The sequence below is a fragment of the Engystomops pustulosus genome, chromosome 2, assembly GCF_040894005.1.
Source record: "Engystomops pustulosus chromosome 2, aEngPut4.maternal, whole genome shotgun sequence".
Classification (NCBI taxonomy): Eukaryota; Metazoa; Chordata; class Amphibia; order Anura; family Leptodactylidae; genus Engystomops; species Engystomops pustulosus.
The window spans coordinates 152,520,322-152,582,045 of record NC_092412.1 but is presented as its reverse complement, the minus strand read 5'-3'; the positions used below and the strand labels follow the sequence as shown (position 1 = coordinate 152,582,045).

Here is a 61,724-nt window from a genome sequence, read left to right as displayed (position 1 = left end):
CCCAGTGGGCTCCATGCTCCATAGCTGTTAATCATTTCCATAATGTTTAACTTTTTTTGCAAAAACAAATATAAGAAGCTAAAAGAAGAGCAGAACATGGCAGAGGTGCAGTATGTAAGTGTGCTTGGTTTACAATCCTTCATCCTGGTGGTAGATTTCCTTGAGCAACTTTGAAACTGGTTTTCATGAAGTCTCTTTACATTTTGTAAATGCGGCTTCAATTCAATCCAAGTCTCCATGCGCATAGATTACAAATAAAGGACTGTGGGCAATGGCCTGCTGGATGGCTATTCTTACACAGGCCTGGTATATAACCCATTATATTTAACTGTCATTTTTTTTTATTCAAAGAAAAATCTGAAAGAAAGGCAGGTAGTGTGCTTATTAACCAGCTTAGGCATCTAAAATGTATGAATCATCCCATTGTAGCTGCTGTTTCCAACTGTTAGATTGGATAGAAAAACATAGTATTGTGCAAGTGATTCAGAGGGCGGATGAATGACTAAACCTTGTGAAGAGCTTATAGAATGACTGCTGCTGTCAGGAATGTCCTGTACTGAAGCAACCACAGTCACCTACAGGGGATGTCCACCGCTCATAAATCATGTGCATGTCACTCACCATCTCTTAGCTGTGATCAGTATACTGATACATATATATATATTATATATCTCAAGGAGTTGCAGTCCTCTCCACTGTGCCTTTTCTCTTCACACCTCAGAGGACTGACCTGGAATGACTGCCACTCTCTGCATACTCCATGGTGTTATCTCTGCTGCCATCTGTTTGTCACATAGCATACAACCCATAGATGACTGGAACGCTACTGTCATTAGCTGCAGTATGTTGCCCCCTAGTGATACTGAGAAGAACTGCTTTGTGCATTTATAGAACTAGCATTATGTAATTCAAGACAATATCATGAAGCACATTACATTAAAAGCAAATATACAAAAGTTCACTTCTGGGAAGGCTTAGAGATAAATCATAAAGTACCATGTACAAATATTTGAAGGTTTAGGTGTCCAAAATAACAGATGAGGAGGAAGCAAGAGAGTGTTGTGGAGTAGATTTTAAGCAATTTATTCATAGTCTAACATATAAAACTGAGTATTCATCATATAAAATATTTTATATACTGAGAAAATACATATTAGTTTTGCCTAAGGATTACTAAACTTGTTAGCTGTATGGCCCGTCAGGGAGAAAGGCACACTTGGCCTACAATGACTTACAGCCACCCTGTCACCACACTAACCATCCACCCCCAAGGGCTGGGACGTCAGATGCATGGAGTGGGCAGAGCAAACTGATTACATCATTCATGCTGCAACCTAGAAATATGCTAAAAACACCTCCAGGGGATGTACATATTACAGAAGAAGGTACTGTTAGTGTGCTTGGGGGGGGGGGGGGGGGTTGTGTGGCGACAGGTACACAAAGACACTTTCCATCGGGCCAAAAAAAGTGTGCTAAATGTCTTTCAAGCCACATATTTCTCCACAGTGAAATTTGGACAGAGTTGTGGGCATACATGTGCCCTGACCCTCTACTCATTGGGATGATGTTATTATGATATCCCCGAAGCCCACCGGTGCCACTGGATAACTCAGGAAGCTCTGGCCTCCTGATGTATCCTTTGGGTGGTTGTACTGGCATACAGTTGTAGGTCATACCCTTCGTGGCGTACAATTGTGCTGTTTGCAGTGACTGTTCAGGCTTGAATTGTCGCGTGGTATGGCGAGTGCGCAGGTGCAGGAGAGGAACGCTTCTGCCAGGGAAAATAATTGCAATGTCTGGTTGGTTCGCAAGGTATTACAACTATTTCAGGGCTTCTATGCCAGAAAAATCCCAAAGCGTGGCTTTAGGGCTGATAGATTTAGCAGGACCCCATAGACATTGACTGAAGCGGAACAGAGGATTTTCAGCTACCGCTGGCATCAAGTTCCTCCATGTGTAGTAGTACAGTAAATAGAAATGTGGACTGATCACATATTTATCACTTTAAGATACATGGTAAATGGTTTTGTGAATTAACCTTTTACATACTGTATAGTATATTTTGTCAAAATATGAATCTTCTCACATACATAATTAGGCAAGGTTATTTTAGACATGGTTTGAACATTTTGTAGTAAAAACTTACAATTAAGGCTTCTAACAATAGAATCATTAAAAAATAGTGCATGTGCGTGCATAAATGGGATAACAGAATTCATCATTTCCTATATTAATACATAGACTTGTGTTCTGCATCGGGTCACCATGGCTGCTCGACTGTCCTTGTGTTTAGCACTTTTAACATACAGAAAGTCCGGTGTCGATCCAAAGGCAATTGGAAAATGTTATACAACAAATCTCGAGATTTGACATCCCAGATCAGTTGAAGTCCCTGTTAGAAAGAATCAAGGGAGCAACCAATGTCCATAGGTAAAGAAGAAGACCGACCCAGCTAGAGGAAATCTTAACCCACACAGCTGACCAAGGACTGCTCAAAGATGCATCAGATGTTCCTGGCCTGGAACAGGAGAGGAAAAAAAATGTTACTAAATTGTTAACAAGACTTCATTATTCACTTGTGCTAACACTAATGGACAATTGGTGCAAGCACTTTCGTCGCCGTTACTCACATACATTACAACGGCAGAACATCCCTTTTAAACGAGGAGATATGCTACAGTCACTGGCAACCCTGAACTGGGCAACGATCGAGGGTGCATATATAAAGAAAAATAATCAGCAACGAGTTGCCTTCAAGGAAGAGAGTCTGATATTAGTCTGTTAGATATACTGGTTTGGTTTTAATCCTGCATCATGTTATAAGGCCTCTTGTAGGTCATGCATGATGTCAAGGGAGCTGCCTTACAAGGTAGCTAAAAGAGGCGTGGTTTTCCTTATCCCATCCTGGAAAACTTTGCATATTCTCCTATAATCCCCCTAGTGGAGCATCCATGGCTATAAGACTCCACACTCCTACATGGTGGCCTCAGTTGCCAGTCTCCATATGGAGAATTCTTACTTCCTGTCCGATATTAGTAGTAAGACATGCTTTATTTAGAATAAGGTGCGATCAGGACTACATGGTTCAGTATGAGGGAGGGGGGGGGAGAGACAGATAAGGGTTGATAGTAAGAAAAGGAATGTTGTTTCCTTGACACAGAGAGTAACAGGAATTCAGCTCATCATTAAACATACCCTTTTTACTGCCAGGTACTTCATTCCTAAACATATTTTACAGTGATCTGTCCATAGCAGTCGATAGAGATCACATGACCCTCCTTCTGCAATCATTTTATGGACAGGAATGTCTGGCTGATGAGGTTATCAAGAAAGCGCAGCATAACTTTTAATAGAAATATATTGTTAAATTACCTAATATATGACACACACACACAAAACATGAGGTAAAGTGGCCAACCCCTTTAATCCCACATCATGTTATTAGGCTTCTTGTAAGTCATGTTTGGTGTTAAGGGGGCTGCCTTTCAGGGTAGCAAAAGGAGGCATTGTTTTCCATTTTCCATCTTGGAAAACATATTTGCATATTTAATATACAGTACTAGTGCGGTGAACTGGATTCCTTCAAACACCATTCAATTGTAGCAAGTCGCAGAAAGGTTTAAAACAAATGCCACATGTAATTATATAGCAATAAAGATTTCTAGGTCTTGATGCACAAATGTGATGAATGTCTGTACTTACAGATACCAGTTTGTAAGAGTCATCATGATGTAGAGAGAGGCCAGAAAAAGGCAGAAATGGAAGAAGCTGTAGCTGTAGCACACCCCATCTTCTTCATTGTCATATGCTCGATGTACCCCATCTTCAGTGCTGTGGACTGCTCCGTCTCCACTGCTCTCTTCAGTCTGCATTAGCTTATTAACTTGCTGGTTGTTGGAATTACGGATGCTTTTTATATAAGAGGAAAGTACAAGCTTAGAGACGAGTCATATCTGATTTTGAGCGTTCATTTGTATTAATTTCCATAACACAACTTATCAAAAGTTTGTAGAAGTTTAACAGTGTTAAGTTAGACAGACAGCCTTGAACTGCACCACACTTAACAAAATGGCTCATGCTGAATGATAAATCTGTCATCCGCCATTTAACTCCTTTTCCCATAGTTGTGTTTCCACTCTTTACTTTTCACCTGCCACAAGCCATAACTGAGTCACATTAGAGCTTCTTCTTGTCTGTGGGACAATGGCGAACAAATATTGACTTTGGTTGCAACCTGTGAGCCTCTCAATCACTTGGCTGTTAACACTGGGCATCTGCTGAATACAGTAGAGACCTCCTAGGTATAGGCAAGACAAGCTCCTGCGTCTTCTCCATACATCCTTGCAAACACTGCACACACTATTACACTGTAATCATATGTGAATATATCCTTACATGAGTAAAATAATAGTATTGTAAAGTGGCTTTCTCATCTGACATGCATTTAATTTATCTGGCATATTCACATATTTCTTCAATTGCATGTTCTTACAAAGTCCCTGGGTGCAAATAATTTGCCATGTTGTTCCGTAGAAAAGAGATAGCTGTCCTTGGATACAACCACCCCCGCAATTTGGCAGTGGTGGCTATGCATGCACTATTGAGGCGCCTGACCTTCTGGATTCATCATTCATTACCACAGGATGGCCGTGAGACATGTAGTAACTCCCAGACATTTCATATGCAAAAACTATTTGTTTCTTTGTGCAATCACTCCAGCAGCGGTGGTCATATCCAAGGACAACATGGATATACTTATGGGAAATTATCTTCACATGGGTAAAATAACATCCAATTAAATAAATGTTTGTATGTGGCAAATGCACATAATTAAATTGATAATACCATTTTAAGCATATCTTCTAAAGCACAGAATATAAATGTAAATAGACAATGGAGAAGAACACTGATCAAAATTAGGCTGGATTCACAATGCCTGTGATTAATAAGCGATCACGGAAGTGAATTCAAGTGTGTACCGATTGGTGACTATTGTTCCTTTCAGAAAATGTATTTAGAATCTCTCTGTACTCTAGTTATTGTTTTTCTTTAATTATGATCATCACATTTTTTGGTAAGGTTTTATTTTGATATACTTTGGCTATTTTGTAAAACACTGTTCTAGTGGCCCTCACATAAGATTCACCCAATGTTGATCAATGTAGATTACATTATTTCTGTGATCATACATTGTTCTCTAATTTTGTAGTACTCTACATGTCTTTAAAGAGGACGTGTCACCTGTAAAAACAGCACTAGGAGCTGCTTACTAAAGTGAGCAGCTCCAAGTGATACAACACACGTAACAGTGTTACACTTCTAGCGTTATTGGAAACCTCTGATAACGCCAGCAGACACTGAGGCGCTGCCTCTTCCCCGGACCACCCCACCCACTCCATAGGCCAGCCGTGACTGCTGGGTGTTATGCCCCCTGCTCCCTCATGAATACACTGGACCGCTTTGAGCCCAGTCCAGCGTTTCTATTGTACAGTGCGACAGTGTCTGCTAGCATTATCGGAGGTTATAACACTAGGATCTGCTTAATTTAGTTATCAGCTCCTAGTGCCATTTTTACAGGTGACAGGTCCTCTTTAACCACTTCCCGACATTTGACGTACTATTACTGCATAGTGGGAGGTGCGTTCCCGCAAAATGCAGTAATACGTCAAGCTTCTGGCGCCAGCTCCTATATATTATAGTTGATACCCGCCTCTAACACTCGCGATCGGAAATTTCTCTGATCGCGGGTGTTAACCCCTAACACGCCACGGTCGCACTGACCGCGGCGTGTCAGGGGCATTTAAATGTAATTGGACCCACGCAGCGCTTACCGGTGGGTTCGCTGCTCCGATCGCAGCCCCGGGACTGCCAGTGCCCGGGGCTACGCAATCTCCTTCCGGGGAGCCGGGTCCTGCCAGAAGGCTGTGCCACACTGAGCATGCGCAGCATAATACAGTGTAATACATCTGTTTTACACTGTATTAGGTGAAGAATAGCTTGAACAAGCTATCAGTGGATGGCTTGTTCAAGTTAACCTGTAAAAGTAAAGAAAAATTGTTCAAAACACCAAATAAAACACTTTTTAATAAAAAGAATTAATTAAATAAAGTTAAAGGGTTAACAAACTTCATAAAAGTTGTTACATACGTTGACGGATGTAGTTTCTATAATGGAGTAATTTATGGGGTTTTACTTTTATTTAGGCCTTTAAAAGTGACTTCAAACCTGAGCAGGTCCCTCAGTAGCAGGATTTTGCTTTTTTTATGAAAATGTGAAAAATTGCACCTGACGTTCAAAGCCCCTTAACATCCTACAAAAATAAGAGTATGGCTACATTCACACGGACGTATGAAAACGGCCGTATCCGTACCGTACCGTTTTTTTTTTTACGGATTACATACGGCCACATTCATTTCAATGGACAATACGTCTGACCATTTATATTGCCACTGTTAACTCCATTCCGTACCGTACCATATACTGGCTGTATAAAAATATAGAGCATCTCCTATTTTCTCCCGTATTTCAGTTCCGTATGCCCTAGAAGTCTATGGGGACATATAAAATACGGGTTACATACGCGCTGCATACGGATGAAAAACGTCACGTATATACGGCCCGCAAATACGGGACTGGAGAAATCATACGGTCGTGTGAATGTAGCCTAAGTTTAAAAAAACCACGGAGGCATAAAGTAGACTCGTGTGGAAAAAGTAGAACATTTTGAATTTCGAAAATTGCTAATTTTTCCAAATTTTCACCAAATATCTGATTTTCTCATAAATAAATGCAAAACATACAACCAAAATTTTTTAACATCAAGTACAATGTGTCACGAGAAAACAATTTCAAAATCACTTGGATATGTTAAAGCGTTCCAAAGTTATGACCACTTATAGTGACACAGGGCAGATTTGAAAAAATGGGCCGTGTCAGGAAGGTGAAAAGTGGCTTCGGCGTTAAGGGGTTAAGACAGATTTATGTTGTAACGGCTTGAACTGCCCAATTAGGACAGCCCACCAGAATTGTGCAAATCAGAATAGGAATTGACCAACATAAAATTGATCATATGTCAAGACCTGGATAACACAAAGTAATACTGAACCCCACATTGCATTTTTGGAACTTACCTAATAAAGAGCGTACACAAGATAAAGATCACAAGTCCAACAATACTTGGAGCATCCCACCACTGAACTACTTTGGAGGATAATGATGTAGTAGTGCCATTGTTAACAATAGGCAGCAATGTAGGATTACAATAAGGATCTGACAGAACAATACAAGAAGTTAGAAATGCAAAGCTGAAACTTTCAAATCCTAAACATTAGTTATACACATTAGTTAGCCATTGACATTCAAACATCAGCTACCAGTCTGAACAACATTAACATACATTAGGGTGATGCCACACATGGCGTTTTGAAACCGTTTTTGGCCTGTTTTTTTAAGCAAAAAGTATGTGACCTCTGGTGAAGCTCTCTGGATGCTTTACTATCGTCCCAGGCTGCAATGATCAACTGTAATGTGTCTGTAATGAAGCTTTATTGATAATCCTTGGTCCCATTACAGCAAAAAATATTGAAAATCCCATTGTCAATGGGACAAAAAAAAAAATTGTCGAGCTACAATTATAAAACATACAGTTCTGACTTGCATACAAATTCAACAAGTACAAACCAAAGGAACTAATCTTGTACGTTACCCAGGGATTGCCTGTATTTTATATTAAAGCACAGAATTACATTGAGAGTGGTAGCACACGTGGAGTTTTGAACCTGTTTTTAGGCCGTAAAATGCCACGTGTGTCAACACCCTGAGGGGAAAAAAAAAAAAAAAAAAAAAAAAGATTTCTCCATATACAGAATTTTTTCACAGTTTTTCCCTTTTTTTCTATGTTGCAATTACTTAAGTGAAGTTGGACACTGAGTTATTACTTACTAGGAACATTTGCCATAGCAGACCAAGTCACAAACATGGTGTACAAGGTAATAACAGATGCCTGTAGTAGTCCAGAATGTGGATGAACATCCTGCAAGAAGATGAAACAGAAAAAAAAATAATTTGTAAAAGGATTCTGGAAATATTGCACATACAGTTGGGAAACCAATTGTGCAAGTTCTCCCATTCAAAAAAGATGAAAGGCCTGTAATTGACGTCATAGGTAAACCTAAACTATTAGAGACAAAATAAGAAAACAAATCCAGAAAACCGCAGTCTGATTGTTAAAGATTTTATTTGCAAATTATGGTGGAAAATAAGTATTTTGTCAACTACAAACAAGAAAAGATTTCTAGCTCTTGCAGACCTTTAATTTCTTCAGGAGGCCCCTCTATACTCCACTCATTCCCTGTAGTAATTGCTCCTGTTTGAACTTGTTATCAGTATAAGAGACACCTGTCCACAACCCCAAACAGTCACACTCCAAACTCCACTACGGTGAAGAAGACCAAAGACCTATCAAAGGACACCAGAAACAAAATTGAAGACCTGAACCAGGCTGGGAACACTGAATCTGCAATAGACAAGCTTGGTGTTAAGAAATCAACTGTAGGAGCAATAATTAGAAAATGGAAGACATAGAAAACTAATGATAATCTCCCTCGATCAGGGGCTCCATGCAGGATCTCACCCCACGGGGCCAAAATGATCACAAGTAAACATTCCAGAACCACACAGGAGGACCTAGTGAATGACCTGCAAAAGGGACAAACGTAACAAAGGCTATCGCTTGCTGCTAGGGACTCAGATCCTGCAGTGCCAGAAAAGCCCCCCTGCTTAAGCCAGTACATATCCGGGCCCGTCTGATGTTTGTTGCGAGCATTTGAATGCTCCAGAACAGAACTGGGAGAATGTGATATGATCAGATGAAACAAAAATGTAGAACTTTTTAGTAGAAACACCACTGAGTTGCATCCAAAGAACACCATACCTACTGTGAAACATGAATGTGGCAACATGATACTTTGGAGCGGTTTCTCTGCAAAGTGACCAGGACAACGGATCCGTGTACATGAAAGAATGACTGGGGCCATGTATTGTGAGATTTTGAGTGTAAACCTTCCATCAGCAAGAGCACCGAAGAAGAAATGTGGCAGGGTCTTTCACCATGACAATGCATCCAAGCAAATCATCAGCAAAGGAGTGGCTTCATAAGAAGCATTTCAAGTTCCTGGAGTGGCCTAGCCAGTCTCCACTTCTGAGCCGCCATTGAAAACTTTTGGAGGGAGTTGAAAGTCTGTATTGCTCAGTGACAGCCCCAGAACAGTAGCTCTGCATGGATGATTGGGTCAACATACCAGCAACATTGGGGCACATTTACTTACATTCCTCCTGTAGTTCACCGGAAGTGCATTGTCCAACGATAATGCAGTGTGCAGCGATTCACTAAGATCGTGCGCCCGATATCCTGCATGTGTCGCTTCCCCACTCAGGTCAGACAGAGTTTACCATCATTTTAGTGGTGCATGTAAGTGCATGGGCTCAAGACAATATTTGATCGTTAAAACCCACGCTCAGTCAAAATCAGTCAGATCGTCCGTCGACACACCCCCTAAATCGTGTTGCATGGAAGCCAGCGTCACTGCACCAAAAAAAAAAAAAAAGGATTGCGTTCGCCAAAAAAAAAAAGGATTGCGTTGTTAAATACCTGTGCAAGCCGTGTAATACCCGAAAAAGTTGCACAGTCCGACGAAAATGCACTCCGCGACCCATTGTGTGGCAACCTTGTGAAGACTTACAGAAAACGTTTGACCTCTGCCATAGCCAACCAAGGATATATAAAAGTATTGAGATTAACTTTTGTTGTTGACCACATACTTATTTTCCACCATAATCTGCAAATAAATTCTTTAAAAATCAGACAATGTTATTTTCCGAATTGGTTTTCTCATTTCAATCTCTCATAGTTGAAGTCTACCTATGTCATCAATTACAGGTCTCCCATATTTTGAAGTCGGAGAACTTGCACAATTGGTGGCTGACTAAATACATTCACCCCTCTGTGTATAGTGGCTCTGGAGATCGAAGGGCCACATTTAGACATCCATGTTACAAGTTCTGTATTACAGCTCCAAATACAATTTTAAGTGTGAGTCTAATGGTCTGTATTTGGCACCATAGATTAGGTAACAGTTCAGAACATGATTTGAGGCTACAATATGGACCCTGTTACACAGACACCACAACCAAGGCCTAATATTTAACTTGCATTTATCTAAGTGAAATAACTATTAGAAATTACAGATAACATTATAAGGCTTCATAGGAGATAGACCATCTCCTTCTATAGTATGAGGAACTCTGGCCAGCCTGTGCTGTTGTACAGCAGAAATTGTCTGATCAAACATTCAAGGAAAAACAAACTGAAAAGCTTTACACTAAAATTATATAACGTTTTCAACTCTATATAAATGGTGATCTGTGTAACTATAACATTTCCATATAGAATACACTCTGCAATACATCTAATAATACTAGAGCTCATTACCTAATCTTGGAAAAGATTATCCTGAACAGGCCCTCACTTCTATTGTGCCATATGACAGATGTACGCTGTAATGTAGTATTATATTTGTACATGTCCCCTTTGATTTGTAAGGGGCTGCAGAATTTGATGGTTCTATATAAATAAACATTATTATGAAGGTAGTATAAACAGTGCAGGAAGCTGATAGAAAGTCATATTATGCCCAGAAACTGTTATTTCTAATGTACACACAGTGGACCACTAAATTCTGCATAGCTTGCAGAATGGTTAGGTATATTTATTGGTTGTAGTCTCACCACTGTAACCTTTACCAATCTTCTAAAAGAATAGGGGGTTTATATTATAGATATATATAGATCTCCACATTAAGGAATGTTTGCTACCACCCAGTTTTCTTCTATGTGCATATATGACAGCTTCTCCATTTCTAGCAGCGGGGACATTGAAGTCTGCTCTTGAAACTGAACTGGTTGCCATCATTCAGCTATGTATAATCTATCAATGGATTGAGAAGTTTAAAAAACTTTGAAAGTCGAGTATAAGCCGACTCGAGTATAAGCCGAGACCCCTAATTTTACCACCCAAAACTGGGAAAACCTATTGACTCGAGTATAAGCCGAGGGTGGGAAATGCATTGGTCACAGCCTCCGAGTATACAGCCAGCCCAGCCTGCCCCCAGCAGTATACAGCCAGCCCAGCCTGCCCCCAGAAGTATACAGCCAGCCCAGCCTGCCCCCAGCAGTATACAGCCAGCCCAGCCTGCCCCCAGCAGTATACAGCCAGCCCAGCCTGCCCCCAGCAGTATACAGCCAGCCCAGCCTGCCCCCAGCAGTATACAGCCAGCCCAGCCTGCCCCCAGCAGTATACAGCCAGCCCAGCCTGCCCCCAGCAGTATACAGCCAGCCCAGCCTGCCCCCAGCAGTATACAGCCAGCCCAGCCTGCCCCCAGCAGTATACAGCCAGCCCAGCCTGCCCCCAGCAGTATACAGCCAGCCCAGCCTGCCCCCAGTAATATACAGCCAGCCCAGCCGGCCCCCAGCAGTATACAGCCAGCCCAGCCTGCCCCCAGTAATATACAGCCAGCCCAGCCGGCCCCCAGTAGTATACAGCCAGCCCAGCCGGCCCCCAGTAGTATACAGCCAGCCCAGCCTGCCCCCAGTAGTATACAGCCAGCCCAGCCTGCCCCCAGTAGTATACAGCCAGCCCAGCCTGCCCCCAGTAGTATACAGCCAGCCCAGCCTGCCCCCAGTAGTATACAGCCAGCCCAGCCTGCCCCCAGTAGTATACAGCCAGCCCAGCCTGCCCCCAGTAGTATACAGCCAGCCCAGCCTGCCCCCAGTAGTATACAGACAGCCCAGCCTGCCCCCTTAACTATACAGACAGCCCAGCCTGCCCCCAGTAGTATACAGCCTGCCCCTAGTAGTATACAGCTTGCCCAGCCTGCCCCCAGCAGTATACAGCCAGCCCAGCCTGCCCCCAGTAGTATACAGCCTGCCCAAACGGCCCCCAGTAGTATACAGCCTGCCCCCTTAGGTATACAGCCTGCCGAGCACTAACCAAAAAAAAATAAACTTATATACTCACCCTCCGGTGGCCCCGATGTCCATGCGGGTCCTCTTCTGTCTTCTATCTTCCGCAGCGCGTAGCCATGTTTCCCGGGCGGCAGGCGCATAGTATGACGCGGCCGCTGCTGACGTCATACTATGCGACGGCCGGAGAAGAACGTGGCGGTGCCCTGCGGAAGATAGAAGACAGAAGAGAACCGCGCGGACATCGGGGCCACCGGAGGGTGAGTATATAAGTTTATTATTTTTTGGGCTGCCTATTGACTCGCCGAGTTGAGGATTTTCAGCACTTTTTTTGTGCTGAAAAACTCGGCTTATACACGAGTATATATGGTACTTTATTCTGAAATATGTGGTCAGGATGCCAGTTACTGTTGGATTCTTACCTGAATTTTGGGGAGGATTGATACAATAGAAACTATTACACAGAATATGAGGTTCAAGCTGATAAACACTTTGTTGTGGACACAATCATCCGGTTTGGTGTAGTATATATATAGGACCACAATAGCGGCAATTGAGGCAGCATAAAGCAGCAAAGTACAGATGAGGAGAGCTAAAACACACACAAAAAAATAAGATCAAATAAGGGACAAAAAAACCTATTATACTCTTCCTGTTAACATGTTAGTATTCAAAGAAAGCTGTGAGATCATGTGCTCAGCGTATGTAGAAATACTGTTTTACAGAATCTTTACCCACAAAACTATAATCTGCTTAGGTCTACAATGCCTGCAAGCAGGACAGTGTTGTGATAAAATGGACCGACTCCACAAATATATAATAAATTATAAGAATTAGGAATCAACAATGGTTAATCAACAATAAACTTTATTTAAGAGAACTTGGAGAGACAATTGGTGAGACAGACAAGGCACATGGAGTTTCTTCATGCAGGACCCAGAGAGAAAACATAGTGCAAATAAGTGGTACCTGGTCCAATACAATGAATAAGTCTCCTCAGGAACAAAGGTATTGTCGTCAAGAGCATACATATAAACGCAGGGGTATGAATCAGGCAAAAGGAAAACATAGTAGCACAAATCAAACAAGACCACCATTTGAGGCCCACCCATATGGTATACTGGAACAACTCTGGGCCCAGCAGGATGTGGCATATTTTCGAATTTTCAGGAATTGTTTATGCCCATACTGTCTAGCACATCCTCCCTTAAAGCCCTTGCCAGGGCAGATGTACGTTTAATGAGAGAAGACAATAATATGTAGTATAGGCGAGAGATAAGGGCTCTACCAGGAACCTCTAAATGTAGGGGAAACATGGGAAAGGTATTGTCTATCAACTGTTATCCTGGAAACTGGGTGTCTATGGCATGGCAGAGTTGGAGGCATGATAGGTGAAAGGAATTAAACAGATCATAGGAGTCCTTTAACTGCTGGAATGAGAAAAGCACACCATCCGTGCAGATATTTTCCCATATAGAATATCCCTTTGGCCCTCCGGCGAGCATTACTAGGCACTGAGGAGAGCTCAGGGAGGGCATAGTTATTCCATAGGAAGGTATTTCCTTTTCAATGTATGTTCTATTCTTGATCCAAGACTTTAGGCAAGGGGTGAACAACATTTACTGATCTAAGGGCCACCTTGTCATACCACTCAACTCTAAGGGGCCGCACAAGAAACCAGCAACCGAGATGCACCAACAACCACAGTACAGGACTAAATGTCACCCTTGAAACCAAATACTGCATTCATAGTGCAGACAATAATAATGGAGATCCCACAGCAGATAATACTACTGTAGATCCCCAGAGAAGATAATGATGATAATAGAGAGACCCCAGAAGGAGGAGAGGACCAGGGAGCAGTACATTACAACTAAAGTACTTAACACTTCTGGGTCCTCCCAGGCTCCTAGGGCCACTCTGCTTTGGGTCCTAACGGCAGCAACTACAACCAGTGTCAGGAGTCAGGACGCAGAGTAGAAAAGCAGGAGAGGTCCCGGAAACAGTGAGGACTTCCAAGCTACACTCAACAATACTTGGCATCCTGCACCAGAGAACGCTTCCATGAGTTAGGGAATCACTTATTGGACTCTGGTCAGCAGGGTGCGGGGCGCAAATAAAAGCTTGAGAGGCCTCAAGTGGTCTGTCGACAGCAGGTTGTGCACCTCTGTTCCAAGCTTTTATTTTTGATGAATGTGTGCCCTTTAGTTACATGCTCAGTAGTCAACATCCTCCCCCACAAATAAGACACTGGAAAGGAACTGCTAGAGTGACCAGGAAACCAGGACTGTGGAGTCGGTGACCATTTTGTTAGTGTCGAAGATAGAGAAATTTAGGAGTTTGGCTTACTGACTCCACTGCGCAGTCTGCAAGTTCTATTAAAATATTTTGAGACTTACCAGCATACCAGCACTTTGTGTTCCCATCTTCAGCCCTCAGCAGCCAAGCCTGGCTCCAAGAATGAGCAAGGTCAATAATGAGAATAAGCTGGACTAGGAAGAACAGGAAACCACCAACCATGCCAAAATAATACCATACTGTACGGGATAAAAAGGCATAATATTAAAGACCAGGTTATACAGACAGATACTTGCAGAGGGCAGTGGAAAGCTGCTTGAGAAAGATGTAACTGGCAAGGAAAGTGGAAAGCTTGCTGAGAGTGAAAGCTCTACACAATAAATCACAATATGTTACCTGTTGTAAATACTCCATTTGGTATAAAGAATGCACCAACTGTAATTCCTACTAAAATCAGGAACTTAATAAACCAAAACCTGAATAAAAGAAACAAGATGAAAAAAATTGTATAATTTAAGAATAATGCAACACAAAAAGCAACGCTGTAAATGGTAATAGCATATGTAGCTCTGTTTATATTGAGCAAGCTGAATTACATCTAGTTCTACCACAAAGAACCTGTTTTGCCTTAACTTATGAACTTCCTAACACCTTTCTGCTAGGGTTCACTACCCAGTAGGGAAGTTCAAAATGCTTATACTATATTTTACACTGTATATCATTTGCCAATGGTTTTTAGGCCGCTTGGTACCAGAGGGAGAGAATGCAGGAGGATGTGCTGGGAAACCGCATGTCTGTGTTCCCTCACCTCTCTCCACATGCACAGTTATCAGCAGTAAGCTTAGGTATCCACTGCATTAAGTACCGAGCTTGCTAAATACTGCATATACTGTAATATATGGTCTTAAAGACACATATACCATAGAGGGGCAGACATTGCAGGCAGACTGACCTCTCTGTGCACTGTCTGACACAGATGCCTTTAGCTATGACCCATAGATTGAGCTATCCGAATATTCACACTGCAGCCGAACAGGAAACTGTCAACGCAGCAGGGATTGCAGAGGAGACACTCCACCTTTTGTTATTTTATTGTAAACTGCAATGAATGAAGGGGTAGATGAGAGGGGGCCACAATATAAGAGAGTAGATGAGAGGGGGCCACAATATAAGAGAGTAGATGAGAGGGGGCCACAATATAAGAGAGTAGATGAGAGGGGGCCACAATATAAGAGAGTAGATGAGAGGGGGCCGCAATATAAGGGAGTAGATCAGAGGAGGCCACAACATGAGGGAGTAGATGAAAGGGGGGAGGCACAGATTTCCTTTAATAAAAAGGTCCTTATTTATGTTGGATATTAAGGCCACGTTCACAGGATACAACTGAGTTGTGCTTTGAATAGCATTTCAAGCTAATCCGGAATAACTTCTCCCTGAAGGCATATCTGTTTAAACCTAAAACACTTGATTCAGTAAAAAGCAACATGTTTCGCCCTGTTTCGCCCATGTACTTACCTCCTCCAGCGCTGCAGATGTCCCGCGCCGCGGTCCCTTCGATCCGTGCCCCTGTTTGTTTAGAGGGGCACAGAAGCCGCGCACAGGGAGCTTCCGGTCCGCGATGTGGCCGGCTCCTCCCATCCGTCCCTATCTCTCAGCGTTGTAAGCGCTGGGAGATGGTGTCAGATGGGAGATTCCGGCCGGCCGGAAGCTCCCTGTGCGCCCCTGTATACAAACAGGCGCACAGAGGAGACGGACCGCAGCGCAGGACATCAGCAGCGCCGGATGAGGTAAGTAAATGTTTATGGTTTTTAAATAGCCCACCCCAGCCCAGCCATAAGTAATTTTTAAAATCCGGATAACCCCTTTAATGCAGATGCATTGCTTGAGCATGGCCTAAAAATGTGCATTTAATATTCCCATGTAGCATTAGGCAAGCTCACAGAATCTATTTCACTGGTGGGCCCTAGGTCCCCCAGTCTGACCCTGCAAAGATCAACTAGCTCAGTCAGCGTGTTTAACCCACCCCGTAGCCTGTTCCTAGCCCTAGCATAAAAAGGAGGCAGTTTACAGCTTTATTGTGAATGAATAGATAAAAGGCAGTTATACCTGTTGAGGTGGCTAGTATTTGTGTAGGTGCCTGACTGACACATAAGCAGTGTTTGGAAAAGGCAATTGAGGCAATGTGTATTTTAAAGGGCACCTGTCATCAGGTCTGTGTCACTTGTCCTGTTACTATTACCTGTTGGAGCAGCTCACAAGGATCCCAGCACAACCTTTATCTAGTCAATTCATACATTAATCACTGCAAAATCATCATTTCTTTATTATGCAAATGAGGCTGGTCACATGGTCAGAGGCAGTGATGTCATTCATGTTACCCCTCCCCTCTCCCTGCTCATGTCTGTGTGCAATGAATAGTAAAGCATAGTTAGTGTATCTGCTGACATGCTGCATCCCCCTAATACACAGAGAGACAAACATCAGCTACACAAGTACCTGACATGTTCTGCTATATCATGGCTGCAGCCTGGAGCTGTTGTATCTCTCCTATACACACAGGCTGCAGGGGGCACCAGCACCAGGAAGCACATCATTATACAGGCTGTCAGTCAAGCACTGGGGGCGTGGTTGTCCCTCCCATTCATGAATAAGCTGGACAGCTTGAATATGCTAATGACTCATTGGACATTTCACAGATCATTTGCATACAGCTTTAGGACCTAATTGCTAAGGTTTACAGGCATGTAGAGGGACAATGAAGGGATAGAGGCAATGCTCTCTAATGGCAGTTTATGAAAATATATTTAGTTTAGGGGGTTATTTTGCCTGACGGGTTCTCTTTAAGAAGACATAACCAAGTCTGTCCCCCACACAGTTTATACACTAGCTACCTCAACCTAGCTTTGACCTCTTCATTCACACTAGCTGTAGACGGGGGAAGGGGAATTCAATAATCCACTTGCACCAATCTTCTGGTATATTTGCGCACACAAAAACTATCGAAGTTTTTTGTCAATTTGTAAAATCTTTTTTTTTACAGATTTCCAAGGTGGTGCAGTCAGAGTCTAGGAAATGGAGACCATTTTGGTGGAGCCGGAGTTGGAATAGAAATATAATAAATTGTTACAATTAGCTCACTGCAGTTTATATTTTTTTTGTGGGCTGTGGGCTTATAGTTCAGATGTGGATAATGCAGATGCATTCTTTGTTCATGCTTAGTAGTGAATCTCCTTCCCTAAAGATCACAGTAAACTGTCACTGGGAATGATTGCACTCATCTCAGCACTGGTAGAGTGACCAGAAAATTAAAAAGGTTTTTCTTTGGGGGGAGTAAGGAATAAGCAAGTGGCCTATCCTGTGGCTAGAGCCTAATTTTCTTTGTGTTCCCTTTAAGGTAAATTCTAAGCATATCAAAGTTTCAATAAACTGTGCATAAATCAATTTTGCAGTGTAAATTCTCTCTGTATACGGCTTTACGTTTGAGTTTGCTTTTTGTCTGAGCTCATCTTTGTATGCTTTAAGTTGAGATGAAAGTGACTGCAAGTTATGTAAATGCATTGTAGTGAAGCTCCTCCCTTACAGATCAGAGGGGAGGGAATGTCTGTGTATATCTTAGAACTGCTAGAATGATCAGGAAAACTGGATTAACTAGGATTGTCCAGTATAAGTTTCCTCTATACTGCTTTTAGTTTTAGTTTACGTTTCCTCTAATTTCATGTTTGTAGAGGTTACCTGCGCTGACGGATTCTCATAGAATATGAGAGTAAACTTCTTTTCTAACATCTCAAATTCAGAAATACAGTAACACACATGAAAAGTACTATTGGTATAGAAGCCAAGTCTTCAAGTTATTTAGCACAGCTAGACTGTGCAGCATTATGATGAAAACACTTAGTGAACTGTTCCTAGGGAAAAGCCTGATATTGAAAGATTAACTGTTCATCAAAACTGACTGTTCACGAGGCAATTCCTCTATATTCCGGAAATTGTTAGAGATGTTCCCCTGTGTGGTTACTGCATAGCCACCAACCCAAGTCAGCATAGAGAGGCTGTTATTTTGCCTTCAAATAATTAGTTGTTTCGAAATTCATAGACTCGCTAAACAAATATTATTATTAATATGAGTAGATTTTTGTTCAAATAATTTTTTCCCACGTTGTTTTGCATAATTACAATTTATTAAGTTATACAGGCTGTCACCTACTTAAAAACACCCGACGTACAAACGACCCCTAGTTACAAACTGACCTTGTACATAACCCGGGGACTGCCTGTAATTGTATTCAATTAAATATTAAGTATAAGCCGAGGCCCCTAATTTTACCACCAAAACCTTGTAAAACCTACTGACTCGAGTATAAGCCGAGGGTGGGAAATGCATTGGTCACAGCCAGCCAGCCTGCCCCCAGTAGTATACAGCCAGCCTGCCCCCAGTAGTATACAGCCAGCCAGCCTGCCCCCAGTAGTATACTGCCAGCCAGCCTGCCCCCAGTAGTATACAGCCAGCCAGCCTGCCCCCAGTAGTATACAGCCAGCCAGCCTGCCCCCAGTAGTATACAGCCAGCCCCCAGTAGTATACAGCCAGCCCCCAGTAGTATACAGCCAGCCCCCAGTAGTATACAGCCAGCCCACCCACCACTTTAAAAAAAATAAACTTATATACTCACCCTCCGGTGCCCCGATGCTCAGCACGGCTCCTTCTGTCTTCCACGCAGCTCCTCTTCTTTCTTTGGTCTTCTGTAACAGCCGGCTGAGACGCGGCCATGCGCTCTGCCTGCCAACGCATACTTTGAAGTGTCCGCTGATGACATCATAGTATGTGCCGGCCATCAGATAACATGGCCGCGTCTCTGCCTGTTGTTACAGAACACCGAAGAAAGTAGAGGAGTATAACAGTTTATTTTTTTAATTGACTCATGTATAAGCAATGGTGAGGTTTTTTTTGTGCTGAAAAACTCAGCTTATATACGGTAGGTTATTGTATCATAATGGTGATAAAAAGTCTCATTATTACTGTAAATTTATCACTTAAACATGCCCCATGTATTTGGAAGTAGGAGTTAGGATAATTGAGGAGTTGAAGGTTTGGCTTACCGATTACACAACACTGCACTTTTCAGACTGGTCAAAAAGGGCAAAAAATAGTCTGTGCACCCTAAATATTAAAACTAGATCTAAAGTAGGACCAGACAGTCTTCCCAGTGAAAAATCTGAAACCGCAAAACACTAGTGTTTTCTAGTTGTTTTGAGTGATTTTTTTGTTCATGACATTTAGTACTTCAGGGGCTGGACCAAGCAGGCTTTGCCTTGGAAGGACCCGGAGATCTTCATTAGGTCCCCAGCTGTCCATCAAAGAGGACGGCACTCCACGTTCAGGCCCTCCCTCAGCAGATATGTAGATTCCATGGACACAGCCTAAGGGATCTAAGGGGTTAAACAGACCGGATTGGAACGCATTCCGATCTGCACTGTAAGAGCAGGGGCCGGATCACTGTTCTTCCATGCAGGACTTGGGCTAAAACCCGTCGGCATAGCCCAAGGCCCTTTAGTGACCGATGGAGAAACCTGTACGAGTTAAATTCCTCCCATAGTTTTGGCATATTAATTCATAAATGTAAAATTTGCAGTGCACTGTATTAGGGCCACAGATCACAAGGAGTGCAAGTTCAAGTCCAGTAATTAAAATAAAAATTTTATAAAGTCTGCAGAAAAATCAATAATTGTCCTTGAAACCCCTTGTTCAAGTATGCTAGCACAACTGAAAACAGTTTGGCTGATCAGAAAAGCTATAAACACTGATCTTCTTTTGAGCTGGTTGAGAATCTGGAGCCTCACATTTGTTTGTTCTATGAAACTCTTACAATGTCCAGAAAAAAGTACTTTCAACTGTCTATTCTTATTCTTAGAAATTTAGGCCCTTCCATGTGACAAATTGCCAAGAAACTGAAGAAGATTTCCTACAACGATGTGTACAACTCTCTTCAGAGGAGAGCACAAACAGGCTCTAACCAGAGTAGAAAGAGAAGATGGAGGCCCCGCTGCACATCTATGCAACAATACAAGTACATTAGAGTCTCTAGTTTGAGAAACAGATGCCTGACAGGTCCTCAACAGGCAGCTTCATTAAATAGTACTGGCCAAACGCCAGTGTAAACCTCTACATCGAAGAGGCGACTCCAGGATTCAGGCCTTCAGAGTAGAGTTGCAAAGAAAAAGCCATAACTGAGACTGGCTAATAAAAGGAAAAGACATTGGACAGAGGAAGATTGTCCTTAAAAAATTTTTTCCAGACAAATATAAGTTTGAGGTGTTTGGATCAAAAAGTAGAGCATTTGTGAGACGCAGAACAACTGAAAATATGCTAGAAGATGCCCGACACCATCTGTCAAGCATGGTGGAGGTAATGTGATGGTCTGAGGTTGCTTTGGTGCTGGTAAAGTGGGAGATTTATACAAGGTCAAAGGAATTTGAATAAGGAAAAATATTGTTCCATTTGGCATCGCCAGGTCATACTCTGTGGACAGCACTTGATGGCAGCCAATTTCATCATACAACAGGACACTGACCAAAAGCACACCTCCAAATTATTCATGAACTACTTAGGGAAGAAGTACAGTATTTTTCGGACTATAAAGGCGCACCGGAGTATATGGCGCACCATCAATAAATGCCAGCTTAAATGTTTAGGCTCATATATAAGGCGCACCGGATTATAGGGCGCACCTGATTATAAGGATGAATGACCAGCAGGGGCAGATCTGTGCACAGTTCAAGGCAGCTGTTGTCTGTAAGTACGGTTCATATATACTGGACTATAAAGCGCACCTTTGATTTTTGAGAAAATCAAAGTCTTTTTGGTGCGCCTTCTAGTCCGAAAAATACGGTAGGCAGCTGGTATTCTATCTGTAATGGAGTGGCCAGCCCAGTCACCAGATCTCAACCCCATTGAGCTGTTGTGGAAGCAACTGGGCTATTTGTTACGCAAAAGTGCCCAAGCATGCCAATCCAACTTCTGGGAGGGGCTTCTAGAAGTATGGGGTGAAATTTCGCAAGATCTTAGCAAATTACCAGCTAGAATGGCAAAGGTCTGCAATGTTGGAATTGCAGGAAAGGGAGCATTCTGTGATGAAAACAAAGTATGAATGGAAAAATTATTCCAAATGATAAAAAAAAAAAAGATTTCAAACCTTGTCAATGTCTGGACTAATATTATATATATATATATATATAATATATATATATATATATATATATTTATATTACACACACATATCACCTAATTGGTAACTGGAATATGAATAAAACGTGCACAAAGTTGTATACCATAGAGGAAAACATACCCGTTTTGTATGTATGCCCTTGGGTCCCGACTACTTCGTACACAGATCATAATTATGACAAAAAGGAAGAAAAATGCAGCCATAGCAAAACACATCCGATACACTGCCTGGTGTCCTAGCAAGATGTCACAGTTCACAGTGCCAGTGAAAGTGGTGGATGTCTTGCAAAACCACGGGAGCTGAGAACAGAAAATAAAGTGTAAGAGACAAAAGGCAAACTATGGAGAACATGTCTAGCAGACCACATTTTATTAGCATGCTAATCTAACATGTTACAGACCTAAATAAGAAATCTGTTAAAGGATAGTATCAAGTTTTCAAGTTACCCACAGGATAGAGAATAAAAAGCCCCTAGTAATCCAGAGAAAGGGAGACCCTTCTCATTAATGGATGAAACATCATATCAAGCATGCAGAGGGAAGCATGAAGTGCTGGAAAATGTCCTGGTAAATGGCTGTGCTGACTTTTTGTGAAAACAGGGTGGACCTACACCAGCAGATGACATGGCTCCCCAAACCATCACAGCTTGGATTGTGCCTCTCCATTCTTCCTCCAGACACTAGGACCTCGATTCCCAAATGAAATGCAAAAATGTACTTCCATCTGAAAACAACACCTTGGACCAGTGAGCAACAGTCCAGTCCTTTTTCTCCTTGGCCCAGATAAGACACTTCTGGCATTGTCTATTGGTCAGGAGTGGCTCGATACATGTAGCCCATGCCCTGGATAGGTCTGTGTGTGGTGGCTCTTGAAGCACTGATTCCAGCATCAGTGCACTTCAATCTTGGCCTTTTCTTAACAATCCTATCAAGGCTGCGGTTATCCTGGTTGCTTGTGCACCTTTTTCTAACACCCTTTTTCCTTTCACCCAACATTCCAAAAATATGTTTTAATAGAGCAGTCTTTGAACAGCCAACTTGCTATGCAATGACAGTTTGTGGCTTACTCTCCTTCTGTAGTATATAAATGACTGCCTTCTGGACGACTGTCAAGTCAATAGTCTTTCCCATGATTGTTTCGCCTATGGAACCAGACTAAGGGACCTTTTAAAAAGCTTAGAAAGCCTCTGAAGGATAGTCATTTTAATTTGGGTACTGACTTTTGGGTTTTCCTTGGCTGTAAGCCATAATCCTCCACATTAATCTAAACACTTGAAAAAGTTAAGGCTGCCTTGTGCCCGCCATGCTACGGTGTGGCGGGCTCACGGCAGTGTGCATGCAGACTAACTCTCTTCGTCCGAGGTTATATTTACCTGAGTTTGTAATCCATTTTATTATGTTCTGTAACATAAGACCATATAATTAAAAAAAACCTGTACATACGATTTCTCAGGTCAATAATAAAAAAAAAGATTTACCTAGTTTATTAGTATATAGAGATTGATATGAAAAATTTATTTTTATTCCCCGAAATGGGTGTCAATATCCCAAACAATGCCACATAATATTGCTTTTTAAGACTCGAGTGTCCTATTATGTAAAGCATGCGTATCAGTCATGATAAAATAGTTAGGTTTACCTTTTGAAGTCCACTTTCTACTCCAGGTATTATCATAATACAGGCCACTAAGGTTCCAAGAAGAAGAAAGACTGAGAAAGTCAGGCGTGTTATAGTTGAATTCTTGGTAGACGGGCAACATCCACAGAGGAGACATGGCGCTGTACCACACAGACATGAAGCCTTTAAAGGGAAAGAAAATGTATTACAGGAATTGATACTGACTGCACAAATATAATAAAAGGTGGAAACACATCATGCCCATTAATGAACACCTATACAGGCGGTCCCCTACTTAAGGATACCCGACTTCTAGTTATAGACGGACCCCTCTGCCCACTGTGACATCTGGTGAAGCTCTCTTTATGCTTTACTATGGTCCCAGGCTGCAATGAGCATCTGTAAAGTGTCTGTAATGAAGTTTTATTGATAATCCCTGGTCACACTGCAGCTAAAATTTTGAAAATCCAATAGTCACTGGGGCAAAAAAAAAAAATTTTCTGGAGCTACAATTATAAAATATACAGTTTTCAACTTACATATTAAATCAAAGAAACCATACACATCACACAGTATGCAGCAAATAGATTTTATTGAATCAAGTATGTGATGTGTATTGTTTCTTTGATTTGGTTTAGTATAATGTCCGCAAATGTAGCAAAAACGTTAAACTACGGTAATTGAGAATGTGCAGATATTAGCTGTTCACCAGACATAGGAGACCTCAAGAAGGGGCAAGGTGGTATAGCAACAGGGGAATGATCTACAGCCAACAGGGTCTGTGTACAGAATAAACACCTTTATTAGTTATACTAAAGAATAAATCAGAGGAAATATAATACAGTATTTAATGCACATCAACATGTAACTAGTGTCCTTTGTGTAGGGGCTGACTGGTAGTATAGAACAGTATATGTAGATCCCGATATATAATATGCCATTCATTTGATAATAAATATTGCTTAGCTTACTTTCTAAAAAAATGTCAATAACTTCTTCCATCACATTAAGAGATTCTGTTTTTGTATCGTTACGTAAAATTTGGTATAAACAGGGTCCTCTCGTTGCAAATGCATCACCTTCAGCCTCATCTATATGCGGTGTGCCTAGTGTAATCTTTTTATATTGCAGATTTATGCAATGCATTAAGTTTAGAATTGGAGTCACATGAAAATCTTAAAAGGAAACCTAGCAGCAGAAAACTACATATCAAGATAAATTTGATGGCAGGTTTTCTAGTAACCTACTAAACCCTAATCTTTCTTTAACTAATCCTATAATGCTTTCTAAAGTCAGCTAAACTTAATATGTAAATTTATAGGCAATGTGAGCAAATGCACGAGTGTAGCAGTGCTCCTGTCGGCACTTATGATGGTAGCTTTCTTATGGTAGGTTTTCTTTAAGCATTTTTACTACATTTATATTGTTGAGATACTTAATACTGCCATGATGCGTTTTTTTAGGGTAGTTCTGTGTAATATATGTATTTGATATGTAGTAACCCTTACAGGACTCTTACTGTTTTTGCTACCTTCATTCCAAAAGCAATAACTTTTTTATTTTTAGAAAGGCACTCTAGACATGAAATTCTCACCCGACATTGGTAACAATCCATTTAAGCCACACCTTGCAGGCATGTGGACACATATAGCCATTGATGCCCCACTAGGGGATTTTGGAAAATATGCAAATAAGTTATCCTAGATTGGTAAACCACACCTCTTTTGCTACCTTGTAAGGCAGCCACCTACAATCAATCATTACTTCCAGGAAGAAATGAGACAGGGAAAAAGTATTGAACACGCTTACTGAAATTAATTTAAAGGGGTATTCCAGGAATAAGCACAATTCATATACAAATGGGTCCTTAACCCCTTCCCGACATTTGACGTAATAGTACTGCATCGCGGGAGGTGCATTCCCGCAAAATGCAGTGCTATTACGTCATGCTTCTGGCCCCGGCTCCTGAACGGAGCCGGGGCCATAAGCTGCGGGTGTCAGCTATATATTATAGCTGACACCCACCTCTAACACCCGCGATCAGAGATTTCTACGAACGCGGGTGTTAACCCCTGACACGCCGCGGTTGCGCTGACTGCGGCGTGCAAGGGGCATTTGAGAAGAATCGGACTCCCCCAGCTGCGCCCCCGGGGGGGGGGGGTGTCCACTGCCCGATCGCAGCCTCGGGACTGCCGGTGCCCAGGCTGCGCGATCCTCTTCTGTGTGCCAGGACCCGGCTGTAACACACTGAGCATGTGCAGCATGCGCAGTGTGTTACATTACACAGTGTAATACATCTGTATTACACTGTGTAATGTGAAGAATAGCTTGAACAAACGATCAGTGGATCACTTGTTCAAGCTAACCTGTAAAAGTTAATAAAAAATGTTAAAAACATTACATAAAATCATTTTTTAATCAAAAGAATTAAATAAAGTTAAAGTCCCCTAAACACAAATATTCCCTATACACATGCAATAAAGTGAGAAAAACACAAAATCGCCAAAAAACCCCACATATTTGGTATCGCCGCATCCGTAACAATCCGTACAATAACTCCATAAAATCTCTAGACAAAAATGTTCTAAAAAGTGATCAAAAAAGTTATGTGCGCCAAAATGGTACCACTGAAAAGAACAACTCAACACGTAAAAAAATAAGCCCTAAACCAGCTCTGTCAACCAAAAAATATTAAAGTTACGTCTCTGAAAAGATGGTGATGCAAAAACAAATTAGATTTCCTCTATATTAGTTTTTATCCAGTAAAATTGTAAAAATAAATGAAAAACTATATAAATGAGGTATCACCGTAATCATAGTGATCTATAGAATAAAGATAATATAGTATTTTTAGTGAACGATGTACGACCCCCAAAAAATATGAAAAGAAAACCAAGATTGACAATTTTCTTTTCACCCATACATTCAAGAGTTAATAAAATCTCATCAATAAGCTAATGACCCATTAAAATGAAGTATTTGTAAAGTGCTTCTCATGTCGCAAAAAATAAGCCATTATATGTCCAAATTGCCCAAAAAATAAAGATTATGCATTGTCACTTTTTATTGGCTATACAATCCGCTCTGAATGGCGCAGCTTCCCTTCGATGCCCTGGCGTGTGCCCATACAGCAAGTTACCACCACATATGGGGTATTGTTATACGCGGGAGAGATTGGGTATCAAATTTTGTGGAGCGTTTTGGTATTTTATCCAGTGACAATTTGTAAATTTTTTTGAAAAACACATTCATTTAGCCAAAAAAAATTTACTTTAAAAAATGCATCCGATTTTGTTTTAACCCCTGTAAAACAATTAAAGGGTTAACAAACTTCATAAAAGTTGTTTCACATACGTTGAGGGGTGTAGTTTCTATAATGGGGTAATTTATGGGGTTTTACTTTTATTTAGGCCTTTCAAGTGATTTGAAACCTGAGCAGGTCCCTCAATAGCAGGATTTTGTGTTTTTTATGAAAATGTGAAAAATCACACCTAACGTTCAAAGGCCCATAACATCCTACAAAAATAAGAGTATGCATAAAAAAACCAGGTCCACATAAATTAGACATTTAGTGAATGTTAGTTATGTTTTTTTGCGGTTATGACTATGTATGTAAAAAGTAGAACATTTTGAAGTTCGAAAATCAAGAATTTTTCCAAATTTTCACCAAATATCAGATTTTTTCATAAATAAATGCAAAACATACCACCAAAATATTTCAACTAACATGAAGTACAAAGTGTCACGAGAAAACAATTTTAAAATCACTTGGATATGTTAAAATGTTCTAAAGTTATAACCATTTATAGTGACACAGGGCAGATTTGAAAAAATGGGCCGTGTCAGGAAGGTGAAAAGTGGCTTCAGCGTTAAGGGGTTAAAATATGAGCTACTATGTAATTAGTTATTTAAAATTTTGCTCCCATTAGCAGAAAAATGCTGTTGAAATACACTTATGAAGAATTAAAATGCTACTGGCCCTATAATCAGTCAGTTAATTTCCTCCACGTGGAGAAGATACAGAACAGAAGATGGCCGCTGGTCACATGTCCACATCACATGACTTGCACATGGCCAGGCAGGTCATGTAATCATCACTATGTTTGACTGTAGTAGCTTGGTTGAACTAAGGGATCTTGGGACTTGTAGTTTCCAATGGCGGCCATCTTGGTGATAACATCACCTACTTCAGAAACCCAAAACATTTTGTGAATTATAAAATCAAATTATGTAAGCTCCATTTTGTGACTAATAACATTGAGTTTTGTTAAATTCGTTTATAGCGTTATGGGTTTTTGTATCAGGCGTTCATATTCCACAGAATACCTGTTTAATGCTTTGTCCAAAAAAATCTTTGTTGATTATGACAGCTTCAAGACACCGTATATATGGAAAAACTAGTCAAACGCATTGCTCCGGTGGGATTTAGCATCATTCTTCCACACAATCTTCACGGCCTGAAGGTTCTGTGAGCACCTTCTATAAGCACTGCGCTTTAGGCAAGTTTCACACATCTTTACCTTGTCCTCAGCCTGGCATCTGTGATATTTTTACCAACAGCTTACTGTCCTTTTCAAGTCAGGGCTTGTTCACACATTAGTTTTTCTTCCTGGCTTAAGTGATTCTCACATTTCCTGATTTGTGGTCTGTGGAAATCTATTTTTTCAAATTTGCTGTTCTTTTTTATTCATAGATGACAATAGTAAAAAGGAAAAACAAAAAACAATAACATTTGTGCTCACAGTCAGTTTATTCACCGATGATGCCGAGGAACTAATAACGCCAAAAAAAAAAAAAAAACGCAAGCATAATGGACGTTAAAAAAAAGACCACTTTTTTTCCACCCCACCCCCAAAAAAAAATAGACAGCTGTTTTAACATTGATTAGAAGATATAGTTCCCAAACACCTGGCCAGGTTATTGGTTGGGCTATTGTAGTCTTTATTAACTTTCTTAGGGTGCGGTCACACGTCGAGTTTACTGCATGCGTTTAAAAACGCATCGCTACAACTGAAGGGAGATTTGCCGAATTAAACAGCTGTTAACACCTGCGTTTACAAAACGCATGCGTTAACCGCGATGTTAACACATGTGTTAACAATGTGTCAACAATCACATGTGTTAACACTTGCGTTTTGTTAACGCAAGCGTTAACAGCTGTTTAATTGGGCAAATCTCCCTTCAGCTGTAGCAATGCGTTTTTAAACGCATGCAGTAAACGCGACGTGTGACCGCACCCTTATCTGTGGATTTGGGAGCATAGGGGAAATTTATCATATGCTGGCGCATGGTGCGTCAGCATCTGATCTTAACCCTGCCCCTCTACCGCACCGGGTATGGTGTCCTGATGTATTTGGTGTGCACCTGAGCGCTTTGTACAAGCCCACATGTGCTCCCCAAAATTCGTCATGTGCTTCTTTTAGTTTAAGTAAACTATCTTAACTTTAATTATCTTTATTAACCCTTCTAATAAATAATCCTTGCAGTAGATTTCTGATATTATATATCTGTTGGAGGATATTTACATGCCTGCATTTGTTGTTGCAATGGATGCCATTCGCTGTTAGCTACATCATATTAAAATGATTGCCTTATTCCTCTGAGCTATACCAGAGAAGCTTCACTTGCTGTACTGTACTGCTCCTAGGTTCTCTCCTACAATTTGGTTGCTGGGGCGGCATTTAGTGCTGTACTGACGCATTATAATTTCTAGGTGGGAAGGGAATCTTTTGCTGTACTGTGGTTGTTGCTGCATCTAGGGTGCTGGTTACTGATGTGACAAAGTTGAGCAGTATGACAAAATGGCCTTTGGACCACTAAATGTTGCTCACCCCTGGCCTAGATCCTTAGATCAGCAACATTTCGCAATTTTTATAATTTATTATGTGTTTTTATTATGTCTGACTCCACAGACCTGGATAACATAGCAAGCATCTACACTTTAATGTTTAGCTTGAGAGGTGGTAAATGTAAAGCTAGCCACATTAATTTGGGTAATCATAACCAATGGATACATTAATCAGATCATTAATCCTATTAATTATCCTGGTTTCTGGGTGTGGTGAACTGTGCTGGAAACGTGTGACTACATTCAATAATACAGAAAGGTAAATAACAGTGATGAAGAAAGGCTTCATTATTCACAAAAGGCAGATATGTGATGAGAATCTCAAAGAAATCCTCAAGAGCTTTTATTAGACAGTAGACTGGGATAAACCAAACATTAGTGAGGATAACAGGGGGTGATGTACTTTAGTCGGACCCCTCGTTACTCCCCGAGGTGAGCAGAGAAGACGGCTGTGCATGGGCTGGCTGGGCGGCCTCATTCATCTCTATGGAGCTGATGGAGATAGCCGAGTGACATACTCTACAATCTACATCAGCTCCATAGAGATAAACGGGGCAGCCCAGCCATGCGTGTCCTGAGGCTCCACTCATCTCGGGGAGTGACGAGGAGTCTGACTGGGGTATATCAGACCACATCGGACCCTTTGTTCTAGTGATCTGTCGGGGTCCAATTACTGAGACCCCACAGATTAGCAAGTGAGGCCCTATCCAGTGGATATACAGAACTTATAGCCAATAGACTATGGGCTTACTGGTAGTAGATGCAGGCTGGGATAATTGAGATGGAGCCGTGTCCAAGCTGTAGCTTTGGATTCTCCTGACTCTGGTTCTGGGTTCTGTGTCAGTACTAAAGGTGTACTGACACTGGGGGACATTTACTTAAAGTGTCGGTGTCTGCATTGGCTTTGTTACCGACCTGCTCTCGGAAAGAAGACACACATTTAATATTGTGTAGCTGTGCAGAGACGTTTCTGTCCCCGAGACCATTTTCTGTCCCTGGGACCAAAATCTGCACCGAGCACCAGAAATGTGTCCAACAGTCCCTGCTAGACCAGTTTTCTTTTGGTCTACTTTCCGCCAGTTTACAGCGCCCAAAAATGGCTGTGACACATATTAATTGTGTCTGAGTTTCCACTCCGCCAAAGCCACGCCCCTTTTCGGTGAAGAGTCGGAGCAGACGGAAAAAGTCATTTTTTCTGTCCCCGACAGCTAATAAATAGGTCTGAGAGCAGAACATGTGGTGAGAGCGCCACAAAACTGGCGGAAACACCATTGTAAATGTCCCCCACTGTCTCTGTGTCCATGTGCTGAGAGAGTTGGTGGTAAAGAGGCCTGTGCTCCCACTGCCCAGGGGTGTTATCCTCCTGGTCAGGTGGTAGCACCTCTCCAATCACACTCACAATACAGCCAACTGATTAACAACTTACACCCACTTGACTAGTGCCTTTCCAGGCAGGATCTACAGCTGCTAATTACCCGAGATCTCCTCTCCACGTTCCAGGGTCTTTTTCGTGCACAACAACATAACTGTACGTCGTTTTGCGGGGAAACAGCCACCACCATGTGGAGTGATACATGCACCAGAAGGTTATTGTCCTGCCGATCTCTTCCATACTTTAGGTGGTGAACTGCAGTCTGTGTGACAGGGCACAGAGCAAACACTGCTGCTGCAGATGGTGGTCTTCAGAATGACGCTGAGTGGCTGTACTGAACCTATCTTGTCACATCAGTTCCGTTACTCATTGTTCAGACCAGTCATTCTGGCAACACGCACGGAGTTTCACTGATCATACTTATTTGCGGCAAGTTAGCCTTATAGACACAGGCTTCTGAGGATAAAGAGTGCATGGCTGATTTCCTGAGACAGACAATTTCTACTAATATTTCTCAGTTTTAATAATACGAGACAAAATATGATCAAGTGAAAGAAGGTTGAAAAAGATCTTTCATCCATTCTGTATTTACCAAGAAATATTTACCAAAAATATTTCTTTGAATTCTACACTGACATTCCTCTGTTGTTGCACCTAGAAATAAAATCTACCTATAGAAAACCAGTCTTCTTGTCAAAGAGAGGTGCCCCTACTCCGACACTGCCAGAACTGATTTATTCATAAAATTCTAGTAGGAATAATAGAGTGCTGGTAAATATTTTCTTACAAGTATTTACTTAACCCCTTCAGGACTCAGTGGGGGTCATTTACTAAGAGCCCAAATCGCGATTTACGGCGGGTTACCTGAATTTTTCCGTTTTGCGACGATTTATTGTGGCGCATCGGCGCCGGCATGCACGCAACGGAAATCGGGGGCCTGGCCATAAAAAAAACTCGACGGATTCGAAAAAACCGCCGCATCTTTTTTTTAAAAAAGTGTCGCTTGACTCGCGCTTACCTTTACCCGCAATGGCTCGGTGAACTTCAGTGCGTTCCGATGCTCTTCAGCACAGCAGCGACACCTGGTGGACGTCGGAGGAACTGCCTTAGTGCATCCCGGCTGGAAGCGAATCCACCACAGAGAACGCACGCTGGATCGCGAATGGACCGGGTAAGTAAATCTGCCCCATTGTATCTTTTGAGTTTAGTGATAAAAAAAAAAAACTATTTTGGCAAAAAATTTGAATAATTCTTTAATTTCTAAATTCTCTACTTTTGATGCAGATCATATCACCCAAATTAATTTATAACTTAAATTTCCCGGATGTCTGCTTTATGTTGCCATGGTTATTTTAAGATTCCACATATTTTAATAGAAGGTTATGAGGCTCAGAATTTGGGTGGTATTTTTCACATTTTGTGGAAAATCACCAAAACCTGTATTTAGAGGGACCTGCTCAACTTTCAAATGACTGTGAGAGGCCTAAATAATAGCAGGACTAGTAAAATACCCCATTATGGAAACTACACCCCTCAACGTATGAAAAACCACTTTTAAGAAGTTTGTTAACCATTTTGGTGTTTTATAGGGGTTAAAACAAAATGGAGGTGCAGTCTACAAATTGTATTATTTTTGACAATGCATTCATTCTGGGTGGAAAATTAGACATTTGCAATGGATTAAATGACATAAGGCTCCACAAAGCTTTATGCCCAATTTCTCCTGAGTACACTGACGGCCAGGCATAGAATGGAAGGAGGCGTTTATGGGGAGGCAGCATGCAGCGTTTATGGGGAGGCTGCAAGCAGTGTAACTAGGGACTTTACCAATCACTAATCACTTTCAAAAATTGATTGTTTCTGGTGTGAAACATGAAGGTTGTAAAGGCTCTTTTCGACAAGTTTGCTTTCTAGAGACTCAAATCTACTTAGTTTGTATCCAAAACAAGTTATGTATACTGCTTAATTGGATCACTTCTTATGATATTCAAAATTTACTAGATTAAATGATGGACCATACCAGACACATATGGTTATAAGGATGGTAAAAAAAGTAAACTTGGGTGCACGCAGTCTTGCTCCCAGCGAATAGGGTAGTCTGTGATAATGTATACAAGTCTGGGGCTGTGCACATTTTTTCACTACATATTGATACATTTTGAAGACATCTGTTCAAACACAAATCTATATCAGGTCCACCTACCATTCTTGCTTTTTGTACTAGATAAAGCCAGCTTGGCACACTACTCTTTATATGTTGCATTTCAGGTCTTAAAGAGTAACCGTCATTTCCAAAAACTTTTGATATGTTGTAGGGCAGGTACCTTATATACTCGAGTATAAGCCTAGTTTTTCAGCACAAAAAATGTGCTGAAAAAAACCAAACTCGGCTTATACTCGAGTCAAAAAAATAAATACCCCTGCATATCTTCTGTGCGATCTGTCCGCCAGCTGCAGCAGGCTATATACACTGGGGCAGGGTCTGGCAGGCTATATACACTGGGGCAGGGGCTGGCAGGCTATATACACTGGGGCAGGGGCTGGCTGGCTATATACACTGGGGCAGGGGCTGGCTGGCTATATACACTGGGGCAGGGGCTGGCTGGCTATATACACTGGGGCAGGGGCTGGCTGGCTATATACACTGGGGCAGGGGCTGGCTGGCTATATACACTGGGGCAGGGGCTGGCTGGCTATATACACTGGGGCAGGGGCTGGCTGGCTATATACACTGGGGCAGGGGCTGGCTGGCTATATACACTGGGGCAGGGGCTGGCTGGCTATATACACTGGGGAGGCTGTGACCAATGCATTTCCCACCCTCGGCTTATACTCGAGTCAATAGGCTTTCCCTGTATTTTGTGTTAAAATTAGGGGCCTCGGCTTATACTCGGGTCGGCTTATACTTGAGTATATACGGTAATTTTAAGCCCTTTTGCAATTGGATTAGATAACTGAATCTTGCTCCTTCCTCTTGTATTCTTCAGCCGTCTTTTCCGCCTGCTCTGACTCTTCTCCGAAAAGGGGCATGGCTTTGGCGGAGTGGAAACTCAGACACAATTAATATGTGTCGCAGCCACTTCTGGGCGCTGTAATGCAGATGCTGTAGTGCAGACACCGACACTTTATGTTAATGTCCCCCATTCTGTCTTCACTGAGGAGCTGACTAAGGAGGGAGAATGAGACCCCCCCCCCCCTCTCTCCCTGCTCTCAGCTGTTTACCTCATAGCTCAGTGGTCCAGCACTCAGTCACGTGCTGACAGGAGCCCTAACTAATGTAGTACCCAAACACCTCTACCTCGGCTTTCCCTACACTTGTGTATACACAAATAATCTACACAGATACAAGCTGCAGATCAACCACAAACCCCCCTCCTCAATTCCCTCACACTCCACAGCAGTAAATGGCAGAAGAGAGAGAGCTTCTCCAAGTCTTCATGCTGTCCCCTCATGTGCTGTGCTGAAGTTTTACTTGGATAAATAGGACGATATCATGAGATGGATAGAAATGGGGTTATTGGTCAGCAGCGTGCGCTTGTGATGAGGTGACATGGCCAGGTCCTCCCTTCCTTCTTGCTGATTGTAGATCTTTAGAGAGCTGGAAATCATGGTTGCTATGGGCCAAAAAAGGTACTAAATAAAGGTACCAAGGCGCAAAATACTCTGAGGAATGATTCCCAGGAACACCTGGAGCAGAATTATGTTTTATAGACTAACAGGTAATCATTAGCAAAAACAAAAAGCTCTGTTAAGTGTGGCTCCTAGTGTGTACACCGGTCTAAAAATAAGGGCTCTCATAACCCCTCCAACAAGCGTTTAAGGACAGATGACCGGAGTCAGCAATATCAAACAATCTTTCTTTATATCCAAAAAATGTGAAGAGACATAAAACACAAGCACATCACCAAATCTTCGGCAACCAGTGTCAATTGTCCATAGGATGGTAGCACGCTAGGAGATCATGGCCTTTCACGTATGGTCTCGTGTGACGTTTCGGAGGTGTGTCCTCCTTCCTCAGACATGCGTGATACTAGGTGAGTGGAGATTTAAATACTTTCTATATATTTATAGTTAGAACTTATTATATAGTCAAATCTACATTAAATACCACTAGCTTAGAAACGAAATACAACAGATATACATACTTACAAAAATACATTAAAATGACATTGTTCGTTCAGACCACGAGGTTGGACGGTGTCCAACGCTATAATCCAGTATACTTCCCGTTGAAGTAACTTTTTCTTTAGAGCGGTCTCTTCTTTTATTTCAACACTCTCTAACACTAACCATCTAAGATCACTGACGTTGTGTCTATACTTGCGAAAGTGTTTGGCAACACCAGTCTCATGTTTAACCTTTTCATTAGCACTTTTGAGCTCCTCCTCCGTTTTACTAAGGAACTGTCTAATAACGGACCTATGTTCATTAAGTCTAGTCTTGATGGATCTCATCGTTTGTCCTACGTATGCCAAGCCGCACGGACATTTTAACATATACACGACTGACAAGGTATTACAGATAAAAAAAACCTTTAATCTGTATCGGTGTCCCTTTCCTAGGGTGATTAAAAGTATCTCCTTTAATGATGCCTGTACAGTTTTGGCAAGATAGGCAAGCAAATGTGCCCTTTTTATTTGTGGCTAAGAACGTTTGCCGCGTTTTTTTCTTCACTGCAATGTCAGATCTAATTAACTCATTGGCGATCGAGCGCCCTTTCTTATAAATAAATTTGGGGCAACTTTTGAACAGTGATCCAAACTTCGGATCGTGGGTAAGTATAGGCCAATGTTTGGTTATAGTTTTTTTTTCGTATGTCAGTGATCTTAGATGGTTAGTGTTGAAATAAAAGAAGAGACCGCTCTAAAGAAAAAGTTACTTCAACGGGAAGTATACTGGATTATAGCGTTGGACACCGTCCAACCTCGTGGTCTGAACGAACAATGTCATTTTAATGTATTTTTGTAAGTGTGTATATCTGTTGTATTTCGTTTCTAAGCTAGTGGTATTTAATGTAGATTTGACTATATAATAAGTTCTAACTATAAAGTATTTAAATCTCCACTCACCTAGTATCAGTATCACCTAGATATAAAGAAAGATTGTTTGATATTGCTGACTCCGGTCATCTGTCCTTAAACGCTTATAGACTAACAGGTAACACCCGTGAACTGTGCTAGTACCAATTGCGGGCGTTTTGCCAGCGGCTTCAAAAAGATGGCGGCGATCCGTCGCCGTGACAGCCTCGAGTCTTCCGAAGACCCGAGGCTGTCTTGTATTAATCCTTTCATTACAATGTTCTATTAGCACATAGGAAAATCCCCATATACTGCCATACTGTAGTAAGGCAGTATATGATAGAATCGTACAGACAACCTAGGGTTGAAGTACACAAGGGAGTCTGAAAAATAGTAAAAATAAAAAAATTATAAATAAAAAAAACCTTAAAAATGCAATTCACCCCCCTTTCCCTAGAACTGATATAAATATAAATAAACAGTAAAAATCATAAACACATTAGGTATCAAAATATAATAACTGTTTTTCACTGCGTTTAACCCCGTAATGGAAAATAGCGCCCAAAGTCATTTTGAAAAATAGGGAAAAAAAAAGATCAAAAGGTAGTACAGTCCTAAAAATGAAAACATCAAAAGTCACAAAAAAATGACACCACCCACAGCTTTGTGCAAGTATGAAAAAGTTATTAGTGTCAGAAGATGGCAAAAATCTAAAGAAATTTTGTACAGGAGGTTTTAATTTTTGTAAATATATGAAAACATTATAAAACCTATACAAATTTGGTATCCCCGTAATCGTTCCGACCCAAAGAATAAAGTAGACATGTCATTTTGGGTGCGCAGTGAAAGGCGTAAAATCCAAGCCCACAAGAAAAACGACGCAGTACACAGCATGGAATATTCAATACCATCACTATAATGTGCAATTTGTTATGCAGAAAACAAGCCATCACAGAGCTCTTTACATGGAAAAATAAAAAAGTTATAGATTTTTGAAGGTGGAACCCTAACTAATGGAAGTGAAAAAAACAAAAAGGGCCGTGTCGTTAAGGGGTCATTAAGGGGTTAAAGTAAACCCTTAAAAAAAATTATAAAAATTCAAATCACCCCCTTTCCCTGAAGTCATATACATATAAATAAACAGTAAAAACATTATAAAACCTATACAAATTTGTTATCCCCGTGATTGCACCGATCAAAGAATAAAGTAGACATGTCATTTGGGGCGCACAGTGAAAGCCGTAAAATCCAAGCCCACAAGAAAACTGCGCAAATGCGTTTTTTCACCATTTTCAATGCATTTGGAATTTTTTCCAGCTTCCCAGTACACGACATGGAAATTAAATATCATCACTATGAAGTGCAAATTGTAACGCAGAAAACAGAATCACACAGCTCTTTCTGTGTAAAGATAAAAAAAATTATAGATTTTTGAAGGTGGGGAGTGAAAAATGGAAATGAAAAAAACAAAAAAAGGGGCCAGGTCGTTAAAGGGTTAACATTGCATAGGGCCAATGGGGGTGATTTATGAAGGTTTATTGTCAGCTTTCTGCCGTATGTGCCTTGAAAAAGTCCAATTCCTGGCACAAAAAACAGGGGTTAAAGGGGTTGTCAGAGTTTTGAAAAAAAATTATATGTGGCCGGGAGCGGGCTGCCTAAAACAATAAAGCTGTACTTACCTTCCGGTGCCCTTCCGTATCCAGCGCTGCTGTTGCTCCGGTCCGGGCGCCATGTAAACAAACATGGCCGCCGGAGCAGCGCTGCATTCAGCTTCCGGCCGGACACGACAACCTTTCGGCCTCCATACACAATGCTGTGTATAGGGACGGATAGGCGTACCCGGCCACGGCCGGCCGGAAGCTGAATGCAGCGCTGCTCCGGCGGGCACCGGAAGGTAAGTACAGCTTTATTATTTTAGGCAGCCCGCTCCCGGCCAAACACATATACATATATATATATATATATATATATATATATATATATATATTTATTTATTTTTAAACTCGGACAACCCCTTTAAATGTATGTTCTATTCCTGATCTAATTATTTAGGCCAGGGGTGAACAACAGTACCTCTCATCCTTCAGGCAGCACTGATGGGTAAAGAGTCAGGGGTCTTTCTTCTGTCCCAATTCCACAGAAGCTGCAGCTTATGGCATGGAGATTGAGAAGAAAACCCTGACATCTCTAGGTCTTTCATCCAGAGTAATAAAGACATTGGGGCACATTTACTTACCCGGTCCATTCGCGATCCAGCGGCGTGTTCTCTGCGGTGGATTCGGGTCAGGCCGGGATTCACTAAGGTAGTTCCTCCGACTTCCACCAGGTGTCGTTGCTGCGCTGAAGTCCACCGGAATGCACTGAAGTTCACCGGTCTATTCCTGGTGAAGGTAAGCGCTAGTCCCGCGACCCTTCTTTTTTTTTTTTAAATGCGGTTTTTCCGAATCCGTCGGGTTTTTTCGTTCGCCCGCGCCCCCCCCCTCCCCCCGATTTCCGTCGAATGCATGCCAGTGCCGATGCGCCAAAATCCCGGGGCAATACAGGGAAAAATCTGTGCAAATCGGAAATATTTGGGTAACGCGAATCGGGCCCTTAGTTAATGACCCCCATTGTTGTCAGCTAGAAGACCAGCGACCCTCAAGTCTTAGGCCCCTTCCACACTTGCGTTGCAGATAACGTCAGAGTTTGATCATGGTGCGATCAGGGTTTGGTCAGTGAAAAACGCACATTTTGCATCAGAGTGCAATCAGTTTTCAGTCAGAGTTTGTTCAGTGTCTCCGTTTTTCACACGCGTTTTTGATGCAATTTCAATGCAATTTCATTGCGTTTTTCACGCGCAGAAAATGCATGTGAAATGGACTCAGGACTGAGCTCTATCATTTCTATGGCAATTGATGCGTGAAAAACGCATTGCACTTGCAAGTGTCTCAGAGTGCAATGCGTTTTTGATGCATCTCCATAGACTTGTATGGTGCGTTTTTCACGCGCGTGACTTGCAAAAGTAGAGCATGTCGAGATTTAAACGCGCGTTAAAAAAAACGCGCGTGTGTGCGTGAAAAAAAATGCAAGTCTGAAAAGACCCATTGGTTACAGTGGGTCAGAGTGCAATGCAAGTTCTGCGCGTCAAAAGCACGCGCAGAAAACGTGCGTGAAAAACGCAAGTGTGAAAGGGGCCTTATGGTAGGGTTTGGAAAATCTTCACAACCGGGTTTTCTGGCAATTCTGTATCTGAGCCTACAGTTTCAGATATTATTACTTTTCTACAGGATGGCCTTTATAAAGGTTTAAAACCTGCTACCTTGAAAGTTCAGTTTGCTGCAATCAATGCTTTAAGTAACAATAGATTTTCATCTTATCATTAGGGTACGTTCACACAGCGGTATGCCCGCCGTGCGGACATACCGCCGTGTGCTGGAGGTGAGGAGGAGGTGACCCCTCCTCCCTCCATAGAGAATAGCGGCGCACGGCCGCACACACGCCAAATGATAGAGCATGCTCTATCTTTTTGCGGTGTGCGGCCCGGATCGGTGCCACACATGTGTGGCACCGGATCCCCGCCGTGCCGCTATTGCCGTCTATGGGGACGTACATGCGGCCGCATGTACGTCCCCGCAGACGGCCGTGTGAATGAGCCCTTAAGTAGGCAGACCAGTATTAGACCACTGTGTCATAAATGGGATATTGCCTTGGTTCTACAATATCTTACAGAACCGCCCTTTAAGCCTATACTGGAAGCCTCAAATGTTTATCGTCGAAGACCATCTTTTTAGTTGCTATTTCCACAGCTAGAAGAATTTCAGAGCTTCAAGCCTTATCCTGCAAAGAGCCAGATAAGACCAGACTGTATCATACCAAGAACAGTTACATCATTTATTCCTACAGTACGGTGCAGCAAAAGACTGTTCCGTAGCCCCGTAATACGGCGCCGTGCACCATGTTTCTCTATGGAGAGGGGTGGGCATGAGCAGGGGCATGAGCAGCCCCCCTCCTTTCACGAACACCAAAGTGTGCGCCGTGCTACGGTACAGTGAGCACACTGTCATATGAATGTAGCCGAAGGCTCATTCTATAAGATCTACAGCTACTTCCTGGGCAGAGAATGCAATGCTCTCTATAGATCAGATCTGTCAAGCATCTACTGTGGCTTCAAAAATTTGCTACCTAAATCCCATCAGTGCTGCCTGAAGGACGAGAGGAAGACCCAAATTTTGCTTACCTGAAAATTTATTTTCCTTGAAGTCCAAAAGGTAGCACTATTATATACCCTCCCAATAAAACAAGCCTCTTTGTAAATTGATATACAGGCGGTCCCCTACTTAAGGACACCCGACTTACAGACAACCCATAGTTACAGACGGACCCCTCTGCCCACTGTGACCTCTGGTGAAGCTCTCTGGAAACTTTATTATAGTCCCAGGCTGCAATGATCAGCTGTAATGTGTCTGTAATGAAGCTTTATTGATAATTCTTGGTCCAATTACAGCAAAAATTTTGAAACTCCAATTGTCACTGGGGCAAAAGAAAAAAATTTGTCTAGAACTTCAATTATAAAATATACAGTTTCGACTTACATACAAATTCAACTTAAGAACAAACCTCCAGACCCCATCTTGTATGTAACCCGGGAACTGCCTGTATGTTATGTTGGCTCTGCGAAGTCAATACATATGAAAATGGCATCTGTTTAGATGTCCTATGTTAAATGAAAATAAAAAAAAAATTTCAAGTGAAAAAAAAAAAAAAAAAAAAAAAAACAAGCCTCTTCCTTGATTCTGAGGAAACTTATAGTTTATTTATTGCTAAATAATATTGTACCTGTGTTATTCTGTCCTAATTTGGACTTTGAGCAAAATAAATTTTCAGGTAAGCAAAATTTAGATCTTATTAGTCCAAAAGCCTTATAGTCACACTGCTCAACTTTAAGAGGCCCCTTCAGTAACCAGCAGATGCACCAACAACCACCGTAGAGCACAAATAATAAGATACCAACCCAGAAATTATAAATACCACAGTACAGCAATAAATACCAACCCAGAAACCAAATACTGCATTTAGAGCAGACAATAATAGTGCATACCCATGCGCAGATAATAATAGTACTCGAGACCACATAACAGGCTTAAAATACTGGAGACCCCCAGGGAAGACAAAAATAAATTTTATTCCTTTACTGGATCCTCTCCTCCCTGCACCACACAGCAGCTTCTTCTCTCCTCTATGCACATCTGCTCTGTATCTCGTGCTGGTTGTATGCGGTGGCATCAGGACCCAGAGCAGAACTCCACCAGGAGAGGACCTGGGAGCAGTACAGCACAGCTCCTGTGTTCTCTCGTGTGGACGCTCTGCTCTGGGTCCTAACCTCAATCAGTGTCAGGACACAGAATGGAGTGCCAGGAGAGGACTTCTTAGCTGCACTCACCGCTACCTGGCCTCCTGCAGCAACACTTCCATCAGTTATGGACATGCTCATTAGACTGACTGTCAGCAGAGTGCAGACCCCCAACTCATAGCTTCTTAGTTTGCAAGTGGCCTGTCAGTGTGGCATGTGCACCCCTCATCCTCCTTTTAGATAAGAAGAACGTGGCTGCACTTTATGTACCGTATATACTCGAGTATTTAGCCATAAACCACCTGCCTCCTTTTTATATGGCCAGCAGCCCTGGCCCCCTGCCCAGGAGGCCGTTGGCTACAGGCCAAGGCGGGGGGGGGGGGGGGGTCGGAGCAGGTGCTGGCAGGCTATATATTGGGGGGTAGGCTGTGACCAATGTATTTCCCACCCTAGGCTTATACTCGAGTCAACAGGTTTTTCACAGCTTTTTTGTGTTAAAATTAGATACCTCGGCTTATACTGTATACTATACCATATACTTATATCCGGTATATGAGCAGGAGTGAAGCTCCTCTGCTATAGATTCAAGGAATAAGGCAATGGGAAGAAAAGCCCACATGCATCTAAAGCACTGCTAGCATGACCAGGAAAACAGGACTGTGGAGATGGAGACAGATGAATCAGAGGTTTGGCTTACCAACTCCACAGCCCTGGTTATAACATCTACCAATAGACAAATTTCCCATTTACACACACAATAAAGACTAAATTACTACTCTAAAGACACCCATCATTTCACTAATGAAGCTTCCCGGTATAGAAGCTAGACATGTGACCCCAGGTTTCAGAAGAAAAACTCAATGAGTCAGTTTTCCAGTTTCACTATGAATCAGAAGTGCCATCTCTCCATTTGTTCAGGAGACTGCCAGAAAAAAAAGGTACTGCTTCCCACATCCCAGAGGAGTGGGTAATCTTCCGAACCACTGCAAAGCCTCCACATTTTAATGTTTTCTCAGGAAGATGTTATGACAAAAAATATGGGGCCTCATTTATCATAGTTTTTACTCCTGAAAACAGGAGTACAAGATGTTTTTTAGTCACAATTCCCATTGTATAGGCCAGAAATTGCAACTACCCCCCTCTACACCTGTTGGGCCTTGGGGGGAGGGGGGCTGTCTTATGTCAGAATTGTGGAGTAATTTGCAACAAAAATGCTGTGCAATACGTTAATTAAGGGTTTTAGACCATTTTCAGGCTGTTTTCCAACTTGTCTGAAAAAGGCAAGTGGACTGGAAAGGGGGTATGGTGTAATCCCGATACCAGAAAATGCAGTCTGAGCACCTGATTCTGACGTAAACTAGACCAACTAACGACTCACCACGCTTGGCTTTCCTGGAGCATGAAAATCATCTCTCAGTATTCTCTGGGTATTCCGGTAATTAGTTTAATAATCACCTATTCCATTTGGGAAAATGCTGCACCCTCTTCACTCTGTTCCAAGCTTATTGTACAATACACCCAGTGAGCTTAGTATAGCTCAAATATGGAACCAAGTTGTAAACGGGCCATGTGACCATTAAGCATTACATCAATGTAGTTTTACTGGGACAAAATTATTAAGGCAGGCATCTTAAAAGTCTGTCCTAAAATTTGCCTCAGCGTCCAGGATCCTCAGTCTCTACCACGTCGGACCTGTTTAGACCTGGCAGATATTTTTTAGCTATAGACTCCGCTGGTTTTCTGGTGGAAATTATATTAAACGCTGCAAGCCGGGTCATTCACACCCCTAGATACTCATATTAGAAAAATGTATACAATGTGCCATGTTCATTTCTCTGTGGTACCCCCTATGTCAGTGATGGTGAACCTTTTTGAGACCGAGTGCCCAAGCCAAATTTCACGTATTTACCGTGAAGTGCCAACATGGCATTTTAATTAGAAACTTATTGCTACCTGTTCTTTCACATCTTTCAATCGTATTGGCCTTTCCTCTCTTTAGAGGAAGAATGGTTGTTCCAGCAGGAGGACCTCCAAAGAAATTGCAGTTCTTTCAACAGTTCTTACTTTTCCTGCAGTTCCAAACAGACAATCAAGTGTCACTGTAAAATAGCGCTGAGAGCAGCATTTCTTAAAGGACACCTGTCATCAGGTCTGTGTCACTATTTCTGTCACTACTACCTGTTGGAGCAGCTCACAAGGATCCCATCACAGCCTTTATCTAGTTATTTCATACATTATTCATTGTAAAATCATCTATTCTTTATTATGTAAATGAGGCTGGTCACATGGTCAGAGGCAGTGATGTCACCCCTGTTCCCCCTCCCCTCTCCTCCCCCTGCTCATGTCTGTGTGTAATGTATAGTAAAGCATGGCTAGTGTGTGCTGTATCTGCTGACATGCTGCATCCTCCTAATATACAGGTGAGAGACACAGACATCAGCTACACATGAATCTGACATGTTCTGCTGTAACATGGCTGCAGCCTGGAGCTGCTGTATCTCTCCTATACACACACACATGCACACACAGGCTGCAGGGGGCGTGGCCACCAGCAAGCACATCATTATACAGCCTCACATCATTATACAGGCTGTCAGTCATGCACTGGGGGTGTGGCTGTGCCTCCCACTCATGAATAGAGTGGACAGCTTGAATATGCTAATGCTTCATTGGACATTTCACAGGTCATTTGCATACAGCTTTAGGACCTCATTGCTTAGGTTTACAGGCATGTAGAGGGACAATGAAGGGATAGAGGCAATGCTCTCTAATGGCAGTTTATGAAAATATATTTAGTCTAGGGGGGTTATTTTGCATGACGGGTTCTCTTTAAGTTGCCTGGGACTGCAAGAAGATTTGGTGGATTTGATCCTATTTGGTGACCTCGGTGTCGGCCCAAGTGCCCACAGAAATGGCTCTGAGTACCACCTCTGGCACCCGTGCCCTATGTATCGACAAGTACAGCTTCCAATCCTTAATAATCTTATGATGAAAGGCTACCTGAAGGTGTGGACATAGGGGGGATTTTATTAAAATTATCCCTCCCATCCCCCACTGAAGGTACTGTGCCGCTCAAGCTTTTTAGTAGATTAGTGTGCAATCTTCACCAGGAAACACCCAAGACCAGGGGGATATGACGGGTTAGTGCGTTTACACCCCTGCCTGCACCATTCACCAATATGCCCAAAGCAACTTGAGGGTCAGAAAACATCTCTCAGTCTAAGTATATTCGTTTATGGGATGTCTTGTTATATAGTCAGCTTCTCTACAGATTATAGTCCGCATGGGAAAAAAAAGAAATCACACAGGCTACCTGCACACAAACATTTTTTTCCCCTGCCCACAAACCACAGGTCTAGTTTTGCGGTCAGTTTGTCTTATTATCAAAGCATGAGCTGTATGTTCGCAAAAACAAATCTGCGCGCCAACTGTATGTCAATTGTTTTTGCAGATCTGAAAAAAAAATGGGAAAAGAAACAACCAATTCTATCAGTAGCTTGGAGTTAGGTAGAAAGTGATCCGCAAATACAGACAGCACATGGATTGCAAAAGGGAATTACATGGGGATGTGAGCCATCTATAGAAAAACAGCTAGCACATAACAGAAAAATGTTTGTGTGCAGGTGGGCTTAAAGGAATTGTCTCCTCATGACAATTTATTTTCAAATCCAAATATATTTGCGATGTTATGTGGGTGACCATCATGTGAAATATTCCATGGCTTTTCCTAAAGTTCTCATTGTATGAATACATACAAATGGCGTGTTTGTTCACCAGAATCAAAACAGATTCTCACCGAAAATCCTCAACCAATAAAACCTGCATTCACAACAAATATAAGAAGTGTTCACACTGCGGTTTGTGGTCTCTTACCACTTCCAAAATAATTTGGCAAACCCGCATGTTTGCAGGGGAATATGCCACTAACGCTATGAAAAGATGGGTCACATCGCTATGAAAAGATGGGTCACATCGCTATGAAAAGATGGGTCGCATCGCTATGAAAAGATGGGTCGCATCGCTATGAAAAGATGGGTCGCATCGCTTTAAAAAAAATAAAAAGTTATAAAAAACACCTGTGCCTCCAATTCAAATGAATAGGAGGCAGATTCTCAGTGTTTTTGTAGTAGGTTTTTCAGCAGATATAACACTGATCTGTAATGAAGGAAATAACACTTTATACTGAGATCAGCTAATCGCAAAGGTTCCACAATACAAAGTTTTTGGTTAAATTCTTTCCACACAGGCATCACCTATTGCTACCGCTGGCCGTCACGGTACCGTCCGAATAACAAGCCCCTCACACAACTGCTACATTGTACATGACGATGAGGAGGGGAAGCAGGAAGCCCTTCTCACACTCACAAGGTAAAGAAAGGAAGGTGGCTGAACTTACACAGCTCAGGAGGGAGCACACTCCCAGACACGCACCCATGGTCAGCGACGGAACACACTGCCGAACCGATTCCTGCACCGTCAACCGGGGATCCTCGCTCCGCCCACTCCCCCAGGCTCTCACCTTACACGACGCCCGCTTCGTAACTTTCCGGAAACTTTCGGCTGTTTATTTCTTCTCCTTCGTAACGAGCAGTTCTCTGGACAACCACCGCCGACTGTCTATTACAGCGGTGCTGCCGTCTCTCGGTGCAGGCTTGGGTCTCAGACACAGCCATAGACCCTATTACCGGTTATTGCCCCTCTGCCTTCTCCTTTCTTACCGCTGAGGTGGCGCTATGCAGTGTATGGAGGAGCTGGCAGTGCCGCAGCGGGCTCGGTGATCTTACCAGATCCAGTACAGCTCTGCCCACACAGGGGATATTGTTCCCCTATAACTGGGGCTCTTACAAATGCCCCAGTAACAGAGGAAAGCTTGATGAATTTTAAAAAAAAAAACTGTTAGGGAGTGTTCACATGCTGCGCTTTGGTTGCGTTTTCATTGCTTTTTAAAACGCATTAACACTTTCACGACCCGTGACGTAATAGCACGTCACGGGTAGGCCGCGGGTGATTGGAGAAGGCTCACGGGCTGAACCCTCCCCATAGCCGGTAAGTCTTTGCTGCATACTGCAGCTAAGGATTATCGGTAACACACGCGATCGGCACCTATCACAGGTATTTTCCCGCTGATCACCACCGGCAAAGCTGCCGGCGGCTTCAAAAACATGGCGCCGTCATCTTTCCGAGGATCGTAGCTCCCCGTGATGTCATCGGGGAGCGGCGATATGTCGCCATGGTAGCCTCGGGTCTCACGAAGACCCGAGGCTACTTCGGGTTAACCCATTCATTACAATGTGCTATCAGCACATTGTATTGTATGAGGAGTAAAATCCCAATATACTGCCATACTATAGTATGGCAGTATATGATAGAATCGTACAGACAACTTAGGGTTAAAGTGCCCTAGGGATTCTGAAAAATAGTAAAAATAAAAAAAAGTTATAATAAAAAAACCTAAAAACTCAAATCACCCTTTCCCTAGAACTGATCTAAATATAAATAAACAGTAAAAATCATAAACACATTAAGTATCGTCGCATCCGAAAATGCCCAATCTATCAAAATATAATAACGTTTTTTCACTGCGTTTAACCCCGTAATGGAAAACCGCGCCCAACGTCGAAAAATGGCACTTTTTTGCCATTTTAAAAAAATTTAAAATTCTATAAAAAGTGACCAAAAGGTCGTACAGTCCTAAAATGATAACATTGTAAATGTCGTGAAAATTCACAAAAAACTACACCACCCACAGCTAAATACACCAAAGTATAAAAAAGTTATTAGTGCCCGAAGATGGCAAAATCCCCCCAAAAAATTTTGTACAGGGGGTTTTAATTTTTTTAAATGTATGAAAACATTATAAAACCTATACAAATTTGTTATCCCTGTAATCATACCGACCCAAAGAATAAAGGAGACTTGTCATTTGGGGCAGGCGGTGAAAGACATAATATCCAAGCCCACAAGAAAACGGCACAAATGCGTTTTTTTACCAATTTCACTGCATTTGGAATTTTTTTCCTGCTTCCCAGTACACGGCATGGAATAATAAATACCATCACTATGAAGTGTAATTTGTTACTCAGAAAACAAGCCCTCACACAGCTCTGTACATGTAAAAATAAAAAATATAAAACGCATTGTAAACACGATGTAAATGTAAATAGTAATGTAATTAGGCAAATCACCTCTCAGCTGTTGTAATGTGTTTTAAAGGAAAACTACCATTTAGAATGGCAGGGGTAAGCTGTAAGTACCGAGCACCAGCTCAGGGTGAGAGGGTGCCGGTACTTACTTTCGTTAGTGTTATAAACCGCGGTATCGCGGTTTTAACACTTTTTAAACTTTAGAGCAGAAGAGCCTCTTCTGCTCTAAAGTTTAAAAAGTGTTAAAACTGCGATACCGCGGTTTATACCACCAACGAAAGTAAGTACCGGCACCAGCTCACCCTGAGCTGGTGCTCGGTACTTAGAGCTTACCCCTACCATTCTAAATGGTAGGTTTCCTTTAAACGCAATGAAAACGCTACCAAAGCTCAATGTGTGAACGCACCCTTAGGGCGTTGACAAACATGGCGTTTTTGTTGCGTTTTTTTCATTGCGTTTTTGCATCCCTCAAAAACACATCATATTTGCATATCGGCTTTTTCAATGGGTTTTTGGTTAAAGTTTCTTAACTTTTCAACTCTCTGTTTTTCTTGTCTCCATTTTTGAGGTGCGTTTTCATTGCGCTTTTCAAAGCGGTTGTATTTTTGAAAACGCATGCATTTGTGGTTTGCGTTTTGAGACGCGTGTGATTACATGCACAAACAGCAGGGAGAAGAGCTCTGCATTTTTATGAATTCCAAGAAACACAGCTGCATGGAATTACCGCACATCAAGCCTTGTGTTTTTAAAAACGCAAGCAAACATGCGCAAAAATGCATCCGTTTTCGTTGCGTTTGAAATCGCAACAGAAATGCGTAAAAAAAAGACACATGTGTCACTGGACTTAAAGAATGTCCCCAGGAGTCTTTTATAATCTCTTTTATAAGAGCCGCCGGTGTTTCGCGTTAAATTAACGCAAAACACCGGCGGCTCGTTCCAGATCGCAGGCGTTTCCATAGAAACGCCGATGCAATCGGGCCGAGGCCCGCCCCCGTGGGCGCGTTTCGCCGCGTTTAAAAACGCAGTTAAAATTGTCAATAAACATTACTTGATTTTAAAAAAAACGCTGTTAAAACGCAAGCATTTTTATTGTTGCTTTTCCCGCAAAATAACATTACACTGCTTTCTCAACCGCATGCGTCCCTGAGAAACCCAAAGAAAAAATGATGTGCGGGAAATCTCACCAGGAAACATTACCTGGAGCAGTGTTGCGTTTCTAAGACGGCCAGAAAACACATCCAAAAAATCTGCCGAAAACGCCACGTGGGAAGGCGCCCTATGGCAGTATTCACACGGTGCATTGCGTCACCGCTAGGCGTCCGTTCATAACGTGACGCTAGCGCACAGGGGGAGGTCCTCGGCCCGAACGAACATGTGTTTCCAGGGAAACGCATGCGATTGATAAGCGTGTGCGTTCGGGCTGAGGACCTCCCCCTGTGCGCTAGCGTCGCATTATGAACGGACGCCTAGCGGCACGTGTGACCGTGGCCTAAGCAGTCCCTCAAAAACTGCATGCATTAAAAAATGCAAACGCAGACCAAACCGCAACGTGGGATAGCGTAATTTTGGTCATATGAATGTTTGGTAACTAATGATAAATGAGTGTGCCATGTCTGAACTGTGCGGAAAAAAAAGTTGCCCAATAAAAATTCAAGTTGACCCATACACCTCCTAATCGCCAGGTTTTAATTCACCTTTTTCAGTTAATGTCTATCACCTGTTACATTAAGAAAATGCACCTAAAATCACATCCAAATTGGTTATGACTGAGATACAGTTTTAACTACAGCATGTGAATAGCCCCATTTCTGCTGTATCACCCATGCTGTTGTCATAAGGGTGTGTTCCGGAGCAGTCTCATTCATATGACCTGCATGAGTCACTACAAAACCAGTCAAACCTGTTGGTGCACAATTAAAATGTTATCGTGAATAATTACCATCATGTTGTAGCGGTGAACATACACACTCTGATACCAAATGACATCTACGTCATGTGGCGGAAATAACAATGTCCGCATTCTAAGAAAACAAGCTGAGTTCAGATAAAACACAAAGGCATCTTGATTATTAGGGCGCTGTCCCACGTTGCGTTTTGGCTGCGTTTGCAAATGCAATGCATCGGAGTTTCTATGGAAACGCCTGCGATCGGGAACGAGCCCCCGGTGTTTTGCCGCCGGTGTTTTTGCAATAGGGCCGTGGCAAAACACCGGCGACTCGTTCACGATCGCAGGCGTTTCCATAGAAACTCCGATGCGATCGGGCAGAGGCCCGCCCCGGTGGGCGCGACTTTGTTTGCGTTTGCAAGCACAGACAAAACGCTATGTGTGGCGCCAGCCTAAGGGTGATGGCACACGTGGCATTTTTGGCCCGTTTTTAAGCAGTCCGTCAAAAACCGCATGCGTTCTTTAACACATGTGGTTTTTGACTGACTGCTCAAAAACGGCCCAAAATCGCGCTCAAAACGTCACGTGTGCCATCACCCCTGGGGTGGTGTCACACGTGCCGCTTTGTCTGCGTTTGCAAATGCATAGGTTGACTATGTAATATGCTGCAATACATTAGTATTGCAGTATATTACAATGAACAAGTGATCAAATGATCACTTGTTCATGTCCCACCCTGGGATAAAATAAAACAGTAAAAAAAAAAGTTTAAAAGAAAGTGCAACTAAAAAAAATTATTAAAAAAGAATAAAAGTCCCCTTAAGTCCCATCCCATGCAGTACTCAAATAAAACATTAAAAAACTACAACATATAGGGTATCACAACGTTCTCACATTTTACAAATTTCTCACAAAATGAGTTTCTGCAAAACAAGTTAACCATTAAAAAAGACATATAAATGGGGTATCGCCGTAATCGTGATGACCCATAGAATAAAGATAACACATTATTTTTATGGTATGGTGAACGACCGGGGGAAAAAATGCTAAAAACCATAAACAAGAATTAATGATTTTTTTAACCACCACCAAGAAAGAGTTAATAAAATCTGATTATTAGCTATTGTGCACCCCCCCCCCCCCCCCCCCCTTAAAGGATGTACTGGAAAAGTGAATCTCGTCCGCCAAAAAATAATCTCCCAAATGTCCAAATTACAAAAAAATAAACATTTTATAGCCTGTAAAATGTGACATTGCAGATCTGCTCTGAATGGTGCTGCTTCTGTCCTATGCCCGGCCGTGTGCCCATACAACAGTCACCACCACATATGGGGCATCCTCATGCTCGGGAGAAATTGGGTATCAAACTTTGTGGAGTTTTTTGGCATTTAATACTTTGTGACGGTTTTTGGCCAAAATTAATACATTGTCTAAAAAAAATTGCAGCTTGTAAATTACACCTCCATTTTGTTTTAACCCCTGTGAAGCATCTAAAGGGTTAACACATTGATTGATTTTTACTCATTGAGGGGTGTAGTTTCTAAAATGGCATGATTTATGGGGTTTTACTGCTGTTTAGGCCTCTCAAAGTCAGTTAAAGCTGAGCAGGTGCCTCTAAATAAGGGTTTTGGCGATTTTCATAAATTCTGAACCTCCTAACAACCTAGAAAAGAGAGAGGATGCATAAAACCCTATGCCGATATAAAGCAGACATTCCGGAAATGTTACTTAGAAAGTTACTTGGGTGCTATGACTGATCTGCCTGAAAAGCAGAAAACTTTGAATATGAATAATTCTTATTAGCCTGACAAAGTGTTAGATAATTCTTTTCTCATAGTTTTATCTGTATGGTGTGGCTTTATAGAGGGGGGAATTTACTGATGTGTTCTGTCCATCATTCTCCCATAACCCCATAGATCCCTTATGTCTTGTTGCACATGGGGGAGTATGAAGAGGGCTCATGGGCTAAGCCCTCTTCATACTCACTGGGCATTTGCTTCACAATGAAGCAAACGCCCATCGCTAGCACCCTCGATCGGTGCCATCTTGGCTTCGATCGTCGCTCCCCGTGACATCATCGGGTAGTGACGATCCATTGCCATGACAGCCTTGGGTCAAACAAAGATCCGAGGCTATCATGATCTAGGCTATCTATTACAATGTGTGATTTGCACATTATAATAGATGGTGTGCAAAATCCCCATATACTGCCATACTGTAGTAAGGCAGTATATGGTAGGATTAATCAGACAACCTAGGGTTAAAGTACCCTAGGGAGTCAAAAACATAGTAAAAAATAAAAAATATAAAAATTTCAAATCACTCCTCTTTCCCTAGAAGTCATATAAATATAAATAAACAGTAAAAATCATTAACACATTAGGTATCACTGCATCCAAAAATTCCCAATTTATCAAAATATAATAACCATAACAGAAAATAGCGCCCAAAATAGCACCCATTTTTTGCCATTTTGAAAAATTCTATGAAAAGTGATCAAAATGTCGTACAATCCTAAAAATAGAAGCATTGAAAATGTTATCAAAAGTCGCAAAAAATGACACCACCCACAGCTCTGTACACCAAAATATGAAAAAGTTATTAGCACCAGAAGAAGGCAAAATGAAGAATTTTCTTTTTTTATACAGGTTTTTATTTTTGTAAATGTATGAAAACATTATAAAACCTTTACAAATTTGGTATCCCATGATCATACTGACCCAATGAATGAAGTGGACCTGTCATTTGGGGCGCACAGTGAAAGCCGTAAAATCCAAGCCCACAAGATATGGCGCAAATGTGTTTTTCATCATTTTCACAGCATTCAGAATTTTTTCCAGCTTCCCAGTATACGGCATAGAATACTAAATACCACCACTAAGAAGTGCAATTTGTTATGCAGAAAACAAGCCCATTCACAGCTCTTTAAATGGAACAATAAAAAAGTTACAGATTTTTGAAGGTGGGGAGTGAAAAATAAAGCTGCAAAAACGAAAAAGGGCCTGGTACTTAAGGGGTTAATGTATGTACCGTATGTCTGGGGACTTTATTCATTTTCTTAAGATTTTGCAGGCCAAAAGACCATAGAAAGTATGGCCTTTTTTTTTTTTTTACTCCCGAATGAGGGGAAATTTTTATTGCCCTTGAGTGTTTGTGTTTGCTTACCTACAACAGTATTACATTTTGGAACAGAGAAAAAAATCCAGGTGATACATGACACAAGAGTCATATGATACCATGTATTGCTTTACCTCATAGCAATACAGTTTCAAATGTCATCATTATTTTGTACGCAGTACTGTAGTGTACAATTGCTACAAAATTTTATTTTGTAGTGTTACCTCATCACACACATGGAGAACTGAAATTAATGATATCTAATTAGCAACAGTAGATTATATTCTTTCCCAAAGTCTAATAATTAGTGATGAGCGGATGTCGAAAATTGGGTTTGACAAGTTCCGCCACATATTGGGAAAAAGTTTGGTTTGTGTATTTGACTTGGCCATGAACCACAACGCCATTGAAATCAATGGTGACCTAACTTAACAACGGAAAAAACAAAGGCCTGATTATACAGGGATGGTTAAGTCTGGTTTAACCATGAATGGGGAACTTAGCTTCTAATTGTATGTAGACACGATGGAGGAATCTATTATGGGGTGGCCCAGCCTGATCTCCTATGTGACGGTAATGGGGAAGGGAAAGTCAGAGGAAAGTTGTCTATTGCTATGTTTTACAATTGCGGCTTTTATCATATTGGAAGAGTCTGGAAAACACGGAAGCTGGGAAAGATGTCAGTTCTTGTCTACTGTACATTGACTCTTATCCACAGCTTTTAACATGTTTTATTTTTCTTAATGGTTATATGTTTGACATGTTTGGGGCAGATGAGGAGAGGGAGGGGCTCCAATATGATCCACACTGGCAGGGGAGCTAGACTCTAATCTGTCTAAATAATATGAAATTTCTTATGTGGAATATTAAAGGTCTTAAAGGAAACCTACCATGAGGATTCTACTATCAGAAGTAGATCTGATGGATGATACCTCCTCCCTGCCTCTGCAATAATCTGTACTTTAATAAACCTGGAACCTATCTTATAAAAAAACTTATTTTAGTAATGTGTAAATTAACTGCAGAGGCTACGAGGGCGAGTACTAGCCTGGAATGCCACTGGGAGCTAAGGCTACTCCACGCCCCAGTTTATGTACATATTAGTAAAATAAAGTTTTTCTTATTAAATTACAGATTAGGACATAGGCAGGCAGGAGGAATCTGCCGTCAGATCTACTTATGATAGTAGATTCCTCATGGTAGGTTTCCTTTAATTGAAGCGCCTCAAGATGGACATTGCCATATTGCAGGAGACTCGCCTACAGGAGTCACATTATTTACGTATGTTCAAGTCGTGGGCTAGGTCAGTGTACGGCTCCCCTGCGGTAAATCATGAGTAAATATATGCCCCTAATATCAATCAAAAGCCTTTTTTGATGATCTGGTAAGCCGTATAGTTTTAGATAGTTGTCCACATTAAATGCAGGGAGGAGATCTGAAATCAGCACCGCATTTGAAAGATAGAATGGCGCTTACAGGGGGAGATACTAGAGTAACTAGATGAGACTTGCATTCACACTTACACAGACAATTGACATCTGGCACCACACCAAACCCTAATGGAAAGGAACACACATATTACTCTCATCCACACGGCTCCTGGTCATAGATAGACTTCTTTGGCATTAGTGACCCACTGGTGAAAAGGGTGCAGGAGATGAAGATAGAGTCGTGCCCTATCAGGGGGGAAAATATATCTGGCGTTTTTTCTCGCCGTCCCTTTAAAATATGCTAGTTTTGTGTGAACTGTGAGCGGAGAGAAAAGAGCAGTTTATACGAACCCAACAAAAAGTGGCACTGTGCACATTTGGTAACAAATATTCAGACCTAGCAGCTAGGGTGAACACATTGGGCTTTCTCTCTCATCCGTTACAAAAAGATCTACTTGATTTGGAGAAGGTATATGAAGGTATAAAGTTTTGTGATATGAACCTCTATTGTGGGCTTTTTTGCTATTGACATCATATTTTTCATGGCTGATGTCATGGAAGACTTGAGAACGATTATTGATGTATTACAGGAATTTTAGGGTGAATGTTGGGAAATGTGCTATATTGTTCTTAGATAAGGGTCCCTTCCCAGAAGAAGCATTCAGAAATATACCGGTGGTAAGGAGCACAATAACTTATTTAAGCATTAAAATTTGCTGTACTCAGGATTCTATATATAGACGCAATTATCCTGCACTGGAAAGGTGGCATAAACTTCCTTTGTCCTTGTAGGCGCTTAACCATTTGCTCAAAAATGATGAGCATGTCTAAATTATTAGAACCTCCCTAAATGCTCCCGATGTTGCTATATCATGCAGATATCCTTAGACTCAAGGCTCTCATTTCCTGTGGCAAGGGAGGAGGCCACGTATACAAATAACAAAATTAATGGTAGATAGTGAGTCAGGTATATTAGCTATCCTAATATAAGGATATACTACATAGCCAGCATAGCGAGGCACATATAAGATTTCATACTCTGAAACGGGTTTTGTCCACTGCACAATTTTCTAGCATTGCTACACACCCCCTACAGACACAATAGCAACATGGTGCATGGGCTTTCGTATGCTACAGCTAAACTTCTACCTCTGTGGGCCAACACGGCTTTTCCCCCAAGGAACTCTGAATAGCATCTTCCACAAACGGAGGGGGAAAGGCATACAGGATAGTCATGACTCTAAACTCGCTTGGATGAGTTAAGATGAAGTAAGCGATAAATATGGTTTAGATAATGAACAATATGTACAATATGAATACGTGAGAAGGAGTTGAATGAAATTATTTTGACAAGACAATAGTGACGGGGTGTCAAATGCTTGGGCGGGTGGTCTTAAATGAAGTATGGAGAGATACATACATTTGGATTATGAATCAGGCCATATACACCTTCAACTTGTCTCCCTCTTCACAAAAACCTGAAAGGATCTATGGGTCTATGGGGAAGTTCAGACATTGTGGATGGAAGTACAGGGCACCAATCTATATCATGGTCTATGGCAGTGATGGCTAACCTATGGCACTGGTGCCAGAGGTGGCACTCAGAGCCCTTTCCGTGGGCACTCAGGCCATCACCAGAGATGACTCCAGGTATCTTCCTGCAGTCTAAGACAGCCCAGGACTTGCTGTGCACAGAGCCATTTTAAAGTGACAGGACTACCTGGGACTATTTTCTGCTTTATCGGTGTCCTCAGGGGCTGGTATCAATGAAAACTGTGACAGAGAAGGGAGTATAAATCACAAATTACATTTCTGTGTTGGCACTTTGCAATAAATAAGCGGGTCTTTGTCGTAGTTTGGGCACTCGGTCTCTAAAAGGTTCTCCATCACTGGTCTATGGGAATGTTCCAACATTCCACTGTGGATGAAAGTACAAAGTATGTGTCATAGAGTGTGGGGCTTTGAGTTTTTGTTGGACCTATTGCTTTGTTTATTTCATTGCATGGAGGAAACTAGAGGATACTCAGGATACTTCCTTCTCTATTTCATGTGATTAGTATGGTAACAAAAAGCAGCATTCTCTCATTTCAACTTCAGGACACCCCCCTCCTTCCCTTCACTTCATTGTTGACCAAATGAAACGTCTTTAACAGTTAGAGTGCATTGAAGATAAAAAGGGAACCAAAAAAAATATTTTAGTAAGTGTAGGAAATGGGTAGCTTAAAGGGCACACTGGGACCTCTACATCTCCCCTTGTCACCAAGAAATTTGTCCCACCTTCTCCTGACCTTCTAGCTCCTCTTACTGTGATGGAAAGCACTACTGGTTCTATTTGATGTTTTGTATGTTGTAATACTATGGGACAGTTCCCCTTGTTGTTTGCACTTTGTATATCTGATAAAAATAAATAACTGAAATAAATGAATCATTTTGAAACAGGTGCCAGAGGTCCAGTGGCAGGAGGTGGATGCAGCAGGTCAGACATGGCAGAGATTGTACACAAATCTACCTGAAGCCTCTTAGTAGATTTGGGCACTGGATCAACAGTGGGGAGAAATTAATAAATCCCCCCCCCCATTGTGAATCACAGCTTGCTGCATCCCTAAGCTGTAAAGATGCCCTATGCCAGTGGTGGCGAACCTATGGCACGGGTGCCAGAGGTGGCACTCAGAGCCCTCTCTATGGGCACCCGCGCCATCACCCCATTGCAGACTTTGCCAGACAGGACTCATTGCCTCTTGCAGTTCCAGGCAGCCCAGGACCCTAGAAGGATGGTGCAAAGATAATCCAAAATTCTTCTCCTTCTTTCTACTGTATTGGTGTCCTCAGGTGCCTATACAATCTAAACATGTGACAGAGCAGGGAGTTGTTTAAATTGTCGCATTGGCACTTTGTGAAAAATATGTGGGTTTTAGATGTAGTTTGGGCACTTGGCGTCGAAAAGGTTTGCCATCACTGCCCTCTGCTGACGAGTGTCCACACCCAAAAGTGGCTACTATAAGCATATAAGCTCAGTATTGGAACATGGGGCAATAGAGGCTTTTCTGATAAATTATTTATTTTTCAACATGTGTATGACCAGGTGTATGTGTGTTACAGAAGATCTAAATTAGACAGATCGACAGCCATGAAACCCAATCAGTTATTGGGTTTTAAGGTCAGTTTTACATGATAACACTTTCCAATAGCTTCTGGCATGTGCATTTCATACCGTAAATGTCTTTAGCTCTGGCTCTGAATAATTCCACATCTTTTTAATTGTTTATTTAATGTTACCTGGCTATTTGCCAGTAGTTTGAGTTGTGTCTTGAAGGGTGTAGTTCAAACAGAACAAGTCATCTCCCCTCAATCCTTCCTCACCTCCTCCTCACTCATTGCCCTCCCCACCCTCAGCCTCTCCCCTGCTCCCCCACTTACATCAGCTCCCTATAACCAATTCTCTTTTGAACTGCCCCCAGGACTCACCACTCACTGCTGGCAAGGAGTCGGGTAATGTTAAAGAAATGATTAAAAAGCTGTGGATTTTTTTCTGATGCACAACAAAGGAATCTTTTTAAATCAACATACCAGAGGCTATAGAGACCTGTCATCAAGTAAAATGACCTTCTTGATGACAGGTTCCCTTTAATCCTAGTCCTCTGGATCCAAATGTAAAGTGAAAGAAAAAAAAGGCAGCAGTACTCCAAAATTCTACAATGCAAACAAGTTATGTTTGAAAATATATCTTAAACCATATAAGCTGGTAAGTCTTTCAGTATTTTTAAATAATTCAAATGCTTAGCTATTGTCCATAAAGTGTTCTGTTTCCGCTAATGCTCATGTTCCATTTCTATGGTAAGTTGTTCGACCCTGGCACTGTCTTCCCATTGGGCAGAAATCATGTTTCCTGAATGTGCATGTCCAATAACCAGAGACACATGACGCTTGCCACAGTCTCAAGATGGCGGTTCGCGGTGCCAACGGTTTGCAAGTACCGGCATGCGCAGCCACTGTAGTTTTAACGAAGCTGGCATTTAAACAGTTAACATCCACAATCCGTGCTGGCTGCTACCTGAACACGGACTGGAAGAGGACCGTAAAATTTGCATTCGTCAGAACCCGAATTTGACCGTGTCCACTCATTACTACCTGTGACCTATCCTTCTTCTTAAATACTCTATTGATTTGGTTTTAATATCATTCACAAAGAAACCACAGAGGAATTTGTGTGAATTAGATCCAGTATACAAAACCTAATGAATAGGGGAATCTTTAAATCCCTTTCCATCTTACTTTTTTTTCGGGTGATGTTTTATTCTATACAAATGAAACATATCTATTGTCTTTCTTGAGGTATATTCATCTAATATACCCAGGATTTGTTCATGAAACTCGTATGAATAGTCATATTTTCTCTGGCACCAAGACATAATATTACATAGTATGTGATCTACAGGGTTGCACTTTTCAGGAACAGCCGCCAATGTTCATTGTCCTTTTATGAACAGACTGGAGCTGTCATCCTTTTCAGTGTGTCCCTGCAGCCCATCCTCTGCACAAGTCACAACCAGTCTGGCTGGCTGCATTTATAAAAGGATGGAGCGGATGCTACCAATCTGCCATTTGAATAGGGAGGATGACTTTTTTTCTACCTGAATGGCTTTTTATCAGAAATTTACTTGACCATCAGAAGATTACCACTAGAGCTTCTAAGAAGCCTTCTACAACCCTGAGGCTCAGGAGGCTTTGATAGCTTAGAGTCTCTTTATGGTCCTTGCACCCCTCTGTCTAGTTTTGGTTTGTTCCTTATCTGCTACCCAGAGGAGAGATGCAGGGTGGAAGGATGCTCTGTTGTCAGTGAGTGGCAGGGTGTGTGTCCGGCTAGCTTCTACATCAGACCAGGGGGGGTCACTGACACCCAGGTAAGCAGGGCACTGAGGATCAGGCGGTGGTGCTCACTGGGAAATGTGGATTATTCTGTGTTATACAACATGTCTGGTAGTGGATCTCATGTGTGAAATAGCTCCAGTAAGTAAACGTGTATCACTGCTTCCTCATGCACACAATGCACACAGGTCCATATAGCTGTATGTTAAATGTCCCATGACCAGAAAGAACTACCTAAGGTGTCCAAATACTACTGGTGTATGTCAGGTATTGCAGTCTGCTAAAGTTTGTCAAAATCTCCTCCTTTGTGGGTGCACATAAGGCAGTCTCAGGGGGCGCACCAAATTTAACAATGAAGAATGCCTGCTGCAAATTTTGCTGCAAAAACTTTAGTTACTAAAACTGAGAATGTTCCAGCAGAAGTAATTGACATGCTGGGATTTAATATTTGTAGTTTAAGATCCTTTACTCTCCAGATTCTTTTATGCAGCAAGTCAGTGAGATTTGTTTAAACCTTATCCCCCATGCTGAAAATCTCACTTTAACCCTGTGGCGCGGTGCCATTTTTCCTTTTTGCATTTGACTTTTTGTTCTCCTAATTTCAATATCCATAACTTTTTATTTTTCTGCGTGTACATAGCTATATGAGGGCTTGTATTCTGCATAACAAATTTTGCTCCTTGTCAGTGATTTTGTGTTTCTATTTTTTTGCTTCCCTTCTTTAAAAATCAATAACCTTTTTATTTTTCCATGTATCATCTACCATAAGGGCTTGTTTTCTGAATAACCAATTGTACTTCCTAGTGGCAGTATTTCTTTTTCCATGCTGCGTACTGGGAAGCGGAAAAAATTCCAAATACATTGAACTTGGCGAAAAAAAATGCAACATGACACCTCTGTTTTATTCTTTGGGTGGGATTACAGGGAATAACAAATATGTATAGGTTTTATTTGGTTTTAATAGGTTTTAAAAAATGAAAACCTTTTGTACTAAAAAAAAATTCTGCCATATTCTGACTACTTTTTCATTCTTGATGTCTGGAGCTGTGTAAGGTGTCATTTTTTGCAGGACATGGTGACGTTTTTATTGCCACCCTTTTGGGGACTGTTTGCCTCTTTGATCACTTTTTATGGAATTTTTATGTGTCTCAACATGACAAAAACGTAGGGTTTTGGTCATTTGGACGCTATTTTCTGTTCCAGGTTTCACCCCCAGGAATAAAAGTTTTCATATATAGGCAGACCCCAGGTTAGTTACAAGATTCTGTAGGTTTGCTCTTAAGTTGAATTTGTATGTAAGTCGAAACTGCAATTGTATAATAACCCCAGCCAAATTTGTTTGGGTCAACTGGATTTTAAAAATATTGGATTTTCATAAGAACCAGGATTAACAATACAGCTTAATTGCAGAAACCTTTGATAACAGTTATAGCAGTTTATTGTAGCGTCCCCGGCTCCTAGGGCGTGCACGCGCAGCCTTCAATAAATTTAAAGGAACAGCGCGCCGTTAATTGGCGCTGCCCATTTTCAGAAAATGACTTAAAGGGGTATTCCCATCTGGACATCCTCATTTAATTTAATTCATTTGCCATATGTGAACATTTTTTCAATTAGATGTTATTAAAAAAAATGTTCCTGTGTGAATTTAATTTCTCATTAATGTAGTCATGTTGTCCCTTAGAAACAAGATAGCTTCCTCGGATACGTCCCCCTCACATTTTGGCAGCGGTGACCAGACATGTGCTATTGAGTCCTGCCCAACCACCTGGTCAACAATCATTACCACAGGACCGGCTGTGGGACATGCAGTAACTTCCGGACATTTCATATACAAAAAACTTTTGTTTCTTTGTGCAATCCCTCCAGCAAAGGTGACCGTATCCAGGGACAAAGTCTTGTTTCTAAGGGACCATATGACTACATTTATGAGAAATTATCTTCACACGGGTAAAAAAAATTAATAACATCTATTTGAAAAAATGTATATTTATATGGCTTAATTAAACTGAATGTGAATGCCCAGATGAGAGCCTGCCTCTTCCTACCCTCCCTGAAGGATCTATGTGCCTACGCCTTCGAGAAAGCTGCGATATTCCTGCATTCCTGTGTGTACCTGAACCTGAGTTCCTCTGTTCCCGCTCCTGAGTTCCCTGGTTCTTGTTTTCCTATTTCCCATGTTCCTGTTCCCGTGCTCCTGTGTGTTCCTCTCCATTTCTGTGTTTCCGTTCCCATCTGCCCCGGATTGGACTTGACCTTGCATCTCTGCTGCCTGCCCCGACTATGTGCCTGAAACTGACCACGAGACTATCTTCTGCTAAGGTACCCCGACCTCGGCTGCCACAGTGGGCTAGTCGCACCTGTGGAACGATCTGGTGGTATCCTGCCGCAGCAATACCATCCCACTTTGCTGCAGGCTCTGGTGAAGACCAGGTGCCACTTAGATTCTGGTCCCAGGTGTTGGCTAGTACCAACTCCCACGGTGGTCCAGAGGATCCACTGATCCCGAATCCTGACATACAGTAAATTACCAACATCCACAGGTCCATTTGTAACTAGGGGTCGTCTGTAGGTTGGGTGTTCTTAAGTAAATGACCACCTGTATTGAAATATCGGGCATTTTGGGACGTGGAAATACCTAAAAAGTTTATGATTTTTATTATTTATTTAGCAGTTCTAGGGCAAATTGGGTGATTTAAACTTTTTAATTCAGTTGAAATAAGGAGGGCAAATTCAGACTCTCGTTGCAGCTTATCTTCAGGAAGAATAGTGGGTCCACAATGAAAACCTCTAAAGATATTGCAGTTCTGTCCACACCTTCTCACTTTTCCCATAGTTCCAAACAGTCAATGAAGTGTCACTTTAAAATAGCACTGAGAGCAGCATCTCTTAAGTTGCCTGGTACTGCAGGAAGATTTGGTGATGGTCTGAAGATCCTGGAGTGATGGTCTGAGTGCCCACAGAAATGGCTCTGAGTGCCACCTCTGGTACCCGTGCCATAGGTTCGCCACCACTGCCCTAGGGTACTTTAACCACAGGGGTTCTGAGAACTTATACAGTATACCGCAACACTACAGTATTGTAGTATACTGTAAATTCACTTGATCTATAATAGAGCAGATGCTACCTACCCTGCGTTAGTTTCGTAACAACTGGCTGACGCCCACCGATGACTTCAGTGAGGGCAATAGCTTGATCCAAGATGGTGGCACCCGTATAACACTGTCACTTAAGTGCAGCCATTGTCTTTGTTGAATTCACTTTGGTGACACTTAAGGGGTTAACACCTGTGATTGGTGCCAGCACCGATCGCGGTTGTCAGCCATGGGTGTTAGCTGCACCCTTTTCTTTCGGATTCTGTACTTTTCATCTGACAGGATTTCATTATACTTTTGAGCAGACTTCCTTTATACACTCACCGGCCACTTTATTAGGTACACCTGTCCAACTGCTAGTTAACACTTAATTTCTAATCAGCCAATCACATGGCGGCAACTCAGTGCATTTAGGCATGTAGACATGGTCAAGACAATCTTCTGCAGTTCAAACCGAGCATCAGTATGGGG

General features: G+C 41.9%; 1 protein-coding gene across 4 annotated transcripts; it reads right to left on the bottom strand.

Annotated features, from left to right (window-relative positions):
• Positions 1-1,059: 1,059 nt before the first annotated feature.
• On the bottom strand, positions 1,060-45,395 carry SERINC2 (serine incorporator 2). Of its 4 annotated transcripts, none has more exons than XM_072136949.1 (10): positions 45,240-45,395; positions 23,175-23,336; positions 21,657-21,835; positions 14,713-14,792; positions 14,418-14,555; positions 12,441-12,610; positions 7,942-8,032; positions 7,131-7,269; positions 3,703-3,909; positions 1,060-2,518 (listed from the first exon to the last, which is right to left on the bottom strand). In XM_072136949.1, the coding sequence occupies exons 2-10, from the start codon at positions 23,208-23,210 to the stop codon at positions 2,380-2,382; spliced, it is 1,179 nt and encodes a 392-aa protein (XP_071993050.1). In that variant the 5' UTR covers positions 23,211-23,336; positions 45,240-45,395; the 3' UTR covers positions 1,060-2,379. The 4 variants fall into 4 exon arrangements, with proteins under 4 accessions (XP_071993050.1, XP_071993048.1, XP_071993051.1 ...); XM_072136947.1 differs by having other exon boundaries at positions 45,117-45,243; XM_072136950.1 differs by lacking the exon at positions 45,240-45,395 and adding an exon at positions 45,152-45,170.
• Positions 45,396-61,724: the final 16,329 nt, after the last annotated feature.

Bases quoted from the DNA above. Each gene is read 5' to 3' on its own strand.
- SERINC2 (XM_072136947.1), bottom strand. From the start codon at position 45,155: ATGGGTGCGTGTCTGGGAGTGTGCTCCCTCCTGAGCTGT. The intron at 12,611-14,417 runs GTAAGTCTCAAA...TGTGTGTTTTAG, and splicing joins CACAAAGTGCTGGTATGCTG to CTCTCCTCATCTGTACTTTG. The intron at 7,270-7,941 runs GTAAGTAATAAC...TTGTTCTGTCAG, and splicing joins TGCTATGGCAAATGTTCCTA to ATCCTTATTGTAATCCTACA.